This window comes from Armigeres subalbatus, chromosome 3 (genome assembly GCF_024139115.2).
Source record: "Armigeres subalbatus isolate Guangzhou_Male chromosome 3, GZ_Asu_2, whole genome shotgun sequence".
Taxonomy (NCBI): Eukaryota; Metazoa; Arthropoda; class Insecta; order Diptera; family Culicidae; genus Armigeres; species Armigeres subalbatus.
Window position 1 is genome coordinate 265,562,155 of NC_085141.1, and position 72,089 is coordinate 265,634,243.

Here is a 72,089-nt window from a genome sequence, read left to right on the forward strand (position 1 = left end):
AATACATCCGTCATGGTCGTACTCGATGTCAAGAAGGCGTTCAACAGCGTATGATGTGATGGCCTGGTATTCAAACCAGAACGCTAAAATCTTCCCAACTACTTGGTGATAATCATCAACAATTACCAGTGCGCAAGGACATTCTGGGTATCAATCAGTGGAGCGAGTTCCAATGCGCACCACATCATCGTAGGCGTCCTCCAAGGCAGTACCCTCGGGCCTCTGCTGTTCAACCCGTTTACCTCCGACATGCCAGAATCTCTCGAAGGTGGAATTTTGTCTCAATTCGCAGATCATATCATCGGCTGCAAAAGTAGGGTTATCAGAACGCTCGAAATTTCCACCTTTGGATTGTAAATTTGCCTTTGATGACAAGCCAGTGAAATGAGACAACGAAACGAAGCAACTTCGTCGGTTGCTTGCTTACTGTCTACAAGCAAATCATCCTACCTGTGTCCGAGGCATGTCGGTCTGGCAGAGCTGAAACTTCAATGAGTTCAAAATAAGTTTCGGATCCTCAACATAACTTATTCAAACACTACACGGGCGCCTTGGCTAGGGTAAAGTAAGGTTTAGGGACCGTAACTTACATTCGAACAAGACAGCTATTCGTGCGCTTATAGCAAATTACGGTATCAAATTGTAGTGCAAATATGAAGATAGGTTATAAAACTGTAGATTTAAGTTAATCATTGAACTAAATCGAAACCTACTGATTAAAATATGGGATCATTCTTTACGAAAAACAAACTTATTATAGTAAGAAAACTGAAATTTGCGCAAAAATGAAAACCATGAAGTTCATTAGTTTGATTGTATGTGTAAACACTAACATGCAAAAATAAAATAGACTTCAACGAAAAAAAAAATCAGAAGGGTTATGTACAAGACACAACCGCCCAACGTAAACTACGTAAGGCAGTTTTGTTCATTGAGGATTATAGTGCCATCATGCATGAATATTTTTAGAAAATTCATTTGATTACTTATGTCACTGGTTTCGAACAAAACTAGCGTATCTTAAGATATGAAAATTGTTGGATACGACAATTGTTTAAAAAATTTACTATGAAAACCCAAATTTATTCTTTAGTGGTAATTATGTCTTTCTTGGATCCGAATTGCCTACATTTGGGTTTTGAAGCATTTGATGAAATATTTCTATAGAAGAAGCCCTAGGGGAGCATCCTCTTTTCCGTTAGCAACATTTATTATTCAGAAACATTCCAATCATAGGCATATCTTGTTTTTCGTGCATCACTAGAAATCATAAAATGCCAATCATGTACCAAAACCCAATTAATTTGTTTGTGATGCGCGCGAGTAGTAAACGTTGCGGACAGGAAAAGAGGGTGTGTGTGTTATTACAATCTAACTCCCACTGTCTGTCAGTGTCACCAGTGTTGGTAAAATGTCAAAATCTCAAATCTCATCGGCGATTCAAACCATGCGTGAGTCAAATCCCATCAGAATCATGGCCCAGAGATTTGCTCATGATTCGCATCTCAATTTGCATCACGATATTTACGTGTTCTTCATTGTTGAATACATTGAATTAACTGTTTTTCGTCTATAACAATGGCTAATAATTGCACATATAAACAAAACATACGCCTCGATTGCGTTTTGACGCTTTTTAGAACGAAATCATTTTTCGATAAGTGAGCGAAGCGATGCGTTTTTGGCCGAGAAACTCAAGCGCGATGCTCCCTCTACAAAATCGCAGGCGAGTTAGCTCGTGCATGAAACCTCGATGATTCAGATTTGAGTATCATTCTACCAACACTGAGTGTCACTATGGATAAAATATTCATGCAACCATTTTATTAATATCATTGCAGGACTTTTGAATCAGGGAGCAATTGAATCAGGGGGAATTGGACAAAATATTATTAGGCCGGATTGTTTTGTTGAAAAAAAAAACAATTTAAGGGGCAACAAAAAAAAATTCCGGTGAATTTCGAGAACTTTAAAAAAAAATTTAACAAATCCGAGGAGTTTATTTTTTATTTTTTTTTCCATTTTTATATTTTTTTTTACTAGCGTGTTTCGCCTAAAATTGATTTATTCTCTGATTAGTTCTCGAGTTATGCAGAAATCTTTGGTTCATTTGTATGGGAGCCCCCCTTTCCAGAAGGAGGAGGCGTTACAAACTATCACAGGAACATAGCTTACCTTCCAAAACCTCCACACGCCAGGTTTGGTTCCATTTGCTTGATCTCGAGTTATGATGAAATTGGTGTTTCATTTGAAAAGGAACCAGGTTTCAAAGAGGAGAGGGGTCTCGAACCATCTTAAGAACCTTCCCCGGCCCCAAAAATCTCTGCATTCAAATTTTCAAGCCGCTCGATTCAGTAGAAGAAGAAGAAGATTATCCCCTCCCCCTTGACTTTGCGGAGACCAGTAGATCTTGACCTTGCGTAGACCATAATTTTTAATAAATATGTGTAACGGCCTTATTAGTTTTCAATTTGCCTGTAAGTGATGAACTATATACTACACTTAAAAATCACTATAATAAAGAAAAAAAAAATATTTCAGTTTGCAAAAAAAAAATGCTCAACATTTTTCCAAAGTCGTTTTTTAATATAAACATGTTTGTGCAATCACATTGCGATGATTGCATTACTAGCAAGGGCATTGGCATTGATAACAATTGATCGTCTCATGCCTGCACATGCCCTCAAACTTGCCCCTATCTGCATCACTTTTCATACACATTACGCATTTTTGTTTTGTTTCGACCGCCGTCACTGGTCCGGTTCCATTGTTCTACTTTTTGTGCGAAACACCGCACAAAAAGCAGAGTCCAAAAGCCAACCGCACTGAACAGCGACGGCCGAAACGAGACTCTTGCGGACAAGAAAAGAGAGTGCAGCCAAAATGATCCGATACCCTATTTTAACGTTCATAACCCAAAGTTTCAATATAATTAAAAAATTGGTAGAGAATTTCCGAGTCGATTGATATATAAATCTCAAAAATCCATCGGAAGATAAAGGCGCTATTAAAGTTCAAAATCTTACATGATTTCGTGACGGTCTTGAATTTGGAAATTTTCATTTGTCACCCTGTATCCGAGTCTTCCCCTTAGACGTAGTTTACGTCAAAAAAAGCCCGAGATGGTTGATTCTTATATCTTGAACGACAGCTTGGGGAAGAGTACAAAATCATACTTTAAATCAAGACCCTTCGTATGTATTGTATACATCCTGCTTTACATTAGGAAATGTGTTGAAATTTGGGTCATTTGAAAAGGTTAACGGACCTTTAAAGGGTGAGTACAGTATTAATTGTAATTTTTTTCTGGGATTGAGGAATATAATAATCTAGACCAGCTGGTCTTTCGATTGGTCTGTCCAATCGGTTGGTTGGTCGACCATTCAGTGATCAAATCTCGTCATGGACGACAGCAAGAGTCGAAGTTATACATACTCCCATATACAATATTACGTTAGGATTAGGATGGTCGGTATTGGCCATTTTTGTCAAATACCGGTTTTCGGTATTTGATGGAGTCAATACCGGTAATACCGGTGGAATACCGGTTTTGTTGAAAATTTCAGGTAGTAAAAGAAAAACTTTTGATTCGGACTTCTGGATGAAAAACAATATTTGTAGACACAGTTCAAATGCTAAAATCATTGCTTGTTGAGCTGGGCAAAGCAAAACTTAAGTAGACATTACATACTGAGCGACTCATCTCGCAATCCGCATTGGATTTTGTTAGCAATGTTGCCAACTACTGAGACCTTCGAAAATCAGTGTTAAATACTTGCCCGTAATCCCTTCCGATTCATAATAGGCGAATTCCTTACGGATTGTATACAAGGATCCCGGCGTCAACGTATTTGCCACCAGCAACGCAAGTGTTCTTCACAAGTTTGTTATAAAACCAGAAAAATATTCATAAAAGCATCTTCTTCGTACCGATCGTCAGGTATGATCGTTGTCTCAGTTTCATCGATCGCATCCGGAATGATTAGACGCTTCAAGATCCCATACGCATGCAGTAGCTCAGGATGCCTTGAAGAAAATTCAAAAATCGTTTCTGATTAATTGCTCCACGGCAGAATTATTCAAAAAAGCAAAAAGATCGGCGTATTTGGATCGTCTCTCTCGGATTCATTCTAGAAAAGCATAATAATAGTGGCGGAAATATCTGTGACTTGATTTGATAATAGTTCCAACGTAAATTGGAACGCCGCGTCGGCTTCATATAGAGTGCAAAACTCACAGAGCAGTAGTTCCACAACAGCTTGAACATGTTCGAGGGCTTGAAGTATTTCAGCGTGTCTTGGCATCAGCCACTAATTAAAATCCTTTTCCGAATTCAGGACGTTTTTCATAGGTAATCTACGGACAAGAACTTCTACGTCTCGTACCGTTTTCAAAATTTCGTATATTGCGAGAAAATTCTGGACGACATCAACAATGTTCATTGAAGAAAAAGTCAGATTTTTTATACTGACAGCAAAACTTTCAATACCGAAAATACCGGTATTTTCCGTCTCTAATACCGGTATTTTCGGTACCCAAAATTGGCCGGTAATACCGGTATTACCGGTTTCGGTACTACCGGTTAGACCACCCTAGTTAGGATAGAAACAAAAGCGACCACTAATGCGGATAACTCTAGCAGCATCGTTGTACGGGTTCATTCAATATAATAGGATATTTTTCATTGTATAGGACACAAATTGAATTTTTAACTTTCTGATGCCATCAAATATACGTTATGCCATCCCAGATTCACCTACGAAGTTTCGCTTGTACAGAAAAATCGTGATCTGCTTCAAAAATCTCGCCAGCAGCTATTGAATCTAACATTCAAGTTTCTTTTCCAAAATATCCCCTGTAATGATTTGAAACATAAATTTGTCGGAGAATCCGACAATATAATAATGACTACGGGAACGACTCAGTACGTGAAATAACGGATACGAATAGGCACATCCCAAGTATGTAGCTACTTACCTAGGTTACCATTTCCTTGTTTCTTAGATTTATTTAATTCTTATTGTGTATTCATGAAAACAATCACCACCGCCATTTTACCAGTTCAATTAGCCCCCTTATTGCTATCATTAAACCTCCCATAAATCTGCTGATAAGGCGTCAAACGTCAAATTCCTATTGACCTTATGAACAGATGTACGGTTGTGAAGAACGTAATAAATCCTATCTTCAACACTCGAATAAAGCTACCGTTTTTGGTCATAATGTGGTCAAATTGATAGCCGTAATAAGAAAATTTACATTGCAAAGAGTTTATAACGGTTTTCAACAAGTGCAACATTTCCCTGATCGAATTCATGATGGCCATACTGAAAACCGCGAAGCATATTCAACTAAGTAAAATTTATCATTAAAATTGTTCTTCGTGTAAATGTGGTAAATTATCATAATTACAAATATTTTGGGCGAGAGTATCGACCGATTCAGTTTGCAGATTCAGATTCAGATTCAGAGATTTGCAATATTTTTGTCTTAATCATTTCCAATTTATTTTCCCGAACTACGTATTTTCTCTTTTTTCTAAGGAACATTTTTGACAGCTGCCGCAGCCAAATTCCCTTTTTCGCGAGAAGTTTAAAAAGAGTTTTTGAATACTCTTATAACAGCTTTATAGTGGTTATCGAGAGGTGTCCACTTGGTCATGTCTTACTCTTATAGGGATCATCAGAAGGCTGCCATGTAATAATCGGTTTTATTGTTTATTCTTATATTTGATCTTGAAAACCGTTCCGAGAGCGTTTTTTTTGCACGGTTGGTATTCTTTAAGTTCCCGGTTAACCTGATTTTCCCCAGCTTTTCAAATGCCACCTGATTTTTCTTTGATTTTTTGTGAATTTTTCCATGGGGTTAACTCATAGTTTCATTAACGCTAAACGTCTTAGTCGACTAAAAACCACCCAGGTAAAAAAAATAACTGGGTGTAAAACTAGAAATGTTACTTGGGATGAAACATTTTCCACAGCAAAGCAGGGAAAATTTGCACATCTTTCCAATGAGTAACGCCGTAAAAAGCTGAATGAAGTGCTTCAACCAAACCTCGTAGAACACAGAATGTTTTACCGTTGCGATCAGTATAAATGCTTCTTCAATAAACAAACAAAACCACAAGCATATTCTTCTGATATAGGTGACATAAAGTATCATTAATTCCGTCTGACCTAAAAGAAATTCGTACATTTCCAATAATAGCCATCAGATAATGTGTTGGCAACACGTAGCGCATTTGCAGCCAAATGAACGGTAAACCAAATACATAGCACATACCTAGTTTCACATGAAATGAAAAAACGAGAACGGTTGGTTGGCTGATAGCCTTCAGCACTTCAAGCGTACAAAAATAATTAAATTAATTAATATTACATTCTTCATGCCATCTCATAAATTAACCATTTCCATTAATTATAATATTTTCGACGCACTCCGAAGCTGCAAGTTTGATTACGGTAAAATTAATACTTCATTCAACTTTGCACCACCATGCCAGGTTGGTTGGCGTTGGAAACGTCAGAATGCGCAAAAAAATATTATAATAATATCCCTGATCAATTTCGCTTGCCCGCACAACAACAATAATGACGAATACCGAGGAAAAGCGGAGGCCTGAGCCACTGGAGGCCGCACAATGATCGGTTTTGTTCAATTTAGCGTCAAAAATTATTAATTCCTAATATATATAGGTACGTTGGTATCATAACTGACTCGAGTCGCGTCAAGTATGAGACACTGAAGACCGCCTTACAGTTAAGGTTGAAATACATATCTGTAAAGATTGTGAAACGTGGTGGAATAGGGAACAGTAGTAAACATGTCTTAGGACAGGTGACGTCCAGAGTGATGAATGTCACTTAATTTTTCGGTTTTTGTCGCAAATTTCAGTGATTCCAACCATTGTGAAGCGCTGTGAAACCTCGCATGTATAAATTATTATTGCATACCCATTTCACCTGATATAAAACTATGATTGAATCACTTGAAAGTATAACCGGCTTCTTGTTATATGAATCTACCAAATATCAACCGTTCAGGTTCAGACAAAACTAAACCTAGCATTAGCATTAACATTAGCATTAGCATTGAGCAATTCGCACAAATTCGTAGATGGTACAAGCCAAGAATTTTGTTTGTATGAGAGTAGCATTTCCAATAGTCAAGAACTGTCCTGGCCACGTCCTTGCGAATGCTGAGGAAGGGGAAGGATGGTTAGTTGGACACCTACTTAAGAAAGATGCAGAGAACTCTACGACCTCTCATAGGTGCCACGGAAGGTTTTGGGATTGTGTGGAAGGTTATAACAGTAGAAATCGTTTTGGTAGAACGTGAAGCACAGAAAGAACTAAGATAGAAATACAAAGTAGGAAAGGGACGAGCCTGGAACCTCCTGCTTATAAGGCAGAAGCGGTAGCCACTAGATCACCGAGCTCGTCTCAGACAAAACTAAACCGTTTGCTAGGTTTGCCAATTTAAAAAAATATATATTCGAATTTTAAAAACAAAAAAAAAGATTTTTGAATAATGTTTTTGATTATTGTTTTATTTTACAAATTATATTTATCGATCAAAGAAAATTGTGGCCAAGAATCAAAATTGGAACTGCAATGAAATTGTTTGCAGTAACTCTTTTTAGCAAATTTTCTTTCAACCATCGAAATTCTTGCATTTACAATATAGTTTGATAAGAACAGTATTCAATGGTTCAAAAATGTGCAAACATGTTCTTTTAAACTATTTCAAATACAAATTTATAATCCTCAAAAGGAGAAACAAATATTACATTTTCTTGTTAAAATATATAAAACAACAACAATCGTATTTCACACTAACAGGTGTGAATGAGCATATTCGAGCGTTCAACATCTTCATTATAGCAATTGACATATATGTCGTGTTTTAAATATGAATTCTTTGTCACGATTTCAGTCCCCCTCCAACCCACTTTTTTAGCACTAGAGCTTCGGATATATCCACTTTATTTCCACAATTTATTATACCTTTGGAGGGCAATGGCTATGAATAACATATCTTTACCTTTGTCGTAGACAAAAGGTAGCGAAAGGCTATGAGATCCTACCGCTCATCGAATTAGGCTGATGCTGATTTACGTGAGTGTGATCCCGGGTAGAAGCCATGAACAGAATATCTAAACATGATATGGTTTTGATTGATATAAGAGATAAAAGAACTGGCAACAATATCAAAAATTTGCACCGAAATATCATTTGAACATCAAGATATACTATGGATAAGATCAAACTAATGGCACATGATACTGATCACTTCTTACAAATAGCACAACTTGATCTCCTCATGATATTTCAGTGCAAAATAATGATATTGTCGTGTGATCTTTTATCTCTTATATCAATCATGTCAATATCTCATTTTGCTATCTTATCAACATTTGATATTAATGAGTAATTTTCATATACTCGGGATTGAGTGCGCTTAAGTATTTCAAAAATGTGCATGGGTGTATATATGTGTGTACCGTTTTAATTCAAATTTCGAACATGACTCATATTCCGATTGCTTGCTTTTAAATGACCAATTTATCTTTATTCGTGTAATTATTTCCATAGGGTGTTGAATTCGTTTGTAATTTTGATGCTTGCTAAGCGTATGCGGTAACAAACTTTTTCGAAACGAAACGAAACGAAATTTGAAATGTTTATGTTGGTTCGAAACGAAATATAGATTTGTTCCTTGATTTCGAAACGATTCGAAATCAAAGTTGCATTTGATTCGTTGACGTAACAAAACGAAATTTTTATTTTTTTCTACGGATGTTTTATTGAATATGTTTTTGCATTATGTTTATATTCTTAAGGTTTCATAAGTGGTAAAATAAACGTAATAAACGTAAAACAAACGAGCTCGAGATTCCCAAATTGGATGCATAGTCAAATCACTCGCAATCCATTTCTCAAGCCAACACTTCCACATGTGTATAGTACATGTTCACATTATAGGAGCGTGAGTATTTAGAATGTCTGACGACTGTACACATTCTTCATCAGCAACTGTACTGATCAAGTGAGGTTTTGAAGGCTATTTGCCAGTCGGTCGTCAAGCTCTCGAATCTCGAGCTCGTTCGGAGCGACGGAGGCCCTTCGTAGCTTAGTTGGTTAAAGCACCAGTCTAGCGTACTGTAGGGTCATGGGTTCCAGTCCTATCGAAGGGAAAGTGGTTACCTCCAATACATTTTTCAAATCAATATCTTCCACATACCGTACATATTCACATATGAGTTTTCACAAAATTGTAAATATAAAATTCAGTCAAATTTGATTATTGAATGTTGTTGTATATTGAGGGTTATTCTTTTGCTGTAGAATTTAGACTAAAGTCTTCTGGATCCATCCACGTAGTAAGATGAACAACATTCAATCAGTTATCTGAGCTGAAGCAGTGTTGGAAAATGCATGATTCCTGTCATGTACTGCCGTTCTACGCATAATTGTCCCATGTTACTTTTATGAAAAAATTCAAACTCAAGACGATTTGTTCCACTAATTTAGGAATCAATAAGATATGAAAATTTTACACAACATTTTTGGTAACACACATCAAAATATAATACGGATCACTAATTATGAAAACGTTTTGCAGACTCCACTATCATCAAACGACAACTTCATTTATTCAGTAGGATAAATTGACTCGAGTTTGGATTTTTTCATCAAAGATAATATGGGACAACAATGCGTAGAACGACAGTGCACTGGTTATTTACTCTAAATACTGCGAATCCCAAGACGAATCGATTGAGTTTTTTTGTGTGATATTTATATAATAAAGGGCTGATGTAGTGGATTCACGCCTTATTTACCACATTGATCAATGTGCTCGCAACGAAGGGTGCAGTTGACCTCCACAAGCGTCAAATGATATACTGACCCGTAGGCAAACTGGAGGCCATTACTGCTCGCGAAAAACTGGATACAAAAAAAGGCAATAGATTCTGGATAATTTGTTTTATTAGATAAAGCCTGGTATTGGTTAACATTTTGTTTCAAAATTTCGCGGAATTCTGTTTTATTTCGCTAAAACCTAGTTTTTGTTGGCAAAGTTTTTGAAATTTAACGAAAGGAAATGAAATCAACAAATCGGATTCCACCATGCTCAAATTCCGCGAAATTTTGCGGAATTTATTTCGAATCGCCTGAAGCGAAATTTTCCGAAGTACCGCATTTCATTAATGCTCTTTACCTGAAACCGATGTACATTTTAGTTTCAGGTCCCCAGAACGCCACTGTTCAGAATATGAGTCATCTTCGGGATTTGAGTCAAAATGGCATACTAAAAGTAGTTTTCTAAGCTGTCGATTGATCTCATATATTGTGCCAGTGAAGAAACATTTCGAATCCATTTCAAAATTTACACAAATAGAGATTGAGAAATGCACTTATTGTGTGTATAGATTTATCTGATATCTGGGGCCCTCCTTAGCCGTGCGGTAAGACGCGCGGCTACAAAGCAAGACCATGCTGAGGGTGGCTGGGTTCGATTCCCGGTGCCGGTCTAGGCAATTTTCGGATTGGAAATTGTCTCGATTTCCCTGGGCATAAAAGTATCATCGTGTTAGCCTCATGATATACGAATGCAAAAATGGAAACTTGGCTTAGAAAACCTCGCAGTTAATAACTGTGGAAGTGCTAAATGAACACTAAGCTGCGAGGCGGCTCTGTCCCAGTGTGGGGATGTAATGCCAATGAGAAGAAGAAGAAGAAGAAGATTTATCTGATTACATCGAATTACCATAATCTTATGTAGGAATAGAGCCCTGAGTATTAAAAACCTTAAGGTGACTCGGGGAGGCACTACACACCGTGTTATTTTTCCTATCTTTTGTCTCTTTCTAGCATTTTCACCTCGTAATTTTGGAGCGGCGTATCTCGGGTTTCAGTTGTTTGATGTAACTGTAAATGTATCAGCATGTAGATTGCGAGTAAGCACGCGCCTGTGATACTTTTTCAAAGTCATATTTGTTGTAGAAAAAAAATTAAGCATTCAATGATGAAATGATGACGATTTGATGATTGTTTGTACTTCCCGTGTCACCTTAAGGCTCAAGACTCCATCACAATGTTTTGAAAATTAATGACTGTATCGCTTGTTTGTAATAGTGAGGCAATTGGTACGGAAAAGTGCAGCAGCGATAAATAAATTTTGTTTACAACTGGGGTGGGTGGAAATGGGGTGTTAAAAATATGCCAGCTGATGCATAATGTTGCCAGACTTGACGAAATGTTTATTTTATATCATAACACATGTTCACGGTGTATCAAATATATGGGTATTTACCGGTTAAAATTTTTGTATACACCACTTGGAATGTAACAGAAGCTTACATAACATGTTTAAATATTTATTTCTGGTTTATTTGTTCAATCCGACAAACAGCAATGATTTTTTCCAATAAATAAATCTGGCAACGGTGAAGAGATGATTATTTTCTTGTGTATGCACACCTTTGTTTGCGTGTTGGCGTGGACGTGGCTGGCGTATACGTTGTATTGTTCGGATTGAATGAAGTTGCATCGCGTAGATTTTGTTCTCACCATTTCACTTATTGCGCTAGTGAATTTGAGTCTTCCGCATTTTATTGCATTTACAATACGGTCGTCAAATTTGTCTCTCACTTCGATTTTTGGAAAGCAGTTTTCGACAGTTTTTGGACGTGAAGTGAATTAATCGGTAGTCAAGATTGAAGAAAAAGGTGAAACTCAGTTAGTGAATATGTTTTAGGAGTGATTAAATCAAGGAAACAGTTGGAAAAGATCAAGTGAAAAATCAAGTGCGTGTGTATGTGTTTGCTCCGAACGTTCGGAGTTAGTATGAGTTCGATATAATCGCGAATGTCGGTCTAGGAAAAAAGCAGTTTTCAGCGTTTTTCCAGCAATATCTCAGTAATTGTTAGTTTGGATAAGTGAAAAATTAATATGAAAATGTAATGAATATGCAATGATTGAGGTAAGTCGGCAAATAGCCCAAAAATATTGAATTTAATTCAAAACTTTATTAGTATTAGTGCGGATTCGAATAAAATCATCGTCATCATCGGATTGATTACGGTTTATAGAGCCTTAAGTAACTAAAACAAACCTATTGCAATTATATTGAGGAACAAAAAATGATCATTGATGATTTATACAAAACACATTTCATATTTTGAAACATGCTTTTAATGACGAATTTTGTTGCATATGGCTCACATCTCCTGGGCATACACGCAGACAAATCTACATGTTATTTCCACGTGACAATTGAAGTACATTTTATGTTAACAAGCAATTGCTTCTTCTTCTTACGTGTCCAGTTAAATCGTGGAAGGGTCGTTTGGCGAAACCCATTCGGCCGAAAGCCATTTGGCCGAAAGGCTCATTTCGAGACATCTCACTACTCACTTCGCGCTTCTCACTGTTTACAGTGAGAAGAGAAAAATGAAGAGTGAGAAGTTAGACGTCTTTCTTCTCATTCCTATTTCTCACTTTTTGAATGACATATTCGGTCAAATGTCCTATTCGGTCAACTGACCCCTTCAGCCAAATAACCCTTGCGGCCAAATGGCCCTTTCGACCAAACGACCCATTCGGTCTTTCGGCCAAATGACCCGTTCGGTCAAATGACTCTTTCGGCCAGACGGGTTTCGGCCTAATGATTTGTTCGGCCTAGTAGCATTCGGCCAAATGACGAATGAATTTCGGCCAAACGACCCTTTCCCAGTTTGAATACAATATTTAATGACAACGTCGTGCAGAATTTCGTCAGATGATATTTATGCTACACAATTAGTTTGGTCTGGTTCTCAATGGCAATGATGTTTCCAGAATTGAATTTGTGTCATTAAAAATTGAAAATTACGCTGTAGGAACATATTTGGCACCAGACCTCGCTTAGTGGCCTATCATACTACAATGTCGTGTACACTAGGAAACAATTATAACACCAGCACTGATTACTACGCTAAAAGTCACGTTTCAGGTTTGAAATATCGATTTCTTGCAATTAGATTAAGAAATATTTTGCCTCTTATAATGACCTTAATCTTCAATCAATGATTGTTATTTGAACCGGTGCCAGCAAAAGTGGTACATAAACCATTTTTGTCAATTTTGATTTTTTTTCATCAACGGATTCTATTTGCAAAGATCTAGTAAGGGAATAACGAAAAAGTGATTTTTAGCAACTAAATCTGGACATATGCACATTTTATTTTCTGGTATATATCACAATGACCATTTCGTTGCCAGAAAAAGTGGTACATGTACAGTTCCACCCACTAAAATCAGCTTATTTAAATGAAAATTCAGCAACATGGCTGTTTTCACAACAGATTTTAATCCTACAGTATTTTGAATTTTAAGATAGTTTACTGCCGTTTAGAATGATTTTAAAAATGTACTGTCAACGTTTTTCGGTTTCTGTTTCCTTTTATTCCCATTAATAGTGGTACATGTGCAATTTATTCCAATAAACTTGAATTTTGTCATAAACTTCGCTTATTTTTTACTTCGATCTTTAGGCACATCAGTCATAACATGTTGGTACAGTTGAGTTGCAAAAAATTGAATTTATTAATCGATGTTTTTGGGAGAATGCGTCTCCTGAAAAATTTACTCAATGTAACATGTACCACTTTCGCTGGCACCGGTTCATTTATATGCGTGTTTACAAAAAAAGTCACGCTTCATTTGAAAACAATTATAAAGCCACCACTTTTATATGCTGCCGACGAAGAGGTGGCAAACTCGCGTGATCCTAGTAAAGAATCCGGTACGTACGGAATCATGAACATGGCGCTGTAGGCAATTTTATTAAAAATCCGAACATTTGCAGGTCAGCTATGCAGAGGTGCCTGGATGAACAGACGTTCATTTATAAATAAATGAGAGAGACAGCGTGTGAACCTGTTACCGAAACCTTTTAAATCACCTGGAGACCCCTCGGTGTAGAGATCAATCTATCTGATGGACAGCATACGGCGCTACTGGCGCCTTCAAATTGGTAGTTCACACTACCGAAATCGTTATCAGATGCAAGCGGCGCGGTATCTGATACTTGGCGGTGATAACACAATGTACAATGCTTTCAATAGTGACTGCTGGGCAGAGATAGCTAACTCATTACTTTGGCAGGGAGTATCGGTTCTACTGCTGTGAAACGTGATTAATAATGGTTCACGCAGGGTAATGCTCCCGGCAGAAGCCAAACTATAGGTAGTGTAGTTCGTCGACGACGTTACGATGATCGTGAAAGAAGAGTCCATTGAGGAGGTCGAATTGACTCCCTCCCATTCTAAGGGAAGAATCATTTGGCTGGAAGCCATTCGGCCCTAAACCTCAACTCTGAAAGACATTTGGCCAAACGGATCATACGGCCAAATGACCGAACGAAAAGGTAATTTGGCTGAAAATGTCATTTAGCCAGAAAGGTCATTATGGTCGTTTGGCAGAACGAACCATTTTGCCGAATAGGACATATGGCCGAAACCTCATTTGGACGAGCGTGTCATATAGCCGAAGATGTCGTTCCGCCGAATAGGTCATGTGGTCGAAAAGGTCGATTGGTCGAATAGGCCATTTGGCCGAAAACGTCTTTTGGCCTAAATCGTCGTTTGGCATAAACGACCACTGTGAAAAGAAAGACGTGCAAAGTGAGAAATGAGAGATGAGAAGAGCAAAATGATGAGTGAAAGTAAAAAATGTGACGTCTCACTTCTCACTCGTAATTTTTCACACCCCAATGAGAAAAGTGTGCAGCGCGAAGTTAAAATTGAGCAATGGGAAATGAGAAAGGAAGAAAGTGAAAAGAAAAATCTCACTCCTCATTTCTCGCTTCTCAATACTCACGGTAAAAATTAGTAGTGAGACGCCTACTTCCTACTAATCATTTCTTACGTCTGATTGTAATTGTGTTTAGGAGTGAGAAATATGGAGTGAGAAGTGAGGAGTAAGGAGTGAGAAGTCATAATTTCTCACTTTTTATTTCTCAATTTGCACTTCTTACTTTTCAACGGAAGATCAACGAGTTGATTTTTTTCTTGCTACCAATTCCTAGTCAATTCCCAGTATTTTTGGAAGAAAAGGTGAAAAGTGAAAGAATATCGCATTGGACGAATTATTGGATGGCTCACCGCAAATATTTCCCGCGACAGCTGATCTTGTTGGTGGGAGTTTGCGCCCGGACGAAGGATTTGAAGACCAGAAGTTTGGACGTAACGTTGACATTTTTCCCGCTGCCAGACCAGCCTTATCTTGCAAAATCTTCGGAGCATACACACGCATTGGCATAATAAGTGAGTTTGAAGTGGCGGTCTTTTCACAAATTACCTAACTCTATAGTAAGGAATTTTTGTGTTGTGAACCCCACATGGGTAATTTCAGGTTTTCCAACAAGGTGAGGAAAAAAACCTTCAAACGTCTTATCTAAGCATGCAGTAAAGGTTCAGTTTCAAATTTCTGGCTTAGGTGATAAACAGCTTTAAACTGTTATATTTATTTGAAATATATCATTTGTTATGTTTTATGCTTGAGCTTGAGCTTGAGCTTGAGCTTGATTGACTGCTCGTAGTTGCTACTCCATTATGACCAGATCAGCTGTTCTTGCACAGGGAACCAACAGATGTTTGCTTGGGACTAGCACACATCTTCAATGTACAAGTACTGGTGATCTCATTTTTTAGGTCATACTGGCGCCTGCCACGTCAGAATGCAAGTCAATGTAGGGAAGGGGGAGGAAATGATGATGCAATCACTCGCCCACTGCAAGCCGAATATACCTCTGCACTTGCCAAGAGTTCATGCGGAATTTGTTGGAATTTTTGGGTTAGGTTGGAGAGGCAGAGGTCCGTCTTGGTTAACGAGCTGCCAATGTGATAGATAGGAGAAGGTAACTGATGGAATTTCTAATTGGATGTAGGAAACGAGCTCTATAAGTTCATTTCCAATTCTAGCAGATTACTGTTAGAATACTCAGATTGAAGGTATAGGAATAGTAATGGAAACGGTATGGAAGTCCATTTCCAGTTCTAGCGATTGCTAGAACATGAGAAATAAAGAGAAAGATACAAAGTAGGAGAATGGAACGGACCTGGGATTAAATTCACGACCTCCTGCGTAAGAGGCAGAAGCAGTAGCCATATGACTAGCAAGCCCGATTCGAAACAAGAGAGACCACGCACTGAACTGATTAATTTTATTACCGGCCGCGCAATGCAGAACACAATATTTCGGCCGACCGTGCGATCCTTCTGCTGTCCGAAACAAGAGAGACCACGCACTGAACTGATTAATTTTATTACCGGCCGCGCAATGCAGAACACAATATTTCGGCCGACCGTGCGATCCTTCTGCTGTCCGAAACAAGAGAGATCACGCACTGAACTGATTATTTTTATTACCGGCCGCGCAATGCAGAACACAATATTTCGTCCGACCACGCGATCGTTCTGCTGTCCGAAATATGAGAGATCACGCACTGAACTGATTATTTTTATTACCGGCCGCGCAATGCAGAACACAATATTTCGTCCGACCACGCGATCGTTCTGCTGTCCGAAACATGAGAGATCACGCACTGAACTGATTATTTTTATTTTTATTACCGGCCGCGCAATGCAGAACACAATATTTCGTCCGACCACGCGATCGTTCTGCTGTCCGAAACATGATAGATCACGCACTGAACTAATTATTTTTATTACCGGCCGCGCAATGCAGAACACAATATTTCGGCCGACCGTGCGATCCTTCTGCTGTCCGAAACAAGAGAGATCACGCACTGAACTGATTATTTTTATTACCGGCCGCGCAATGCAGAACACAATATTTCGTCCGACCACGCGATCGTTCTGCTGTCCGAAATATGAGAGATCACGCACTGAACTGATTATTTTTATTACCGGCCGCGCAATGCAGAACACAATATTTCGTCCGACCACGCGATCGTTCTGCTGTCCGAAACATGAGAGATCACGCACTGAACTGATTATTTTTATTTTTATTACCGGCCGCGCAATGCAGAACACAATATTTCGTCCGACCACGCGATCGTTCTGCTGTCCGAAACATGAGCGATCACGCACTGAACTGATTATTTTTATTTTTATTACCGGCCGCGCAATGCAGAACACAATATTTCGTCCGACCACGCGATCGTTCTGCTGTCCGAAACATGAGAGATCACGCACTGAACTAATTATTTTTATTACCGGCCGCGCAATGCAGAACACAATATTTCGTCCGACCACGCGATCGTTCTGCTGTCCGAAACATGAGAGATCACGCACTGAACTAATTATTTTTATTACCGGCCGCGCAATGCAGAACACAATATTTCGTCCGACCACGCGATCGTTCTGCTGTCCGAAACATGAGAGATCACGCACTGAACTAATTATTTTTATTACCGGCCGCGCAATGCAGAACACAATATTTCGTCCGACCACGCGATCATTCTGCTGTCCGAAACATGAGAGATCACGCACTGAACTAATTATTTTTATTACCGGCCGCGCAATGCAGAACACAATATTTCGTCCGACCACGCGATCGTTCTGCTGTCCGAAACATGAGAGATCACGCACTGAACTAATTATTTTTATTACCGGCCGCGCAATGCAGAACACAATATTTCGTCCGACCACGCGATCGTTCTGCTGTCCGAAACATGAGCGATCACGCACTGAACTGATTATTTTTATTTTTATTACCGGCCACGCAATGCAGAACACAATATTTCGTCCGACCACGCGATCGTTCTGCTGTCCGAAACATGAGAGATCACGCACTGAACTAATTATTTTTATTACCGGCCGCGCAATGCAGAACACAATATTTCGTCCGACCACGCGATCGTTCTGCTGTCCGAAACATGAGCGATCACGCACTGAACTGAACCGCGTTATTCTTAATCCCGGCCGCGCAATGCAGAACACAATATTTCGTCCGACCACGCGATCGTTCTGCTGTCCGAAACATGAGAGATCACGCACTGAACTAATTATTTTATTACCGGCCGCGCAATGCAGAACACAATATTTCGTCCGACCACGCGATCGTTCTGCTGTCCGAAACATGAGCGATCACGCACTGAACTGATTATTTTTACTTTTATTACCGGCCGCGCAATGCAGAACACAATATTTCGTCCGACCACGCGATCGTTCTGCTGTCCGAAACATGAGAGATCACGCACTGAACTAATTATTTTTATTACCGGCCGCGCAATGCAGAACACAATATTTCGTCCGACCACGCGATCGTTCTGCTGTCCGAAACATGAGAGATCACGCACTGAACTAATTATTTTTATTACCGGCCGCGCAATGCAGAACACAATATTTCGTCCGACCACGCGATCGTTCTGCTGTCCGAAACATGAGAGATCACGCACTGAACTAATTATTTTATTACCGGCCGCGCAATGCAGAACACAATATTTCGTCCGACCACGCGATCGTTCTGCTGTCCGAAACATGAGCGATCACGCACTGAACTGATTATTTTATTTTTATTACCGGCCGCGCAATGCAGAACACAATATTTCGTCCGACCACGCGATCGTTCTGCTGTCCGAAACATGAGAGATCACGCACTGAACTAATTATTTTTATTACCGGCCGCGCAATGCAGAACACAATATTTCGTCCGACCACGCGATCGTTCTGCTGTCCGAAACATGAGAGATCACGCACTGAACTAATTATTTTTATTACCGGCCGCGCAATGCAGAACACAATATTTCGTCCGACCACGCGATCGTTCTGCTGTCCGAAACATGAGCGATCACGCACTGAACTGATTATTTTTATTTTTATTACCGGCCGCGCAATGCAGAACACAATATTTCGTCCGACCACGCGATCGTTCTGCTGTCCGAAACATGAGAGATCACGCACTGAACTAATTATTTTTATTACCGGCCGCGCAATGCAGAACACAATATTTCGTCCGACCACGCGATCGTTCTGCTGTCCGAAACATGAGCGATCACGCACTGAACTGATTATTTTTATTTTTATTACCGGCCGCGCAATGCAGAACACAATATTTCGTCCGACCACGCGATCGTTCTGCTGTCCGAAACATGAGAGATCACGCACTGAACTAATTATTTTTATTACCGGCCGCGCAATGCAGAACACAATATTTCGTCCGACCACGCGATCGTTCTGCTGTCCGAAACATCCCGGATAAAAAATATCATTAAAATATCATACATTTTATTGTTACACCACCATTCAAAACATAATTTTCACGATTGAATATAATGGAATTTAAACAATAAAATCACATGAAAAATAATGGTTTTCCACGATAAAATAAATGGTAAATGAGACTTTTACAATAAAAAAGGGGGGTTGTTATGTATCTTTACAATAAAAAAATCGAAAATTTTCCATACAAAAGTCGGAGCAAAACAATTGATTTTACGGTTCTTCAATGGGATGATTTTGAGCGACAAAACAATAGAAAACATTGTGTTCTAAATGTTTTCAATAACTTTTCTATTGTTTTACAGTAGAAAAACAACAGGATTTAGAATACATTATACTCCAATATTACAACAAAAATACAATACAATTAATTGTTTTTCAAATTATTTTATTTCCAATTTAATTTTAATTAAGTTCAGACTTAATTTTTACTCATTCTAACTTGCTATGCTGTTACTTTGACACGGGTGCATAAACGCTGAAAGTCGACAATGACGCAGTCCGCTATACTCGTTAAATACGCCGTAACTGCTGCTACTAGAGAAGGGGATTCGATTTATCTCCAATGGCTTATTTTCCTTGCACAGGTGGATCGAAGTTGAATATAAATATAAACCTGTGAAAAATGTAAATTATAAAAGAATATCAGTTTTATTAGAAAGTGTACGTCGAGAAGAAAAGAAAAAAATTACCTCCCGTTTGTGTGATTGCCCAATGATAGCTACTGAACGGTCTTGAATCAGTGAAGGCAGCGAGCAGCAATATTTTATCATAAGCTTGATTTCTGAAAAGGAACAAGTTACCAAAAATGTTTCAAATTGCTTTGGCGATCATCAGGTGTTATGATGATAACACTTTTTTTTTGTTGATCGGGATGAACCACTGCGTGCATTAAGCCCCAAACGCAATACAACGGAACGGCGACGGAAACGGAAAATTTGACAGTTAGCCCATATATTTTCTGTCAAATTTGCCGTTTCCGTCGCCGTTCCGTTGTATTGCGTTTGGGGCTTTACAGTCGTGATTCGCTGGTTGGCTTTTAATCATTTTGGCCTCCGCTGGTTGGACCATGGCCCAACTTAAAAGCATTCATACATCAAAATTCAATGCAAATGCCGAAAATGGGTTTTGACGTCATTATGGACATCATTTGTGATGTTCAAATTGGAATCCACGAGTTCAAATTGGTGTCAGTTGACCCAACTAACTAAAAAACAGAATTCGTTAGTTGGGTCCAGGTTGTGACCCAAGCAGCGAACCGCGACTGTACATTGAACTTTTGTTGTATAACACTTAAAGTACCTCGATTCAGAAGCCAGTAAACTACCGCTTGCCCAGCACCAGAAACAGTAATGAAAAGGACACTTCTTGCACCATCTTCTTCTTCTTCTTCCTTGGCATTACATTCCCCACTGGGACATTGCCGCCTCGCACCATAAAGTTTCATTATTTTTTGCCTTTCTACTAATTATAAACAAAACTGTACACGCTCAAATGAATCCATCCATTCTCCGAGTGAAATGATTAGCAAAAGAGTTTTGGTTCCCTTTAATTTTTTAATTCAAATTTTTATTACATAACATTTCTAGACCTGCAATATAAAAATAAATACTTGAGAAACGGGATAATTTTTTGTTTCATTTGATAAGCAAAGCTATTGTTATTTTATTGTTTTCAATTGTAATTTCATCAATATGATAAATCAATGAAATATTCCAAAATTATATTATTTTTTAAGGACTGATTTCCTGATCATCCAGACAGAATGCTTTTATAATTTGTTCAGTTTTTAGATGAGCAATACTAAACAAAAGCGAACAATAAAAATATAATAGAATGTATGGGTAACATTTAAATCTATTGTACTTTCAATGTAAGTACAATAAAGATCTTTTACAACCGCGAAAATTTTACAATAAGCGTACAATAGTTTGTATTGTTTACCACACAATCTATTGTATTTCAATGAGTTATGTCATACAAGTTAATGTTAATTTCTATCCGGGATGAGAGATCACGCACTGAACTAATTATTTTTATTACCGGCCGCGCAATGCAGAACACAATATTTCGTCCGACCACGCGATCGTTCTGCTGTCCGAAACATGAGAGATCACGCACTGAACTAATTATTTTTATTACCGGCCGCGCAATGCAGAACACAATATTTCGTCCGACCACGCGATCGTTCTGCTGTCCGAAACATGAGCGATCACGCACTGAACTGATTATTTTTATTTTTATTACCGGCCGCGCAATGCAGAACACAATATTTCGTCCGACCACGCGATCGTTCTGCTGTCCGAAACATGAGAGATCACGCACTGAACTAATTATTTTTATTACCGGCCGCGCAATGCAGAACACAATATTTCGTCCGACCACGCGATCGTTCTGCTGTCCGGAAACATGAGAGATCACGCACTGAACTAATTATTTTATTACCGGCCGCGCAATGCAGAACACAATATTTCGTCCGACCACGCGATCGTTCTGCTGTCCGAAACATGAGAGATCACGCACTGAACTAATTATTTTTATTACCGGCCGCGCAATGCAGAACACAATATTTCGTCCGACCACGCGATCGTTCTGCTGTCCGAAACATGAGAGATCACGCACTGAACTAATTAGTTTTATTACCGGCCGCGCAATGCAGAACACAATATTTCGTCCGACCACGCGATCGTTCTGCTGTCCGAAACATGAGCGATCACGCACTGAACTAATTATTTTTTTTTCCGGCCGCGCGATGCAGAACACAATATTTCGTCCGACCACGCGATCGTTCTGCTGTCCGAAACATGAGAGATCACGCACTGAACTAATTATTTTTATTACCGGCCGCGCAATGCAGAACACAATATTTCGTCCGACCACGCGATCGTTCTGCTGTCCGAAACATGAGAGATCACGCACTGAACTAATTATTTTTATTACCGGCCGCGCAATGCAGAACACAATATTTCGTCCGACCACGCGATCGTTCTGCTGTCCGAAACATGAGCGATCACGCACTGAACTGATTATTTTTTTTTTTTTTTTTTTCTCCAATTTCGTTTATTTGGTAGGCTCAGGCGTGTATAACACTTTACGGAGCCACGTTTCTTTGAGATATGTACAATCGACATAATCTTATTATTAAATTAGTAAGAGAGGGAAATAAGCCAACGTACTCGTGGTGACTCGAGGTTAGGTTTACAATGTTTAAGGATGGACGGGGATTAGGATTCGGGAATCAGGGAATCATCATAATCAATGAATTTCAGCAGCTCATCCGGTCATTTGGCGTCGGGGACGATGTGGTGTGTCGTCGTGCTCGAAGAATGGTTCGAATGGGAGCATCTTCCGGACGGCCAGAGCTACGGCGCTCTACGGGACAGACAGACAGAGACAAAACAAAAAAAAACTTTGAAGAAAAGAAAAAAACAAAAGTATTAGACTTTTATGTCAGAGGAACAAAGAAAACTATAAATGGCTTGCATATAGACCACATCACGATCCCCCAAAACACCTCTTATCTCCTGGAAGGGTTGTTTACCTCGGGCCACTAGGGTATCCAATAATTGCTCTCTGGAGACGTCGTTTTCCGAGCAGAACCAAACTACGTGTTCGATGTCATCATAACCGGCTCCGCACCTACATAAGTTGCTATCGACAAGGTTTATTCTGTACAGATGTGCGTTTAGTGAATAGTGATTAGACATAAGTCTCGACATCACGCGAATGAAGCCTCGACTTAAGTCCTCACCTCTGAACCACGCTCGCCCAGAAACTTTTGGAACTATAGAAAATAGCCACCGTCCAAGTTCGTTGTGTGTCCAATTTCTTTGCCAACTTTGAAGAGTACTCTGACGGACTAATGGGAAAAACTCGTTGCTCGAGAATGGTCTATCATAAACCTCACCTTCCTGTGCGCCCACCTTTGCTAGCGAGTCCGCCTTTTCATTGCCGTAGATTGAGCAGTGAGAAGATACCCAAACAAAGGTAATCTTGAATGATCTTTCGATCAAAGCACGCATCTGCTCTCTTATGTTTGTAAGAAAGTAAGATGCGTGCTTAACAGGTTTCATCGACCGGAGTGCCTCGATAGAACTAAGACTATCCGAGAAGATGAAATAATGGTCTACGGGCTGATTGGAAATTATCCCCAAAGCGAAGTTAATTGCTGCCAGCTCAGCAACATAAACCGAACACGGTTCCTGAAGTTTTCGGAAGGTGGTTGAAGTTACATTGAAAACACCGAAGCCAGTGGATCCGTTAATGCGAGAACCATCAGTGAAATATCTGTTGTTGCAATTGACATGTTCATATTTTTCAGAAAAAATGGAGGGAATAGAAAGATTTCGAAGGTGATCTGGTATTCCTTGAATAGCATGTTTCATGGACAGATCGTATACAATTGAGGAACTGTCGTTGGTGAAGTGAACTCGAGGGGGATTATAACACGGAAGACAAAGATCTGACGATATGTAGTTGAGATAAACTCTCAGGAATCTTGAACGACAAGTTAGTTCAAGCATATTATCGAAGTTATCTAGAACAAGTGTGTTACTTGTTCCACATTTGATGAGTATTCTAAGTGAGAGCTCCCAGTAACGGTGCTTTAAAGGAGTGACTCCAGCAAGCACCTCCAGGCTCATGTTATGCGTTGAATGCATGCAGCCAAGGGCAATACGCAAACAACGATACTGAATTCGTTCCAATTTGATCAGGTGGCAATCAACTGCTGAGAGGAAGCAGAAGGAGCCATACTCTAAAACAGAGAGAATAGTCGTTCTATAGAGTTTGATGAGGTCTTCCGGGTGAGCACCCCACCAGGTTCCGGAGATAGAACGTAGAAAATGGATCCTTTTCCGGCATTTTTGTATCAAATACTCAAAATGGAGTTTCCAAGTACATTTAGAATCAAACACGACCCCAAGGTATTTAGAAGATAAAGATTGGTTGATGTCATCATTCAACAGCTTGAGTTTCAGTTGAGCTGGGTACCGCTTCCTAGTAAACACAACCAACTGAGTTTTTTGCGGTGAAAACTCGATCCCTAGATGTCTGGCCCAAACAGTCAGATTATCCAGGGTACTTTGCAATGGTCCTTGCAAGACAGCTGCACTTGGACCTCTTAGAGAGACCACGGCATCATCTGCAAGTTGTCTGAGCGTGCATTGTCCTTCCAAACAATTGTCAATATCTTTAACATAGAAATTATAAAGCAAGGGACTTAAACATGAACCTTGGGGAAGACCCATGTAGCTATTTCTGGAAGTTGTCAGAGTGCCGAGTGTAAAATTCATTTGTTTTTCTGACAACAAATTGTACAAGAAATTATTCAAAATAACGGGCAATCCATTACTGTGCAGATTGTCTGACAGCACTTTTATGGAAACTGAATCAAAAGCGCCCTTAATATCCAAGAATACTGAAGCCAATTGCTCCTTGTGCGCAAAGGCCAGCTGTATATCTGAAGAGAGCAACGCTAGACAATCATTTGTTCCTTTACCTTTACGAAATCCAAACTGAGTATTTGAGAGTAATGCATTTTGTTCAACCCAATGGTCGATTCTTGAAAGGATCATTTTTTCCAATAATTTTCTCATGCATGAAAGCATGGCAATCGGTCGGTAGGAATTGTAATCAGACGCTGGTTTCCCAGGCTTTTGGATAGCTATTACTTTGACCTGTCGCCATTCTGGTGGTACGATGTTGTACTCCATGAAACAGTTGTACAGGTCAAGTAACCGTCTTTTTGCGATATCTGGGAGATTTTTAAGAAGATTGAATTTGATGTTATCGCATCCCGGAGCAGAATTATTCGATGAAAGAAGAGACATAGATAGTTCCAGCATTGAGAATGGCCCATCCAAAGAACCGGGATCAGTGACTGATTCTCGAAATAGCGGTTCTGCTGGTACGGAATCTGGACAGACCTTTTTTGCGAAATTGAATATCCATCGGTTGGAGTATTCTTCACTCTCGTTGGTGGAAATGCGGTTCCGCATGTTGCGGGCCGTTTTCCAAAGTGTTGTCATTGAGGTTTCTCGTGATAGTCCCTCGACAAAACGTCGCCAGTAGCTACGTTTTTTAGCCTTGAGAAGATTTTTGAGCTTTCTTTCAAGCCTCAAATACTCTTCGAAAAGCTCGGACCTTCCGTGTTTACGGAAGGCCTTGAAGGCATCAGATTTCTCAGAATACAACTTAGTACATTCTTCATCCCATCCAGGAGTGGCTGGTCTTCTTATGACAGATGTACTTGGAACGCGTCGTTTCTGAGCTTCCAGTGCGCTTTTATGAATCAATTCGGTAAGGAATCGATACTCATCCAATGGCGGAAGAATATCAGTTGATTCAATACCAATTTTTACCGCCGATGCAAATTTTTGCCAGTCAATGTTCTTCGTGAGATCGAAAGGAACATTAACTGGTTCAGATTCTTGATAGCCACTTTTAATGGTGGTGGCTATCGGCATATGGTCACTACCGTGGGGATCTTGGATAACCTTCCACGTGCAATCTAACGATAGTGAATTAGAACATAAAGACAGATCAATACGGCTTTGTTGACCATTTGGTCCTATTCGAGTTACTTCACCAGTGTTCAAAATATTCAAATTGAAATCGTCACACAAATCATAGAAAATAGGCGCTCTATAATCGTCATACGTTTCGCCCCATCCAATACCATGTGCGTTCATATCACCCAATATCAATACTGGAGATGATAGAAGGGAGACTGCGCTCCAAAAATGTCGACGATTAATAGAGGCATTTGGAGGAATGTACACTGAAGCTATGCAAAGGTCTTTATTCTTCACATTTACTTGGCATGCGACGATTTCTAAGCCGGGAATGGGAATTCTGTAGAAGGAGTAGCATTTTTTGATCCCCAAAAGAACGCCACCATAATGATCATCCCGATCTTGGCGAATAATGTTAAAATCGTGGAAGTTGATTTCATCTTCAGAAGAAAGCCATGTTTCACAGAGAGCAAATACATCACAATCGGAATTGCGAATCAAAAACTTGAACACGTCCAATTTATTTTTTAGACTATGACAGTTCCACTGCAGCACAGTGATTGTATCTTGTATGGCCGTATTATCCATCGAAAGATACAATTTCTGCAAGAAGGGGCCATGAAACAGTCAATTGCTTCAGATAACTTTCTACTGTTGGAATAAAGAGGTCAATGATTGGCCTCAATGAATCCGGAATATTGAAAAGATTCAAAAAGCGGTCCACGAGGTCCTTAAAGGATATCAATCCTCGCTTGGACGAGATTCTGTTTTCGGAAGTGCGAGTAGCATTTTCCTTTTCATTGATAATCCTAGCCGGATGTTTCTTAGGAACATCGGTTTTAGGCAATGGCGGGAATGTCTTAGAGCAGCAGGGATCTGCAGTGAAGACTGGTTGCTTCGGGATTTTAAATAATCCCCCATTACCTTCTGATTTTGCCAAGCCTTTATGGATGACTTTTGTTTTCTTTCTTCGCGATCCCGGGGAAGACGGTTGCTTCCTCTTTTCGGGCGCGAGTACCACCGAAGAATCATCCATGTCGGCTGCGTCAGAGTCCGATTCATCAATGGAGATGGAATCATAATAGTCACTTACTTGAACGGCAGCTGAAAAAGCAGTATTTGCGGTGGCAGTGGCGGATGTGTCTTGCGCTTTAACCATTTCCGCATAAGACTGCTTGGAGCGCTGTACCAACGAGCGCTTCACTTTTTGGGTGCGTCTTTTGTACACCGGGCAATCTTGCAAACCATGGGCAGGATCCAAACCACAATAAGCACATTTTGTGGCTTGTTGCTGGCAGGTATCCTCCCGATGTCTTTGGAAGCATTTACCACAAAGTGGTTTGTTGTCACAAAACTCGGCAGTGTGACCTAATTGTTTGCAGTTGGTACAATTAAATACCCTTGGTACAAACAAACGCACCGGAAACAACATATTCTCGATATCTACATATTTTGGGGAGCATCGAACCGGCGAACGTCACCCGAAGCGAGCCTGACTTAGCATATACCTTTTACCATCTACTGTGGTTGCTGAATGCAATTCCTTGCAGTCCAGGATATCCACGGTAGATTGCAGGGCATTCTTTAAGCGACCTTTCCCTGCAAGCACATCCTTGCAAGTTAAGCTCGCTGCGTTGATCACACCTTCTATTTCGACCTCCCGCGAGGGGACATAAACTAAATATTCAATGTTGTACGCCCTGTCGCCAGCAATTTCATTCGCCACCTGGTATGTAGGTGCGGTGATGCGTAGCTTGTTTCTGTTGATTTGATTGAATTCAAGCTTCGTAAAACGACGCGTCAAGTCTCGTTTGATGCCGAGAAAATCTAGGCTTTTCGCTTTCTGCCGAAAGTAAACAACCCAAGGGCCAGGCGAAGATGCCTGGTAAAACCGTGTGCGAACCTCTTTTGGTGGCTCACCACCTCCCATAGTCTCTGCTTCCATTCTCACCCCGAGAGGTGGAAGGACAATTCTGTCTTATACTAACTTAAAACTATTAGCAAATCAGAAAAAATAATAAGAAAAAAACTAATTCAATTGATTTCAATCAGTCCCGCTCCAAAAGGGAGAACAATAAAACAAAATCTGCCACTTATCTGTGCTGCTGCTGTAGGTAGCAGCAGAAACAATAGCCTGCTTTACTGGCGTCGCCAGAAGCAGCTACTTCGCTCGCCGACAGTGATCGCCTTGGATCCGTAGGTAGGCACCACACAATAGACTCGCACTACCGAACAACACCCGCGATGAGACACAGCACAAACGTCTGGCTCGTTCGAACTGATTATTTTTATTTTTATTACCGGCCGCGCAATGCAGAACACAATATTTCGTCCGACCACGCGATCGTTCTGCTGTCCGAAACATGAGAGATCACGCACTGAACTGATTATTTTTATTACCGGCCGCGCAATGCAGAACACAATATTTCGTCCGACCACGCGATCGTTCTGCTGTCCGAAACATGAGCGATCACGCACTGAACTGATTATTTTTATTTTTATTATCGGCCGCGCAATGCAGAACACAATATTTCGTCCGACCACGCGATCGTTCTGCTGTCCGAAACATGAGAGATCACGCACTGAACTGATTATTTTTATTACCGGCCGCGCAATGCAGAACACAATATTTCGTCCGACCACGCGATCGTTCTGCTGTCCGAAACATGAGAGATCACGCACTGAACTGATTAATTTTATTTTTATTACCGGCCGCGCAATGCAGAACACAATATTTCGTCCGACCACGCGATCGTTCTGCTGTCCGAAACATGAGAGATCACGCACTGAACTGTTTATTTTTATTACCGGCCGCGCAATGCAGAACACAATATTTCGTCCGACCACGCGATCGTTCTGCTGTCCGAAACATGAGCGATCACGCACTGAACTGATTATTTTTATTTTATTACCGGCCGCGCAATGCAGAACACAATATTTCGTCCGACCACGCGATCGTTCTGCTGTCCGAAACATGAGCGATCACGCACTGAACTGATTATTTTATTTTTATTACCGGCCGCGCAATGCAGAACACAATATTTCGTCCGACCACGCGATCGTTCTGCTGTCCGGAAACATGAGCGATCACGCACTGAACTGATTATTTTATTTTTATTACCGGCCGCGCAATGCAGAACACAATATTTCGTCCGACCACGCGATCGTTCTGCTGTCCGAAACATGAGAGATCACGCACTGAACTGATTATTTTTATTTCTATCACCGGCCGCGCAATGCAGAACACAATATTTCGTCCGACCACGCGATCGTTCTGCTGTCCGAAACATGAGCGATCACGCACTGAACTGATTATTTTTATTTTTATTACCGGCCGCGCAATGCAGAACACAATATTTCGTCCGACCACGCGATCGTTCTGCTGTCCGAAACATGAGCGATCACGCACTGAACTGATTATTTTTATTTTTATTACCGGCCGCGCAATGCAGAACACAATATTTCGTCCGACCACGCGATCGTTCTGCTGTCCAAAACATGAGAGATCACGCACTGAACTGATTATTTTTATTACCGGCCGCGCAATGCAGAACACAATATTTCGTCCGACCACGCGATCGTTCTGCTGTCCGAAACATGAGCGATCACGCACTGAACTGATTATTTTTATTTTTATTACCGGCCGCGCAATGCAGAACACAATATTTCGTCCGACCACGCGATCGTTCTGCTGTCCGAAACATGAGCGATCACGCACTGAACTGATTATTTTTACTTTTATTACCGGCCGCGCAATGCAGAACACAATATTTCGTCCGACCACGCGATCGTTCTGCTGTCCGAAACATGAGAGATCACGCACTGAACTAATTTTTATTACCGGCCGCGCATTGCAGAACACAATATTTCGTCCGACCACGCGATCGTTCTGCTGTCCGAAACATGAGAGATCACGCACTGAACTAATTATTTTTATTACCGGCCGCGCAATGCAGAACACAATATTTCGTCCGACCACGCGATCGTTCTGCTGTCCGAAACATGAGCGATCACGCACTGAACTGATTATTTTTATTTTTATTACCGGCCGCGCAATGCAGAACACAATATTTCGTCCGACCACGCGATCGTTCTGCTGTCCGAAACATGAGAGATCACGCACTGAACTGATTATTTTTATTACCGGCCGCGCAATGCAGAACACAATATTTCGTCCGACCACGCGATCGTTCTGCTGTCCGAAACATGAGAGATCACGCACTGAATTAATTATTTTTATTACCGGCCGCGCAATGCAGAACACAATATTTCGTCCGACCACGCGATCGTTCTGCTGTCCGAAACATGAGAGATCACGCACTGAACTAATTATTTTTATTACCGGCCGCGCAATGCAGAACACAATATTTCGTCCGACCACGCGATCGTTCTGCTGTCCGAAACATGAGAGATCACGCACTGAACTAATTATTTTTATTACCGGCCGCGCAATGCAGAACACAATATTTCGTCCGTCCACGCGATCGTGCTGCTGTCGGGAACATGAGCGATCACGCACTGAACTGGTTATTATTATTTTTATTACCGGCCGCGCAATGCAGAACACAATATTTCGTCCGACCACGCGATCGTTCTGCTGTCCGAAACATGAGAGATCACGCACTGAACTGATTATTTTTATTACCGGCCGCGCAATGCAGAACACAATATTTCGTCCGACCACGCGATCGTTCTGCTGTCCGAAACATGAGAGATCACGCACTGAACTAATTATTTTATTACCGGCCGCGCAATGCAGAACACAATATTTCGTCCGACCACGCGATCGTTCTGCTGTCCGAAACATGAGCGATCACGCACTGAACTGATTATTTTTATTTTATTACCGGCCGCGCAATGCAGAACACAATATTTCGTCCGACCACGCGATCGTTCTGCTGTCCGAAACATGAGAGATCACGCACTGAACTGATTATTTTATTACCGGCCGCGCAATGCAGAACACAATATTTCGTCCGACCACGCGATCGTTCTGCTGTCCGAAACATGAGAGATCACGCACTGAACTAATTATTTTTATTACCGGCCGCGCAATGCAGAACACAATATTTCGTCCGACCACGCGATCGTTCTGCTGTCCGAAACATGAGCGATCACGCACTGAACTGATTATTTTATTTTATTACCGGCCGCGCAATGCAGAACACAATATTTCGTCCGACCACGCGATCGTTCTGCTGTCCGAAACATGAGAGATCACGCACTGAACTGATTATTTTTATTACCGGCCGCGCAATGCAGAACACAATATTTCGTCCGACCACGCGATCGTTCTGCTGTCCGAAACATGAGCGATCACGCACTGAACTGATTATTTTTATTTTTATTACCGGCCGCGCAATGCAGAACACAATATTTCGTCCGACCACGCGATCGTTCTGCTGTCCGAAACATGAGAGATCACGCACTGAACTGATTATTTTTATTACCGGCCGCGCAATGCAGAACACAATATTTCGTCCGACCACGCGATCGTTCTGCTGTCCGAAACATAAGCGATCACGCACTGAACTGATTATTTTTATTTTTATTACCGGCCGCGCAATGCAGAACACAATATTTCGTCCGACCACGCGATCGTTCTGCTGTCCGAAACATGAGCGATCACGCACTGAACTGATTATTTTTATTTTTATTACCGGCCGCGCAATGCAGAACACAATATTTCGTCCGACCACGCGATCGTTCTGCTGTCCGAAACATGAGCGATCACGCACTGAACTGATTATTTTTATTTTTATTACCGGCCGCGCAATGCAGAACACAATATTTCGTCCGACCACGCGATCGTTCTGCTGTCCGAAACATGAGAGATCACGCACTGAACTGATTATTTTTATTACCGGCCGCGCAATGCAGAACACAATATTTCGTCCGACCACGCGATCGTTCTGCTGTCCGAAACATGAGAGATCACGCACTGAACTAATTATTTTTATTACCGGCCGCGCAATGCAGAACACAATATTTCGTCCGACCACGCGATCGTTCTGCTGTCCGAAACATGAGCGATCACGCACTGAACTGATTATTTTTATTTTTATTACCGGCCGCGCAATGCAGAACACAATATTTTGTCCGACCACGCGATCGTTCTGCTGTCCGAAACATGAGAGATCACGCACTGAACTGATTATTTTTATTACCGGCCGCGCAATACAGAACACAATATTTCGTCCGACCACGCGATCGTTCTGCTGTCCGAAACATGAGAGATCACGCACTGAACTAATTATTTTTATTACCGGCCGCGCAATGCAGAACACAATATTTCGTCCGACCACGCGATCGTTCTGCTGTCCGAAACATGAGCGATCACGCACTGAACTGATTATTTTATTTTTATTACCGGCCGCGCAATGCAGAACACAATATTTCGTCCGACCACGCGATCGTTCTGCTGTCCGGAAACATGAGAGATCACGCACTGAACTGATTATTTTTATTACCGGCCGCGCAATGCAGAACACAATATTTCGTCCGACCACGCGATCGTTCTGCTGTCCGAAACATGAGCGATCGCGCACTGAACTGATTTTTATTACCGGCCGCGCAATGCAGAACACAATATTTCGTCCGACCACGCGATCGTTCTGCTGTCCGAAACATGAGCGATCACGCACTGAACTGATTATTTTTATTTTTATTACCGGCCGCGCAATGCAGAACACAATATTTCGTCCGACCACGCGATCGTTCTGCTGTCCGAAACATGAGAGATCACGCACTGAACTAATTATTTTTATTACCGGCCGCGCAATGCAGAACACAATATTTCGTCCGACCACGCGATCGTTCTGCTGTCCGAAACATGAGCGATCACGCACTGAACTGATTATTTTTATTTTTATTACCGGCCGCGCAATGCAGAACACAATATTTCGTCCGACCACGCGATCGTTCTGCTGTCCGAAACATGAGCGATCACGCACTGAACTGATTATTTTTATTTTTATTACCGGCCGCGCAATGCAGAACACAATATTTCGTCCGACCACGCGATCGTTCTGCTGTCCGAAACATGAGAGATCACGCACTGAACTAATTATTTTTATTACCGGCCGCGCAATGCAGAACACAATATTTCGTCCGACCACGCGATCGTTCTGCTGTCCGAAACATGAGAGATCACGCACTGAACTAATTATTTTTATTACCGGCCGCGCAATGCAGAACACAATATTTCGTCCGACCACGCGATCGTTCTGCTGTCCGAAACATGAGAGATCACGCACTGAACTGATTATTTTTATTTTTATTACCGACCGTGCAATGCAGAACACAATATTTCGTCCGACCACGCGATCGTTCTGCTGTCCGAAACATGAGAGATCACGCACTGAACTGATTATTTTTATTACCGGCCGCGCAATGCAGAACACAATATTTCGTCCGACCACGCGATCGTTCTGCTGTCCGAAACATGAGCGATCACGCACTGAACTGATTATTTTTATTTTTATTACCGGCCGCGCAATGCAGAACACAATATTTCGTCCGACCACGCGATCGTTCTGCTGTCCGAAACATGAGAGATCACGCACTGAACTGATTATTTTTATTACCGGCCGCGCAATACAGAACACAATATTTCGTCCGACCACGCGATCGTTCTGCTGTCCGAAACATGAGCGATCACGCACTGAACTGATTATTTTTATTTTTATTACCGGCCGCGCAATGCAGAACACAATATTTCGTCCGACCACGCGATCGTTCTGCTGTCCGAAACATGAGCGATCACGCACTGAACTGATTATTTTTATTTTTATTACCGGCCGCGCAATGCAGAACACAATATTTCGTCCGACCACGCGATCGTTCTGCTGTCCGAAACATGAGAGATCACGCACTGAACTCATCATTTGTTATGTTTTATGCTACTTACAAACTTAGGTTTCGAGCGTTTAGGGTAAATACTATATACTAGGGTGTCCCAAAAAAAATCGATGTTTGAAAAGTCATGGTGCTCAACCCTGAAATGAAAGATATACCTGTCTGGATAATTTTTGTAGAACAAACTGAATTTCTAAAAAATCGTTTAGAGGTCGCGCCAGATCGATTTTTGAAAAATGAGCTTTTTTTAGGTCAAAAATCAAATATTGGGTCCTTTCACAATTTTTTTTCAGAGTCTCCCATTCGTTTTATATTTTTTTATTTTTCTGTGGATCTTTGCCCATATTCTCCATGAATTAGTTTTTGGTATTATACGTGTTTACAATCTGCAGAACTGTTTTTAAAATCGAAAAAAGCACATTTTTATGACTAATTTTCGAAGTTATTTCATCCTCAAACAAAAAATTTTTTTTTTTTCGTTCAGAAAAACTTACATACTACAAAGAGCTATTTATAGGGAGTATTTTCATAAAATAAGATCCAAGAAATGTTGTTCTGGGGCTGAGATATTGCAGTTTTAGTAAATAGTCAAAAAGTGTACAAATTCGGTACTTTTTCTTTACATGTTATAATTTCATCAAGTTGCACCAATAATTTAATTTAAATTAACAACAATTCAAAAGCAAATAAATGGGAATATTTTCCAGGTAACAGAGCTTTTTTTTTCCGATGGAGTTGGTTACCTGAATTACAGGATTTGGTCGGAGTATATGGATGGAGCCAGTTATAAAATGATATCACATCCAACAGTTAATATATAGCAATAAACAACTAATCAGGTTTACTATGATCTCTTTATTAGTTTTGATTCAGTTTGTTCTACAAAAATTATCCAGACAGGTATATCTTTCATTTGAGGGTTGAGCACCATGACTTTTCGAACATCGATTTTTTTTGGGACACCCTACTATATACCCTTTATGTAGACTATTGTTCTATGTGCATACCGACTACAGAGCCGTAGTGTGGATTCCCGGCGCCCTTGACGAAACCTTTTTTGGGCACCCCTCTTTTAGAAAGTAAAAAATTAGCAATATTTTACAATCAAATATGTTGTATTTCATCTAAAAGTAAGATTAAAAAGTTTAGTGAATTGAAGATGCTTCAAACACCAAGCAGTATTCAGCGGTATCCCCCAATATTTCTTTGATTTTTTTTTACATTTTTTTACATTTCGTAAATTTGGTGGAATATGTTCAGAACCTTGCACAAACATCCAGAATGGACTGAAAGTTCTTGAAAATTGTAGAAGGTTGATTTCTGATTCCTTGCAACTTATACGGTCCATAACGTCCTAGCACTCAATTGGAGGAATCTTATGCAAATTTCAAAAGATTGTTGAGTCAAGAAATTTCCACACTAAAATGAATCGATTGATGGTCGAAATCGCTATCGGATCTATTTAAATCAAGAAGCATCAAATTTAGGAATGGGTCTGTCACTGTTGTACTTCATTGAGTCAATAAAATCCAACTTTTAAGTGGTCGGAAGCAGAAGGACCACCCACGTGGCGAAGTGAGGCGATGAATACTTCGATAGCCTTGAGAAATGATAACCAAAGTAGGAATTTTAGCAAGGTAAATATATTATCTCTATCCATCGTATATTCAACAGTTTTCCCTTTCTAACATTGATATGAGTTTCTGGTTTGCCACCGGGTCAAATACGGTCCTTATCAGAATTTTAAATAAAATGAAAATAAAATAAAAATAATCAAATCCACAACTTTAAAAAAAAAAACAAATAACAGAAACAGATGTTTAGACTTTTTCTTGGCTCCTTGTTACCGGTTCCGGAAGTCTCAGTGAAACCAAAATAGCAGTTAAAACTAAGACCAAACCATTTGACATGCTGGTTTGAAATTTCATCCTTAGGACTTTGTGGTCGGTTTGTTTTTAATTGTCCCTGTAACTAATCAAATTGTTCTGTTTCTCAAGCCGTAATTCTTGATTCTGGCGCCCCCCTAAGGGCTATCGCCCTTGGAGAGGGCCAACCCGGCCAACCACACGCTACGGCGCTGTGTGCATATGCTGCGATCTACGATAACAATTAATATTAATTAAATTCACTTTTATAACTTGATTGAATGTTAAGCTTTTTAGGAATTATTGTGCACTATTAAATTCATTTTAATCATAAATTGCACATGGCTTGCATAAGTGCTGGCAGCAAATAATCAGTGAATTCAACTGTTTATTATCCTTCCATACCAGACACGTCCTTTCTACATGTTGTATATAATTACGAAAGCTCACAGAAACAGTTATAACAGAATTAACCATCCATTTCTGGGTGGAGTTGCCTGCCTTATTTTTGATGATGGTTTTTCTGCATAATCTAAAAAAAAACTCTTTGTTATATTGTCGCCCCTTCGCAGTGAGCGTCAAAGCAATAATGATGGCGTTGGCGTTTTAGTCCAAATTGAAATCAACAATCGTTCACTTTGAGTGATTTATTGTTTATCCTTACGATTGATGAACAAATGAACACATCTTCAGAAAAATATATAAAGCTCTTTTAGTGGAATGTATTCAACCATCTAAGACGAATTAAGTATGTACTCTCCATTTAATTCCACTAGTTAATTAACTAGTGGAATAAAATTCGTCTTAGACGGTTGAATTGAACACATATTCTAAAAGATCTGATAAGAAAATGCTAATACTGTTGTAAATAAAAATATCAATATCCGTACCAATTAGTAAAATAGAAGTTGCAAGGTCACATCACTTTTCATGGTGAATCCTGATCTAAGTTTCTGATTACCTCACCCAACTAACACAACTTCCTTCCCGTGGTAATTGTGGAGATGCAGAGGTATTTTTGGTCTCTAGTAGCAACAATAACCACACACTAAACTTCTCTTCCTTCCCAACTGACTGTAAGGACTTGCCGGCGCCGTTATTGATCAGCATTTGCGAGCTGCTGGAACGTGCACTTCGGGAAGGTAAATCCCAACCACAACTCAATTGGATCCAAATGCAATTCGCACCAGCTCTGATCAATCACGGAGTAGCAACCATTGATATGTACAGTCAGTCTAAGCTAAGCTAAGCTCAATTCGCATTTATTACTTTCCACATTAGCCTTCCCTGCCAAACGAAATTTTAGGCGAAACGACGTTTTCGGTCATATGGCCTGTTCGGTCAAACGACACTGTTCTGTTTTTCATCCCATCGCGAAACACAGAAATAAAACACAAATTTCATCTTTTCCTCTTGCCGAAGAAAATCACAAAAATGAGAAACAAATCAAATTCCTTTTACTTTTCATTGTTTTGTTTTCCATAGGAAGAAGATAAGTGCTATGAGATGAATTCCAGGAGCAGTAAAGCTAATGTGACCAGCAAGTGTCCTACGAAACGCGGGACGCCTATCTGAATTGCGTCACTGGTTTGAAAATTGATCCTCCAAAAGCGCATTTCCCATAGATTTTGGCCCAAAAAAATTGAAAAAATATTTATAAGGCTGTATGAATTTTAATAAATTCGTAAAACGAAGTTGAAAAATGCAGCGTCCCGCGAAACGCGGGACGTCTGGTCACATTAAGTAAAGCTATCTATTTTTCATATTATTGTCTTTTCTATCTCATACTAATTTCTCTTATATCACCACTGTTGTTTTTGTTACCATTACCCTAACCAACTGAAGTCGTTTGTTAATTTCAACATTCATCATTTCTCTTTGGCGGAACATATGTTTTTAAAAGTTAGAACAAATTCAATCCGATGCAAGCCGCTGACGATTGCAAACGGAGTAACACCGCCAAATAACGCCGCAGACCGCCGACAATTATTATTTTGTCTTTATTAGTGAGACTTGGAGCCCTTAGCTAACTCGTCGCTGGATACCGCCGACAATATTTTATTCTGCGCACAGGTCTTTCAAAATTTTTAAGGTATGGAAATCTGACATAACATCCGTAAACCCTTTAGTCTAAACATCTAACTAGGAAAATTAAAAATCTTGGAAGTCAGAAACCTAAAAAACAAGTTTATAGAAGTTTCCAAGGTTGACGTGTTACAAACGAAAAATTAATTATGTATTATTATATCGTTATTATTATATTATATTGCTGTACAACATTTTGATAAAAACAATTATGTTTTAAAATTCTTCAAAATATATTTTGGAAGGATAAAAAAAATCCATAACAACCCCAATCAAAAAAAAAAGCGAGGTTTCTTCCTGGCTGATTTTTACATTGAGCATTTCTCGTCGAAAATTGAATAGGGTTACTGCTCCTGGACTTCATCTCATAGCTCTGATATTGATGCCATAAAAACAAGGGAATGAAAAAGAATTTGATTTGCTTCTTATTTTTGTGATTTTTCCTGCAGTGAAAACATGCAAAAAAAAAAAGAAGCCAAGAAATTGGTGCTGTATTTCTTTGTTTCGTGATGTTCATGTGGTATATGAACAACGCTTAAAGGTTTTTTTCGGCAGTATTTGTATAAAAATAGAAAAAATTGCTATATGCGAGCATTTTATATAGATTTTGCAACATTCTTATACATAATTCAGAAATTTCCTCTAGAACGGAATTGCTTAGGTCACTGACTGTTTGTATATTACATGCCATCCTGTTTGCTGCAACCGTTGTGAATTTATAAAGCTTTGTGCTTAACCTAATGTTCCTGCAAGCACAAACAAAAACGCTGATCAAACTTCCTCTCTGCAAACAAACCCCATCGCAGCACATGAAGAAAAAGCTCGTGAAGCAAAATTTAATGATTTTAAAAATGTATCAACTTTGCCTCAAGCAGCCCACTAAACAAGCAAAAAACAAAGAAATTCCGAAGGCTGGCGAAATGAAACTGAGGAAACGACCATCCCACGCTCTTCCGGGACTCCTGGAGCGACACTAAAATAGAACTGCCCGATGATGCATGACAACAAACGAGAACCAGCTGCTGGTGTGCTCTATCGCTTTGATCTGTGACACACAAAATTCCACTCGGATGACGCTGATGTTTCTCGTTTCGACGATTGCTGTGAGGACCTTCCAGCTTGTGCGAATGGACACAGGACGGCGGGGTGGGGCCGATGCTGTTGCTTGTGGATGACTTGGCTCCTCCGGTTTTTGTTAGCTCATCGCATTTGCTATTAATGAACACCAGTTTGCAACAACCAGAAGGCAGCAGTTCGTGACGGTTGCTGTTAGGTGGAGCAATCCCTTTGTGTTTAGTTTTCGGATGGAATGAAACATCTTGGAATGTATTGACACGAGTCGACATGACACGGCTGTGCCTTCAAACAGGAAACTAAAGGCCATCGTAACGTGACTTCTGCAGCCTTCCCATACTTTTACATGCGATAGAACCAAAGTTGTAGGAAATTTGTTTTCTGGTCCACGATCTCTTAGTTTACTAGAAATGTTTAGGATGTCTATAGTGTCGATTCAAATGATATTTTCACTCATACGGTTCCTTAAACAATCTTGCAATATTTATTATAATGCTGCAAGTGATAATGCTGCAAATGATAGGGCAAGTGAATTAAATAACTCAGTTGAATTCAAATGACTTCCAAAATCGTGTTTCTCCAAAGGACTACTGCAACGCGTGGTATTCATCATGCCTATTTCTCGTTTTCTGTATTTCTGTCTTCAATAATACATGCCCGAAGTCTTCAATGTGCTCAATTTTTCATAAGAGTTTTTATTTACTTAACAGCTTTTCAGTATATATTATTTTAAACAAGCCTCAAACCTTAGATTATCAGAAGACTAAAATCATTGGCGTAACTAACGAAAAATTCTAGGGGGGGCTATCTTTTCAAAATTTTATTTTTTAACAGTCAACAATTTTTTAACAAATGTTATCGTTTTCGCCCGACGCTCAACCAAACTAATGCATATTGTTCAAAAGTTGGTCTACCAGTTCGCCATTTCAACTCATCTTTCGACAGCTTGGATATAACAAACGATATTTATCATTAGCCCTGACCTCATAAGAAGTCAAAGGAGTTGTATGAATTCAATCAAGTTTTATTTACCTCCCCTGAAATCTCAAAGTTACTGTACTCTGTATTTGGTAATAACATTCTCGAAAGAATTTTAACCATAATCCTTTCTGGAATGCGAAGCATCTTTCAGGTAACATAATCCTGGCAAGGCAAATATTATTTGTATATGGTCGGGGTTCTGTCAAACCGCATCAAGCGGCTTTTTGACTGACTTGTGATATTTTTTGTTCGTAAAAGGAAAACGTAAATAATTTCATATCAATTCATACGTACATTTGTTGTAGGATACCCTTAGTTATGGGGTTAGTGAACCGGAGGCCTCTCCTTTTGAATTCGATGTTTTCAAAAATCGGGCGAGAATTATTCCAAGTTCAAAAACTTAATAAAGTTTAATCAACTTGCTATGGTGTTTCCACAGACAAACAGACGTAACAGCTTGAACATTTTCCGAAAAAAATGTTGCCCAAGCTCTCTACCACCATCTTGCGATCGTCTTACACGAAATAATATTTCGTATGACATTGTCCCCAGACGGTGCTGGAGTGAAATGTCAAACTCGAAGTATTCCGAAGCCTGCGCCTCTAGTTGTGAAACGTGCAATCAATCAAATTTAAATTGATCGTTGAAGTCATGGTCGATGGTAATTTCTCTAGTGTTACGTCTGTTTGTCTGTGGTGTTTCGTAGAGCTACAATGAAAAAAAAATCACTATCTGTAGCAAAAATTCTAGGGGGGGGCTAACTTGACTCTAGGTGGGGCTATAGCCCCCCCTAGCCCCCCTGTAGTTACGCCAATGACTAAAATAACAAATATGAGTGCTTTGGAATGTTAATAATTGAATTTATCAAGACGTTTGAAACAAGGAAATAAAACAGCAGTTTCCTTCCATCTATTATTGCAAGGTTTTCCTATGTGTTTTCCTCCGGATAAATGTTCGTTCTGTACATATTAGAAAGTGTCTGAATCCAAAGAAACTTTAGTCGTAAAACGCAGCCAAAACAAACAAGGGAAAAATAAAGTCAGCCATTAAAGGGAAACGAAAGGAAGGGAAAGCAGATATGACGAAATTTAATGAGCTTTCGGTACGTGACTTCAACCCGAATGGTGACAAATTAGAGGAGTGCAGTATGTCGAGCAGTTGATATAAACTATAACAGCCGCCGGCGGGAAGCATCGGAACCAAACACAAAGTGCAAAGAAAGATAGCGGAAAAAGTACGACGACGCCGGAACATAAAACTACACAACACTACAACCCCCACCCCAGTTGGTAGCGCTACCAGCCAAAATGATGCCGCAGCAGCCTAAAAATGGCTAAGAACGGGGATGGCTGGAACGGGGAAGATGACAAAGAACTTGAGCACTGGCTAAAGTCGCACGGAATGATACTATTCATGCAATCAGGATGAGCTCTCCGGAAGGAAATTCTGCTCCGTTGTACACCATCAGAGCAGCACAGTGCAAACAAGGAGACGGGACTTCAACCAAGCGAGGACGAACAGTTATGAAACAATATAAAATACAACACGTCAAACTTTAGCACTGCCATACTGGCGGAATGTTGTTCTTATGTTGCAGCTAAGTTAGTGGCAAGATCTAAGATTTAGATTGCAAGGCGAAGAAGGGAATATTGATAATCACTTAAAACAAAGATACATAATATGCACATCTGGATGTAATTATTTTCGGTTATCCATTCCAATTTATTAAGCATCAGATGAGCTTTTACCTTATTTAAGTTCCTTAGTTTTGTGTGTTTTGTCAATAAAAGTTATTGTTTTTTTTTTCAACTGCGATACTTAAACTGGCTACGCAAATCTTAGAACCCTCTACTTGAAGTCGTATCACCCCTTTTCACCTCGCGCTAACATCATTATCACATGTACGGGGGCTGGGGTAGTATAGACTAGACACCCTAAGGAATCGCTTAATTTTCACATGGAAAACGTTGTAATATTGGGGCACCTGAAGCACTTACGTGAATCTTAACCTTCCTAGTGCATTGGGGTCTATTTTGGCCCAGAGATGATTTAAAAACGCTGTAGCTTTGTAATCAAATGAGATAGGGCGTTGAAACTTTCTGAATTTTCCTAACTTTTGGAAATGAAAATTTTGGGGTGATAACCAGCTTGCAGCTGGGCTGCAAAATGGTGGGTTGACATCAAGGAAGGAGCGCCCAACAGAGCTCTGGTCCCCACAAGTCCCTATCTCACGCTTCCACGGGTCGTCCGATGACAAAAGACCGCCAGCTAAGGGTTGTGTACTTAGCTGGTAGTGCAGCCTGGGCACTGTTGTCCTTCTGACATCAGCTAGAGCGAGAAGGTACGCCTCGAGCGTCTGTTCACCAGGGGGTGCGGCTCAAACAGCGTCTGCCTGGTACCCAGCGGCTGATTAACGGAATGCTGTATCGCGTCAGCTATACCTAAGGTGGCAGCTCCATCATCGCGATGTAGGTAAAGCGACCCCGGTAAGGTAGCTTACTGAAGCCTCTCAAATACCACGAAAAATGGAGATAGAAGAAAAAGAGAACGTTATTTTTGGCAACCGACCCGGCAACGAAATAAGGACTATGATTGGAAACTCGGTACCTGGAATGTCAGGACCCTAAATGAACCTGGACGAGTGAGCCTTCTGGCTCGTGAACTAAAGAAGGTTGGAGTGAACGTGGCTGCTATTCAAGAAATCCGCACGCAAAAAAAAGCGTTCATGAATTCGTGAACCAACGAGTTCACGGTGTATTTTTTCATGAACAACAGTCACGGATTCGGGAATACAGTCACGTTTTCTGGAACGTTCTGGAAAACGTGACTGGTGTTCCCGAATCCATGAATTAAATCACGGTGTATTTTTGCTGGTTCACGAATTCGGGAACGCTTTTTTTTGCGTGCGATGGCCTAGATCCGGAGAACGTGAATTCCGAGCCGTGGATCCCACGACCAATACTGCATTCAAGTATAACATCTATCACAGCGGCGGTGAAAAAGCAGAGCATGGAGTTGGTTTCGTAGTGATGGGCAAGCAGATGAAGCGAGTGATGCGGTGGAAACCCATTAGCGAACGAATCTGTGTGTTGAGGATACGGGGCAAATTCTTCAATTACAGCCTAATCAACGTTTACGCACCGACAAACGATAAATCTGACGACGTGAAGGACACGTTTTATGAATGTCTTGATAAAGCCTATGGAGAGTGCCCAAAGCATGACGTGAAAATTGTTATCGGAGACGCCAACGCTCAGGTCGGTAGAGAGGACTGTTTCCGTCCCAACGTTGACAACGGCCTACGGCTAGTAAATTTTGCTGCTGCCAGAGGGATGGCCATCAGTAGCACCTACTTTGCACGAAAGAACATCCGAAAGCACACCTGGAGACACCCAAATGGTGAAACTTGCAACCAGATAGACCATGTTCTGGTAGATGGGCGCCATTTCTCGGATGTTATCGATGTGCGGACATTCAGAGGTCCGAACATTGACTCTGATCACTACCTCGTTGTCAGTAAAATTCGATCACGGTTGTCAACTGTATCGAACGAAAGATCACAGCAAACGATGCGTTACAATATCCAGCGATTGTCGGCGGAAGGAGTATCGGCTGAGTACCGCCAGAAGCTCGACGAACGGATAAGTGTAATCAACGTTAGCGACAACATCAACGATCTATGGGAGTCGATCCATGGAGCGGTGAGCACAACAGCACGAGAAGTGGTAGGCACTGCACAGAGGCGACCCAGGACGGGTTGGTTCGATGTGGAGTGTCAGAGAGTGACAGACGAGAAGAACGTTGCCAGAAGGATGTTGGTGTCGGGTACCCGATCGAATAGAGATCGGTACAAGGAAGCAAGAGCAGCCGAAAAACGAACCCACCGCAGGAAGAAAAAAGAGTATGAAGAACAAGTTATTAGTGAGGCGCAGGAAAAAAAGGAGCAGAACGATATGCGGAGGTTTTACGAGTTTGTCAATGGCGTGCGGAGAAAGACAGCGCCATATCCCGTCATGTGCAACGACCAACAAGGGAATTTGCTGACAGATAAAACTGAAGTGGCTGCCAGGTGGAAGCAACACTTCGAGACTTTGTTGAATGGAGGAAGTGACGGTGCATCGGTGAACAGAATAGATATTAGCGACGATGGACAAGCTGTGGAGTCACCTACACTAGATGAGGTTAAAAATCTGTCAAAGAGCTGAAAAACAATAAGGCTGCAGGGAAGGACCAGCTCCCGGCTGAACTTCTCAAACATGGCAGTGAGCAGCTTTATGAAGTTCTGCACCATATTATGTCGAAAATATGGGAAGACGAGGAAATGCCTGCTAGCTGGTTGGACGGCCTCATTTGCCCTCTCTTTAAGAAAAGGCACAGACTGGAGTGCGCCAATTACCGAGGAATAACCCTCCTTAATTCGGCGTACAAAATTATGTCCTGTATTCTGTTCAACAGATTGAGACCGCTTGAAGAGTCCTTCGTCGGCGAATACCAAGCAGGTTTTCGTGAGGGCCGATCAACGACGGATCAAATGTTTACCCTGAGACAAATCCTTGATAAATTCCGGGAGTACAACTTGCAGACACATCATCTGTTTATTGATTTCAAGGCGACGTACGATTCAGTGAAACGGAATGAATTATGGCAAATTATGCTTGAACATGGTTTTCCGGCGAAACTGATACGGCTGATTCGTATAACGTTGGACGGATCGAAATCAAGTGTACGGGTTGCGGATGAAATATCCTTAGATGGATTAAAGCAGGGTGATGCACTCTCGAACCTACTGTTCAATATAGCGCTCGAGGGAGCGATTAGGAGAGCTGGTGTGCAAAGAAGCGGTACCATTATCACAAAATCGCATATGCTCCTGGGATTTGCGGACGATATCGATATTATCGGAATTGATCGCCGTGCCGTGGAAGAGGCTTTTGCGTCTTTGAAGAGGAAGACAGCGAGGATTGGACTCACGATCAATACCAGCAAAATGAAGTACATGGTCGCTGGCAATCAACGTGGGTTCATTAGTGGTGGTGGTAGCGAAATAGTGCTGGATGGTGAAAATTTTGAAGTGGTGGAAGAATTTGTGTATCTTAGAACATTAGTGACGTGCGATAATGATGTTACCCGCGAGGTGAAAAGGCGTATTGCAGCTGCAAATAGGGCTTATTACGGACTTCGTAACCAGCTTAAGTCCTGTAGTCTGCAAACGAAAACAAAACTCGCGCTGTATACTACTCTGATTCTTCCGGTGGCTTTATACGGCCATGAGACATGGACGTTAAAGGAGGCTGATCGGAGAGCTGTGTTTGAGCGTAAGGTGCTGCGGACAATACTAGGCGGTAAACAGGAGAACGGTATGTGGCAGCGTTGCATGAATCACGAATTGTACCAGGTGTATAAAGGGCTGGATATTATTAGGCTTATACAACACGGCAGACTACGGTGGGCTGGTCACGTTGTTCGTATGCCGGAAGAACGTCAAGCGAAGATAATATTTAGTAGAGAACCCGGAAGAGGCCGCAGGCAGAGTGATTTTGGAAATGCTTATTAATTTGCGTAGCAATAATCCCAATAGAATATAGCCATTGTCCATTTCCATGGATCAACACAATTCCTGGTTATTTCACGGTTCGGTGTCCCTCCGGAAGACCCGGAACATCCGTAGAAGTGGTTAATTCATGGAACTCATCCTAGAAAAGCGCGGTTTTTTTTCCAAAGCTTTTTATTATTCAACTCTGAGTAACAAATGATTATGGTGACCCATTTTGATGGACCTGCGTGGCCACCAGAGGTCCTCCAGAGGATCCGGAACATTCGTAAAAGTGGTTAATTCATGAAACTCATCCTAGAAGAGTGCAATTTTCACAAAGCTTTTCATTATCGTAATTTGAGTAACAAATGATTGTGGTGTCCCATTTTGATAGACCTGGGTGGCCACCGGAGGTCCTCCGGAAGATCCGGAACGTCCGAAAAAGTGGTTAATGAATGAAACTTATCATAGAAGAACGCTGTTTTTTTTTCAAAACTTTCCATTATCGAACTACGAGTAACAAATGATTGTGGTGACCTATTTTGGTGGATCTGGTTGCCCACCGGAGGTGCTCCGGAAAATCCGGAACGTCCGTAAAAATGGTCAATTCATGAAACTTATCATAGAAGCGGGGTTTTTTTTTCAAAGCTTTTTATTATCGAACTACGAGTAACAAATAATTGTGGTGACCCATTTTGATGGACCTGGGTGGCAACCGAAGGTCCTCCAGAAGATCCGGAACGTCCGTAAAAATTGTCAATTCATGGAACTCATCCTTGAAGTGCGCGTTTTTTCCCAAAACTTTTCATTATCGTACTTTGAATACCAAATTATTGTGGTGACCTATTTTTGTAGACCTGAGTAGCCATCGGAGGTGCTTCGGAAGATCCGGAAAGTCCGTAAAAATGGTCAATTCATGGAACTCTTTCTAGGAGCTCGAGTTTTTTTTTTCAAAGCTATTCATTATCGTACTTTGAGTAACAAATGATTGTGGTGACCCATTTTGGTGGACCTGGGTGGCCACCTGAGGTCCTCCAGTAGATCCGGAACGTCCGTAAAAATGGCCATTTCATGAAACTTGTCATAAAAGGGTGCGGTTTTTTCCAAAGCTTTTGATTATCGAACACTGAGTAACAAATGATTATGGTGACCCATTGTGATGGACCTGAGTGGCCACCGGAGTTCCTCCAGAAGATCCGGAACATCCGTAGAAGGTGTCAATTCATAAAACTCATCATAGAATAGCTGAATCACCGAACGCTGAGTAATAAATGATTATGATGACCCTTTTTGAAGGACCTGGGTGGCCACCGAGGTCTTCCGGAAGATTCGGAACGTCCGTTAAAGTGGTCAATTCATGAAACTCAGCATGGAAGAGTGCGATTTTTACAAAGCTACTCTGAGTAACAAAAGATAGTGATGACCCATTATGATGAAGTTGAGTGGCAACCGGAGGTCTTTTCTAAGATCCGGAACATCCGTAGAAATGTTCATTCCATGCAACTCACCATAGAAGAACGCGGCTTTTCCAAAGCTTTTCATTAACATACTCTGAGTTACAGAAAATTATCGTTACCCATTCTTATGAGTGGCTGAGTGGCCATTCCTTCATGAATAATGCCCGTAATATTCCTAAAAGCTGCAAACTAACGAATCTCGAATCATAGGAGCATGGTTTTACAAAAAATCTATTATCGCAATCTGAGCAAGACATTTTTATCGTGATTGGTCAACACTTGATACTCATCCTACTAGAACACGATCTTTTGAAAACTGTTTGTTATTCTACTTATTGATCATCTCATGAAGGTTGTTGTGATGCTTTCTGCGGGGCCCCCCTTTCCCGTGCGGTAAGATTCGCGGCTACAAAGCAAGATCATGCTGAGGGTGGCGGGGTTCGATTCCCGGTCCGGTCTAGGAATTTTTTGGGTTGGACATTTTCTCGACTTCTCTGGGCATAGAATAATACAGTATCGACCCGGTTTTGTCACTTCGCGATTTTGTCTACCCTCGATTTTCTCTCGTTTTCGACCCGATTTTTTCACGTTTTCGTCCTGATATTGTCACCCTAAAAATTTAAGAAAATTTCAGGTTGTCTTTCATCATAGGTTAACCTCTTTGCTGCCATTATAGACCCCTGTTAATAAAAAATTAAAATTCCATCATTTTGCAAGAAATTTTTCACCAAAAGTTGTGAAAAGATTCAACCAAAGTATTTTTTTTTAATTTAAAGTCAAACTTTCATGAGTCGATGATTTATGACTGAATATCGACTCATGGAAGCTAATTTTGGTACACTTGAAAATATTTTCTGGGTAAATGTGATTGCCCTTTAAAAAAAATAGTGTCATCTTAATTTTTATGAACTGACTATAACTACAGATTTTTTGATCTTGCGGAGTTTCATTGGTAACTACACACGTTATTGAGAATAGGTTACAACGATTATTCATTACTCAGGATACGAAAATAGGAAAACTATGACAAGTTTCATGAATTGACGGATTTTACGGATGATCTGAATGTACCTGAAGACATACAGTGGGCAATCCATGCGAATTGGTTACGATCATTTGTTGCTAAAATTAGGACAACAAAAAGGTTCAGAAGAATCGAGTGCTTCATCTTTTTCTTCTATGGATTATATAGTGTGTTTTTCTAAGGTGTGTTTTATGAATTGATCACTTTTATGTGTGATACGGATCTTCCGTATCTTCCGGTTGCTACTCACATCCGTGAGAAAAAGTCACGGCAATAATTTCATGTTCAGAGTACGACAAGGAAATTTAAAAAAATAGGCTCTTCTAGTATGTATTTGTTATTTATTTATTTATTCAGACTAAGGCCGAAGTGGCCTGTGCGGTATATAAGAGTCTTCTCCATTCGGCTCGGTCCATGGCTACATGTCTCCAACCACGCAGTCTACGGAGGCTCCGCAAGTCATCTTCCACCTGATCGATCCACCTTGCCCGCTGCGCACCTCGCCTTCTTGTGCCCGTCGGATCGTTGTCGAGAACCATTTTCACAGGGTTACTGTACGACATTCTGGCTATGTGCCCGGCCCACCGCAGTCGTCCGATTTTCGCGGTGTGAACGATGGATGGTTCTCCTCCCAGCAGCTCATGTAACTCGTGGTTCATTCGCCTCCTCCACCTACCGTCCGCCATCTGCACCCCACCGTAGATGGTACGCAGCACTTTCCTTTCGAAAACTCTAAGTGCGCGTTGGTCCTCCACGAGCATCGTCCAGGTCTCGTGTCCGTAGAGGACTACCGGTCTAATGAATGTTTTGTAGATTATCAGTTTGGTACGGCGGCGAATTCTAGTCGATCGGAGCGTCTTGCGGAGTCCAAAGTATGTACGATTTCCAGCCACTATGCGTCTCCGAATTTCTCTGCTGGTATCATTTTCGGCAGTCACCAGTGAGCCCAAGTACACAAATTCTTCTACCACCTCGATTTGGTCACCACCGATGCCAGCTCGCGGTGGGTGGCTCACATTGTCTTCTCTTGAACCTCTTCCTATCATGTACTTCGTCTTCGACGTGTTGATGACTAGTCCGATCCGCTTGGCTTCCCTCTTCAGTCTGATGTAGGCTTCCTCCATCTTCTCAAAGTTACGTGCCATAATATCTATGTCGTCGGCGAAGCCAAATAGCATAAAATTTGGGAGAGTACCTTGTAGGCGGCGTTCAGCAATGTGATTGCGCGGTAGTTGCTACAATCCAGCTTATCGCCCTTTTTGTAGATGAGACACACGACACCTTCCATCCACTCCTGCGGCAAAACTTCCTCCTCCCAAATCTTGGCAATGACGCAGTGCAGCGCTCTAGCCAGTGCCTCACCACCGTGTTTAAATAGCTCTCCTGGTAGTTGGTCAACCCCAGGGGCTTTGTTGTTCTTCAGCCGGCCAATCTCCTCCTGGATTTCCTGGAGATCTGGAGCCGGTAAAATTATGTCATGCGCGCGTTCCCCCAGGTCCATCACCATACCGCCTTCTTCGTCTGCTACATCGCCATTCAGGTGCTCTTCGTAGTGCTGCCGCCACCTTTGGATCACCTCACGCTCGTTTGTAAGAAGGTTCCCGTTTATGTCCTTACACATATCAGGCTGTGGCACGTGGCCCTTACGTGAACGGTTCAACTTCTCATAGAACTTCCGTGTGTTATTAGCGCGGTACAGTTGCTCCGTCTCTCCACGGTCTCGATCTTCCTGCTGACGCTTTTTTCTCCGGAAAATCGAGTTTTGTCTGTTCCACGCCTGTTTATATCGTGCCTCGTTCGCCCTCGTGCGGTGTTGCAGCAAACTCGCCCATGCTGCATTCTTCTCTTCCACTATCTGCTCACATTCGCCGTCATACCAGTCGTTTCTCTGATCCGGGGGCACCGTGCCAAGTGCAGCGGTTGCGGTGCTACCAATGGCGGATCAAATATCTCTCCAGCCATCTTCAAGAGACGCTGCGCCTAGCTGCTCTTCCGTTGGGAGTGCCACTTTCAGCTGCTGTGCGTATTCTTGGGCTAGTCTACCGTCTTGTAGCCGCCCAATGTTAAGCCGCGGCGTCCGACTTCGACGCGTGTTGTACACCGTCGAGAGTTTTGAGCGCAGGCATACTGCAACGAGGTAGTGGTCGGATTCAATATGCGGACGTTCGTGATGTCGGAGAAGAATTTACCGTCGATTAGAACGTGGTCGATTTGGTTTTCCGTTTCTTGGTTAGGTGATCTCCATGTGGCCTTGTGGATATTTTTGCGGGGAAAGAAGGTGCTTCGGACTACCATTCCGCGGGAGGCTGCAAAGTTTATGCATCGTTGGCCGTTGTCATTCGATACGGTGTGCAGACTATCCGGTCCGATGACCGGTCTAAACATTTCCTCCCTTCCTACCTGCGCGTTCATGTCACCGTTGACGATTTTGACGTCCCGCAGTGGGCATCCATCGTATGTCTGCTCCAGCTGTGTGTAGAACGCTTCTTTCTCGTCATCGGGTCTCCCTTCGTGTGGACAGTGCACGTTGATGATGCTATAGTTTAAGAAACGGCCTTTAATCCTCAGCTTGCACATCCTTGCGTTGATTGGCTGCCACCCAATCACGCGTTGGCGCATCTTACCCAGTACTATGAAGCCGGTTCCCAGCTCGTTGGTGGTGCCACAGCTTTGGTAGAAGGTAGCCACCCGATGCCCGCTTTTCCACACTTTCTGTCCTGTCCAGCAAATCTCCTGCAGCGCCACGACGTCGAAGTTGCGGGGATGTAATTCATCGTAGATCATCCTGTCGCAACCTGCGAAACCTAGCGACTTGCAGTTCCATGTTCCAAGCTTCCAATCGTGATCCTTTATTCGTCGCCTAGGTCTTTGCCGATTATATCTAGTCGCATTATCTCTTATATTGTTCGTAATTATTGGTTTCACAGGCGGCTTATTGGGCCTGCGCAAACCTTCTGTCTTGTCGGAGGACCGTCGTGTCAGGGCTGTTTAGCGTCCCACCTAACACCAGGACTTGGGCTTGTGCGCATTGAGCGGCACACGGTCGCTTTGGCGGAGCCTACTTGCGGATACATGCAGCTTTTTATAGAGGTTTAACAGGGCCCGCTGTCAAACCCCACCACATCCTAGGCAGGCGCCACAACTCGCAGATGGCCTGGGAAGGGATCGTCAAGCCCTTGGATATAGTCCCTGCTGCCCCCAATTGATGGGGATAAACCAATGGCATAGTACCGCGGTACCTGAGTAGACGAAAATAGCTCAATATCCATTTAGTGATCAAGATCGTTAGGCAATTGTTTGACTAAGAAAGCAAACTTTTTAAATGGCGACGATGTTACGGTAATCTCCACAGAAGTTTAAGAGCTTCTCAGAAGAAACCATTTCCCTAAGTGTTCTCGAACTTTCTGAAGGACATTTGGTGGCGGCCCACTGGCGGGAATAATTCCAAATTATTTAACGGCACTAATCTTGGTCGAACTCGAAAAAATTGCACTTCTCTAGACGTCCCAGACCTTCCAGAGGATCTTTTACGAACGCCTGAAGGTCAAAAATGGCAATTGCGTTGATTTTTTCATATCTTTCATATCTTTATTGCTTGGAGCAGGGAAAAGCCCCTGGGAGTGGTATTCATTTGAATCACTTCTCCCAAAGGCATAAAACCTCCTCTTCTTTTCAAACCTCTTTACAATTTCGGTGCACTTCCAATGAGAATTCATTCTCTTTAAAGGAAGTGCAATAAGTTCATCAATACATATTTAAATTCTTATGCTACTCTCAATGACTTATAATCTATAAATTACTACTAACTACACACTTAAAAATATTCTTGTAAAACTATGTCATTGAACATGCACATAAAAGGAGCGGCCAATCAAACATAAATTTATGTCCGCTTTTAAAATTACATGGCGACAAAAAGCCAAAAAAAAACACGTCATGATGTAAAAATGAGCAACTAGGCTGAAGCTCACTTCTACGGTCATGACGTGTCATTTTGTTATTCTGTTTATACAGTATCACGGAGGCTGGCGCTTGAGAATCACGAAAAACAAAACATAATTCATTATTTTCGTATTTCCACACTCAATACCTACCAAAATAGTTTGTGCCACAAACCAAATTAGGATCTACGACGACTAACGGTACAACACTACACTTTTTTTTCGTTAGCACTAGAATCACATAAAATTTAAATCATAAGCAGTACTGCAGTTTTGTTTTGTTCTACACTTGATGGATTACCTAATCACTGGATGGATTATCTTATCAAAAAAGGCAAAACTAGGTTCGATTCTAAACTAAAATTTAGTTGACTATCGCCCGGTATGTTTTGCCTCCATCGCACTGTTTGTTTTTCTTCATAGCAGCTTACAACACTGAATTATGCTCTGTAATTGTGGTTTGAAACTCCCAACTTCACAAGTATTTGCAAAATGAATCAACAACATCACGTCAAATAATGTAAAACGCGCGAACATTGACGAAAATATACTAAAACAAGCCGCAGAGCAACGACATCGATTAAGTTTTCACGACCGCGCACGTACCAAACGAGCAGACAACTGACTGTCAAATGTTTACTCCCATTTCATATTCATGTAAATTTACGATAGAACATATCATTGAAAGATACTTGAAGACAAACGTAAGTTCAAGTCTTATTTTGGATTAAGTCCTAAAAAGTTAAGTGCATCTTTGGTTCAGTCATATGTAAATTCCATGATTTTTTAGTGTGTAATGTTAAATGCAACTCAACACTATTCAAGTCACTTCATGGGCAACGTTAATGAATGATCCTAGGTTCGACGGGTAGCTTAACGACAGAAGATTCAAACTGACCGAGCAGCAAGGAACAGGAGCCATCAGGTGGATCTAGAGCCGCGTCAAAGTCTGGTGTTCATCGACAGTAGGTTGCGCTGGAACCATTGATTTTTTGACGTAAACTACGTCTAAGGGGAAGACTCAGATACAGGGTGTAAAACCGAAATTTCCAAATTCGAGACCGTCACGAAATTAGGATAGATTTCAAACGCTAATAGCGTCTTTATCTTTCGATGGATTTTCGACATTTGCTTATCAATCGATTAAGAAACTCTCCAGCAATTTGCCAATTCTATTGATACTATTGATTATCAACGTTAAACTATTGAAAATGTTATTTCTTTCCAAACCGGGTGAAAAATTCAATTTCGTTCATAAATCCCCAACACGGACATCAGATTGCAGTAAGGTACGGGCCTTTTGATCCACTGCTTCGTTTTCCCTGTGTATAAAAAGCCCCGTGTTTCGCGTGCGCGCGTCATTCCAGTTCGAGACAGCAACACGTACGGACGTGTTTTTTGCTTTCGAAGTGTATTTTACCGTTCTTTCGCTGTTTACGTTTTCGCCTGTCGCGTTGGCGTTATTTTCTCCCGGACCCGTCATGGGAGACTCGGTGGCCGATTCGGTCGCTGGAAAAGTGCCTAAGCGCACTGCTCTTGGAGGCGGGTAACCCTCCAAGCAGATTTTGCAGAGCAACGTGTTTTCGCCGTTGCCGCTTGATGACGCCGGCAATCCGCCGAAAAGAGGAAGAAGCAGCAATCGCAGCTGCCGCAGGTGCAACCGGAGCGGAAGGAGAAGTGCCCGCCCGTGTTTGTGAAGGGCGATCCGCCGGATTTACGCCCAAAAATTCGCCAGCTGATCGCTAAGGGGCTGAAATGTACTTTTCGGCTCTGCAGCGAGGGCGTGAAAGTGATGCCGGCCAACAGGGACCATCATCAATCCGTCGTGGAGTTCCTCGAGGTCCACAAGTATGAGTACTACACTCATGACCACCCCGGCACGAAGCCGCTCAAGGCTTTGCTGCGAGGACTTCACGACATGAAGGAGGAAGAGCTCCAAGCAGAGCTTGAAAGTTGCGGACTGAAGCCAGTAGCCGTCCACAAGATCGCTCGTCACGACAAGGCGAGGAAATATCGCGACCAGCTTTACCTGATCCATCTGGAGCACGGCTCCACTACCTGGAAGGACCTGAAGCTGGTTGGCGTTATAAATTACACCGTCGTTGACTGGGAGCGATATCGGCCAGTGCACCGCGATGTCACGCAATGCACCAACTGCTTCAATTTCGGGCACGGCACGAGGAACTGCCGCATGAAGCCGCGCTGCAACAAGTGTGGCGAACCCCATCCGACGGACGAGTGCGACAAAATGGAGGTGGCCGATCCCAAGTGCGCCAACTGTGGCGACAAACATCGGGCCACCACAAAGGGCTGCCCAAAGCGAGCCGAGTTCCTGGAAATCCGGAAGAAGGCTTCCACCAGGACCATTCCGAAGAAGAACCGTGTTCCTGTAATCAACGAGGTGAACTTTCCAGCCATCCCGGCTCCCCGTCGTGTGATTCCAATACTCCCACCGCTACAGCCGTACAAGCGACTGGCAGTGGCAGCTGCATCGGTCCAAGCTCCATCATCGTCGGCACCATCCACCAGCGAATGGCCCCCGCTTCCTCCTCCTGGGTTCCGTCGGCAGTCGGAGAACGAAGCCGTCCCACCGGAAGAATCTGCCCCGCTGTACACTCCGGAGCAACTGATGCCGATCTTCGCGCAGCTCGCCACTCGACTGCGCGGCTGCAAAACCCGATTCGACCAGGTCTTCACACTTGGCATGTTCATCATTGAAAATGGCTGCTAGGGTGGGCCTGGTCAACTGGAACGCTTGCTCGCTAAAGAGCAAATCAATCGAGCTGAAGGATTTCCTTGAGGAGAAGGAAATAGACGTGGCGTTCATCACCGAAACGCACCTAAAACCGGAGGTTAACGTCAACATCCCGGACTTCCGCATCGTGCGACTCGACCGGCCGACCAGGGGAGGTGGTGTGGCCATCGCTCTTCGCTACAACATCAACTGTCGTCTGCTTCCAAGCTTCCAGCTCAGTGTCATCGAGGCCATCGGTGTCGAAATCACCACTTCGGTCGGCACAATCGCGCTCATCGCGGCGTACTGTCCAACGCAGGCCAAAGCCGGCGATGGATCATCGGCTGCCCTTCGGAGGGACATCGTCAAGCTGACGCGGAGGCAAGGCCAGTATATCATTGCCGGCGACTTGAATGCCAAACATCAAGCCTGGGGCAACAGTCGCGGCAATCGAAACGGCACCATCTGGAGCAACGACATGGAGGAAGGCCACTACATGATCCTGAGCCCGGATTCCCCACTCGGCTGAGTCGGTCCGGTGCCCACGCAACGCTCGACCTCTACGTAACAAACCTGAGTGACCACGTCTCGCAGCCGGTTGTATACCAGGAGCTCAGTTCGGATCACTATCCGGTGGTGGCGGAACTGGGCTCCTCGGTCAATCGGCACCAGCAGTTACGGCGGAACTACCACCGAGTGAACTGGCAGCGTTTCCAGCAGTGCGTCGATAACACCGTCGACTACGAGGTGCGTCCGGAGACGCCGGAAAGTATCGACCGCCAGCTGTGCGCTATCGAGGAGGCGATCACGGCGGCCCGAGAGCAACACGTACCGACGGCTCGGCAGGTAAGCAACTCCTTAAACATCGATACACTCACCAAAGATTTGATTCGATTGCGGAATGTCACTCGCAGGCAGTTTCAGCGTACTGGACTGCCTGAGCTTAAGGCACGCTGCAATCGAATCTCAAAAATTATCAAGGCCAGAATGGTGGACCTCAGAAATAACGACTTCTCGAATAAGATCCGCACTCTCCCAGATTATGCTAAGCCGTTCTGGAAAATGACCAAAATTCTAAAATCCAAGCCTCGGCCCATTCCACCTTTGATCCCACTAGACAATAATGGCTCTAAGGATCGCTTGATAACTCCTGCAGAGAAGGTCGCTGAAATAGGTCGTCACTTCGTCAGCTCACACAATCTTGGGCAGAACGTCGTCAGTCCACACGAAGCAGCCGTCAACGAGCATGCTAACAACATCCATTTGATTCCCAACGACTTCTCGGAGGAGTTGGAGATCTCAGCTGACGAATTGACGGCCTATATCAAATCGTCGAAGAACATGAAGGCCCCAGGCTTCGACAGCATCCTGAATCTCGAGCTCAAACACATGAGTGCTCCGTTCTTTGAGCACCTCTCGCTGATCTTTAATCAGTGTCTCCGGCTTAGCTACTTCCCATCGTCCTGGAAGTCAGCGAAAGTCATCCCCATCCGGAAGCCTGGGAAGGATCCTTCCTCCCCCAAAAGTTATCGACCCATCAGCCTTCTCTCAGGATTATCCAAGCTATTCGAAAAAGCTATTCATCATCGGTTACTTGAGTCTGCCGAAAATCTCAACATCTTGCTCGAGGAACAGTTTGGTTTCCGACGCGGTCGGTCAACTGTACACCAACTGACTCGAGTTACCAACGTCCTCAGACGGAACAAGTTTGTCTCAAAAGCATCTGCCATGGCCTTACTCGATGTCGAGAAGGCATTTGACAATGTATGGCATGATGGCCTGGTGTACAAACTACAACGATACAATCTTCCCAGGTACCTGGTGAAAATCATCACCAATTACCTGTCGGCAAGGACATTCTGGGTCTCAATCAGCGGAGCGAGTTCCAATGCGCACATCATTGTTGCAGGCGTCCCCCAGGGCAGTATCCTCGGGCCCCTGCTTTTCAATCTGTTCATCTCCGACATGCCAGAACCTCCAGAAGGCGGCATTCTGTCTCTGTTCGCAGATGACACATCCATCGTCTACAACGGTAGAGTGATCAGAGCGCTAGTGGCAAAACTCCAACGAGGCCTGGATGCCCTGACAGAGTACCTCACCAGCTGGAAGATCTGTATCAACGCGGCGAAGACCCAGGTCATCATTTTCCCCACTCCAAATCCCTAAACTTGTTCCGCCTGGGGACTGTAAAATCATCCTCAATGGCACGACCGTGGAATGGGCCAACGAGGCCGGCTACCTTGGCTTGACCCTCGACAGCAAGCTTATTTTCAGGCAACAGGTTGACAAAACGGTGACAAAGTGTAACGTCTTGTTGAAACTACTGTACCCTTTGATCAACCGCCGGTCGTCATTGTCCCTGAAAAATAAGCTTGCTGTCTACAAGCAAATCATCCTCCCTGTGATCGAATATGGCATGCCGGTCTGGGAGAGCTGCGCTAAAACCCACCACCTCAAACTTCAACGGGTCCAAAACAAATTCCTGAGGATGATCCTCAACACCCTCCCAGGACAAGAACATCCGAGGTCCACCGTCTGGCCGGAATAAAAACCTTACATGAACGCTTTGGTGAGTGTAAAGAAAAGTTTAGGGTCCGTTGCTTGCATTCGGATCAGGCTCCAATTAGGGCGCTAGTTCCAATCTAGGTTATCAAATTTCTTATTGTAAATATTAGTGTACATAGTAGTTAGGTTATCAAATTTAAAAAAACACACCAGCGCCTCCTAAAGGCCGTCATGATATATCATATTAACACTTAAATAACAATGTAAACATAAAAATTTAAAATTGAAGTTGGAGGGCCAAGCCGGCCGAGCACTGTACATGTAAAAAATAATTGTAGAACAGAAAATGAAACAATAAAGAAGAATTTTACTACTACGTGCGCGCGTCATTTTCATTCTGGATGTCACGGCGAGCGGACCAGGGCGTCCAGAAGCGGTCCCAGTGACAACGGCTGTCTCAGCGGTGTGGTGGTGCGGATGAAATTTTTTCGGTCGGTGGTGGTGGCGGTCGTGGAAGCAGCAGCACATCATTTTCATCCGTGTCCCATCTTCGGCGGATCTGGCAATCGACGGCGTTCGTTGAGCCGAATCATCGGATAACGGTCGCGCAGCCCAGTGGCTGCTGTTAATAAGGCACATAAGTGGCAATTAATCGGTTCTTTTCAGGACCATCATTATATTTGGGAGGAAGGTTAAGTTGAAATAATTTTGCAACGATTTGGATGTTGTCGGCACAACATGAAATTTTCCCGCGGGACTCTAATTTTGTATTTTTCCTGTTGATGATTTTAAAACAAATCGGTTCCGAGATGAACTTTATTCAAAGCGCAACGCTAACGTCGGTAGTTGAATCCCAAGCAAGTATCGGAAGGAGACCATGCAAACAATTGATTCGCATTATGACTGAAAAAATTGTATGGCGTCAGTATTGATGTTTGCTACAGATTTTTTGACGTAAACTTCGTCTAAGGGGAAGACTCAGATCTTATTTTCGACATTTGCTTATCAATCGATTCGGAAAACCTTCAGCAATTTGCCAATTCTATTGATACTATTGATTATCATTAATGCTTAATTTTTTTTGACGTAAACTACGTCTAAGGGGAAGACTCAGATACAGGGTGTAAAACGGAAAATTCCAAATTCGAGACCGTCACGAAATTAGGATAGATTTCAAACGCTAATATCGTCTTTATCTTTCGATGGATTTTCGACATTTGCTTATCAATCGATGCGGAAACTCTCCAGCAATTTGCCAATTCCATTGATACTATTGATTATTACCGTTAAACTATTGAAAATGTTATTTCTTTCAAAACCCGGTGAAAAATTCAGAAATAATCAATGCCGTCCATACATCTCCAACACGGACATCAGATTGCAGTACGGTACGGGCCTTTTGGTCCACTTGATGGTCCGTTTCCTGTGTATAAAAAGCTCCGTGTTTCGCGTGCGTGCGTCATTTTCATTCTGGATTTCACGGAGAGCAGACCAGGGTGTCCATAAGTGGTCCCAACGACAACGGCTGTCGCAGCGGTGGTGGTGCGTATCAAAAATTTTCGCTCGGTGGTGGTGGCGGTCGTTGTAGCAGCAGCACATCATCTACATCCGTGTTTCAAACAGCATCTTCGGCGGATCTGGCAATCAACGGCGAGCTAAATCATTGGATGGCGGTCGTGCAGTCCAGTAGTTGCTGTTAGTGAGGTTCTTTTCAGGACCACCATTATGTTTGGGAGGAAGGTTAAGTTGAAATAATGTTTCTAAAGTGCAACCGCTAGGAACTGGAAAATTCTTCAGTGAAATCTTCTAGCGTGATTCTGAGTTCGGTTATATGATGTTCGTCTAGCACTTAACCACTCTTCTTGCTGTGGACTTAATTGTGAACAATGCTTCAGTGATTGAGAAAATTTATATTAGACGAACTTTCTTCATAGAACAAAGCATAATTGTTTGGCATCGGTAGCGGAATCATAGTATTAGTGCCGGTCCGAGCATCGGCTGTCGGCGGGTGGATGATACAGCAATTTATTCACTAATGTGAGGCGTTTGCCATGATTTGGATGTCGTCGGCACAAAATGAAATTTTCCCGCGAGACTCTAACTTTGGTTTTTTCCTGTTGGTGTATGAAAATAAAATCGGTTTCAAGAAGCACTTAATTCAAAGCGCAAAACATATTCGCTTGTCAACTGCACAAACCTGCCGTCGGTAGTAGGATCCCAAACATGTGTCGGAGAAAGACGATGGAATAAATTTATTCGCATTATGATGACTGAAGAAATTCTATAGCGTCAGTATTGGTGGTTGCAACAGATTTTTTTCCTCTCTGCCGATTTACCTGTCCTGGAGAAAGTGAAGTTTTTACGCAAGATTTTGACTTTGGTTTTGTCGCTATGAGTGATTATAAATAATATTATTAAAGATAAATCGGTTCTTTAGAAAATCGCCATTTGTTCTAGAGGAAGTTGATCCGAAATGAAATCTGTTCACAATCCCTTGGCGACGTCAGACTGTTCAATCGTAACGATGCCGTTGGTAGTGAAATCATAAGCGCGCTTCCGAAGAAGACGCTGCAATGAACTTTTTATTGGCATGGATGGAAGGCGTTTCAGCGGTAAATTATTACTTCTGCTGTCATCGGCGAAACGTGGAATTTTCTAGACAAGATTCTGTCTATTGTTGACGTTGCAGCAGTTCGCCGACGACCGCCGCCGTTGCCGATGCAGGGATCGCTCTCTGCACGGAAACAAATCGGTTACTGATTTCATGATTTTAAAATCATGAATTCATGATCTAGCTTATTTCATGAAATCATGAATTTGACTCATGATTTCATGATTCAATTCACCGAAATCATGAGTCAAAGCTACCGGTGCCATGAATGTGAATCATGAAAATATGAAATCAATGGGACAAGCGTTACCTTTATCTGTCAAACCGTGGACATAAATTTGCGGCGTCCATAATCTTCGGCGGCGGCGTTTTTCTAATTTAAAACATATTCTGTAAGTAATGGGGTTTCATCAACAACTATATTTTAATAATAATCTATTACTAGTAAATTTACAGCGCCCTGGCGGCTTCGCTGCAAGACTCTGGCTAAGTTTGCGTCGAATTGTGATCATTAATATTTGCTTCTATCGATCGGCGGTGGCGTTTTTTTAAGCTGAAGAGATGGTGTTGACAAATTTGAAAAATCTTTTTATTGTGAATTAGGTTTTGTTTTAAATTCAAAAGAACGCGAGTTCAGTATTAAAATATACCCTATGTCCCTGTGTAGTTTAATACTGAGTTGCAGAGCATGCAAAACATAACAATATCCCATTTATGGCATGTGTAACAGCAATGCACATCTGGTGGATTTATAACTGCTGATTTTAATTTCTGAACGTATTTCATTAATCCTAAATATGGGACGAGCTCTTATTCAAGTAAATTGTTCCATTTTCGTAAATTCAATTCATAATTTCAGGTTAAACGATTCATGATGCTAATGACCCGACTTACAATTCGTTGATCGGCTGAGTCCACATTTATAAACTATCCTCCCATTTTCATGAGCTTGAATCATGATTTCAGGTCCAATGACTCATGATTTCAGGTAAGATGACTCATGGTTTCATGAACTAAATCATGAATCGACTCACGACTCGATGAGGGATGAAACCCGCATTCATAAGAAAAGCTCTCATTTTCATGAATTGAACTCATGATTCCGGTCGAATGACTCATGATTTCAGATAATATGACTCATGATATCATGAACCAAATTATGATTGGCCATCGGTAGAAAAACCGTAACGCATCAATGCGTTACGGGAAAACAGATCATAAAACAAATCATGAAATCATGAGTCAAAATCATGGTGTATTTTCATAACATGAAAACGCACTATATTCATGAAATCATGAGTCATATTTATGATTTTCGAGAATGGAATTTTACCCGTGTGCGACATCTCGAACACAATGGCTCGCGCGCGCGAGAAAGCAACTTTCTTGTAATCAATGAAGTAAGCCCATTAGTCCCGCCTCTTTGTTATCGGTATGAGTGCAAATATTATTTGCAACCCTAACACTCTTCAAAGGGGCGTGGTTACAGGTTTTGAATTATTAATTACATGGAAGCTGCTTTCTCACGCACGCGAGCCATTTCGTTCGAAATATCGCGGAGGATGTAGTGCGGTCCCAGCATCGGCATCGGTGCGCGTCATTTTGTCGAGATTTCGTGAAGGGCGGCCCCAGCGGCGAGTCATCAGCATCGGTGGTGGTCGTCGGCGTTCCTGCTGCAGGAAATTCGTTACCACCAGTGGCATGGGTAGCGTTCCCAACGGAAAGGTTGCGTCAGAGAAGTCAACATGATGGAAATCAGCTTGTGGTCATCGGCGTCAGCAGCACTTGAGTGCAATTTTCTCGCAAGACTCGGACTCTTGGTTGGCTGCTGTTGGGCTCAAAAGGTTCTTTTAAGGGCAATATATTTTACATGAGAAGAAGTGGGTTTGAATCAAAATCATCGATTGGACGCAATTGTTCTTTTGTGGAAAATCATCCTGTTGTCATTGTCAACAACAAGTAAAATTTTCTTGCGAGCTTCGGGCATTCGTTTGGATGCTCTTAGTTGTAAATTTGTACAAAGTGCTAAACACAACGGAAAATTCAATCATGAAGTCTGTAGCATCTCAGTCGTACAAATAGCATCTCAAAAGTACAAACTATAAACGCATGGCAATGACAGAAGTTCAGTGTCGGAATAGGAATCACAAGCGTGCTGTATATTCATATGAATGGTTAACTGATAATGTGATCGCATTTTGACTTAAACTACGTCTACGAGCGGACGCGGTGCTCCATTCGTATCCCTGAGCCAGACAAAAATAAATTTCATAAGAAACCCAAAGAGTAATTTTGTAATACTCATGCATAATGCCACTAGATTCTTCATTTCACCAAACTGTTTCACGTAGTTTACGTCGGGCGGTCGTGTCTTGTACACAACCCATATGATTTTTTTAAAGAGGGAGCAGTATCTTGACTTCGACTAGACATATACTAGTTCATGTTACCTGGAAGAGAAACTGGCGATTCTAGCTAACTGATTCTAGAAGCAGAAGCTGTAGAGGCATCTAAAACCATGACATCGTCTGGTATCCATCAACGACAGGTTGCGTGAGCGACAAAGAACAAGAGCTATAGGTGGATTTGGAGCCTCGACGTCGGGCGTGCATCAACGGTAGGTTTCGCTGGAACCATTAGATTCTTTTAAAGAGGGAGCAGTATCTTGACTTCGGCCTGTTACCTGGAAGAGAAACTGGCGATTCCAACTGACCGAGCAACAAGGAACAGCAGCTGCTAGATGGATCTGCAGCCGTGACATCGTCGGTGTGCATCAACGGTAGGTTTCGCTGGGGGATGAACTGGCGATTCCAACTGACCGAGCGACAAGGAACAGGAGCTACTAGGCGGAGCTGGATCCGTGGCATCGTCAATGTGCATCAACGGCAGGTTTCGCTGGAACCATTAGATTCATTTAAAGAGGGAGCAGTATCTTGACTTCGGCCAGACATATACCAATTCCTGTTACCTGGGAGAGAAACTGGCGATTTCAAATGACCGAGCGACAAGGAACAGGAGCTGCTAGGTGGAGCTGGAGCCGTGGCATCCTCGGTGTGCATCAACGGTATGTTTCGCTACACTACATTACCATTACGAAGGTAATGTAAATACCGTATTTATTTTGAGTTCCGGATCTTCCCAATATCCAAAAAAGATTCGCTTGCAAAAATGTTATATTCATATTTTTAATGCAAGAAGCAGTCTAGTTTCGACATGGAAAATCATAGATCCTCCATAATGAATGCTATCGGAAAACGTAACCAACATATGTAATGTAAATTATGGGGAAATGTGGAATTAAGAACTCATAAATAAATAATGGTGTGGGTTTTACTTTTTGGGTGTCCTCCTTTTTACTCATCCGTGGAACCAAATGTCCTCCTTACAAATAATTTGATCTGGTAGGCCTAAGTGTAAGTGTCTAATCGAGTGACTTAATTCTGGGTTTTTATACCTACTGAGCGCGAAATAGAGCCACGTGCTAGTCACAGCACGTGAATCCACCAAAACTGAGGCCCTTGCTGAATAAGAGATCACTTAATGTGGCTGACATATCGAGCTCAAAAGTTGACAAACATTACGTTTTTAATATTTGCAAAAAGCGAACTTTTTGTTGGTTTAAAGCAGAGCGTTGTGAAGGTAGTTGGGTAAGAATTTCGATCCGTTTAAGTGAAAGACAAATAACATATTAACATTTTTTGTGATTTTCGATTTTTTCACATGCAATATTGGAAACGCCATTACACCTCCAATCGTTCCACAACCATTCCAGAGAGGTATAGTTGGCTGAAAATACGTGAACGCAATCTTCCCCGCCATATCCATTGTCCGGCATTCCTTTCTCCCATTTGCTGTATTTAATTCGTACTGCCGTTGGCTGCCATACGAAGACACCCTCTCGTTCCCTGTCGCTTGCCCCAATCCATACGGATGTGAAGAATTTGTTGAATATTGGCGATTTTATGAGGGCCTGTTCAAGTGCCTTTTGCTTTTCCCGTGTATCCACCACAGCCAGCCGCATTCCGTAGCATTTACAATACTCAATAGCAGCGGTCCATGTTTTCTAATTGGAGATGAAATGGATTTAGGTTTAGTATTTTTGGCTATAATATGGTAACGGAGTGTGGTGCTCAACTCTACTTTTCTTCTTCAACCTTAAGATTTTGACTCGCAAATAATGCATAAAGAACGGTATTACCCGTTTGATTGATAAGCCTCAACCGAATAATATGGATTTTAGAACAAAACCCTTTTCTCGGCACGTGAAAGACATCGCGAAGCCAACTTAGAGCTTCTTGTTCCTACTAACCAACCTTTGCACGTGATATGTGATACACTATGCAATGTGCCACAGCTCCAAACGCAAGAAAGAGAAAAACAATCCATCCAACGCTCATCTTGCTACTTCAAACACTAGTCATACTGAAAGAAGGTTTTCTCAACAGTTAACGATTAAATAGGCATCTTTGTTTACTGAATGCTTAAATACCATTTAAAACTGAGAACAAGCTTGAGATAAACAAACATTGAACAGGAAATTGAAATTTTTCTGTGAGCGCTCGAATTGTAAGGTTTCTGCAGCCTTACAAATGTCCAGTTTTTTTTTAAATCTTTCAAGTAGCTGTTCTATTATTAGTAAAAATAATAACAAGCTCCTAAATTGAGTGTTTATATGATTGCACTTTGCCGAAATTTTTTTTTTGGTTTTTCATTAATGAGCAGTAACCAACATTGGCGTAGCCAGAAAATTGGTCTGGGGGGTTTCTAGCTTGCGTTTGATAAAACATTTTCAACGTTTCATCACTGAAACTAATTAACCCCAAACCCACACTTCTTGAACATAACATATGCGGAACTGCGTAAGTGACTGAAGAAAGGACCTCGAGGGTACTGGAAAGCCAACGCTGCTTAATAAACTATTTCCTCGGTGGGGCAATAATCGCACTGAACTTCTAGTCATTTGTAAGCTTATTCCAAAGTAGTAATTGTGTTTTGAAAGCAAATATTCTATCGTGTAAACAATGATCCATATTTAACCAGTGTGAATACTTACTGCTAGCAGCAGTGTTTTCAAATTAATGTGATGTGGGGTTGTTGGATAGTTTTCCTCGTAATAGTGATAGGAAATGTTGTACAAAGTACAGTATTTCACATTTCACGTGTAAAGGTATGACAACGAACAAATTAGTTGATAAACTAAACAATATAACAGTCTATGAATTTTCTATTTTCTCCCTACGAAGAAATCATGGGTCAGTGCCATCGAGTATTGCAAATGCTACGAAATGCGATTAGCCGTGGTTGATACGCTGGAAAAACAAAAATTACTTGAACAAGCCATCGTTGGTTCTCCGATATTCAGCAAAAAATACACCACCGTGTGGATTGGAGCAAACGACCGGGAAACCGAGGGCCACTTTGTATGGCAGCCAACGGGAACGGCAGTTCAGTACAGCAACTGGGGTCCCACGGCGCCTAACAAACGCGGTAGGAATAAGAACTGCGTACACTTAGTTTATTCCGAAAACAGGATCTTTGAATGGGATGATTGGAGATGTCAACGTGAATCGAATGTTGCGTGTGAGAAAATAAAAGATTGTGATTGACAAACTTCGAATTTTAAGATAACGGTACGATGAGTGCGCACCGGATAATGTGAGGTCACGTGTCAACTGCGAACGCAAGAAGCTTGTTGCAAGTTAGTAATAATCGTAGTTGAGTTTATTCCCTACTCAGTATAAGTCATAAGTGTATGTGATCTCTTCTTTTGTGATCAAACATTACACACAATCGTATTTAGGAGAAAATATTATTTTTGAGTTTGTAGCCCGATTGAAGCTTACTCGCTACTGTGAGGTCTTTACACTCAGTGGGGTCATCTGACAAGGACGACCGAGGTCTATAGTTAAGCTTATCGGTGATCTGCACCACAGTGTAGTCAAGTATTCGTAAGTATGCCTGATGACGACTGACAAAACTGTTCTTCTCGGAGGCATTCCTCCAACGTACCTCAATAAATTGCAACCAAACAAAGCAACGATCACTGGATTCACCATATGGACAAATGGACACAATGGACTCAGGATGAGATGAACTGGCAACGACAACAATAACGAATTATGGATATCTAGAAATAGATTCTGTGTGAATTCTGTACAGCAGAATATCACAGTAGATCACAGCACAGTAACGGTTAAGAACGCAGAGTGTCTACCAAATAAATAAACGAATGAAAAAAAATGTGCGTGAGGGAGGTGGAATGATCTGCCGTTTTCTACCCTGCTGAGAGAGCTCTATGTCAATGGAGTTATGGCTGAACGTGTTATTCAGCAAATCGTACCGATGAACATTTGCAAGACAAATAGAACTAGTAGTAGACAGGGTCGCCAGTAACCTCGAGGGGCATTGCTTTTGTCGAAAGTATACGAATACTGCAGTATACACTTTAGATGGGACAGTGTTTTGATGACAAATAGAATGGCCCGAAATAATCAACGTCAGTAAATAGAAATGGGGCCCTCCTTAGCCGTGCGGTAAGACGCGTGGCTACAAAGCAAGACCATGCTGAGGGTGGCTGGGTTCGATTCCCGGTGCCGGTCTAGGCAATTTTCGGATTGGAAATTGTCTCGACTTCCTTGGGCATAAAAGTATCATCGTGTTAGCCTCATGATATACGAATGCAAAAATGGTAACCTGGCTTAGAAACCTCGCAGTTAATAACTGTGGAAGTGCTTAATGAACACTAAGCTGCGAGGCGGCTCTGTCCCAGTGTGTGGGGATGTAATGCCAATAAGAAGAAGAAGAAGAAGAAATAGAAATGTGCGTCAGCATAGGCAACCGGATTGAACGTAATCCTCTTCTTATCGTCTTCGATAAAAAAATCGATGAAAATTGCCCTGCTCGAAACTGAAGATCGTTCTGTTGGATGACATTAAAGTTCCGATTGGCCAGTTTGGTATTACCTTTTTTTACTTATTTTACTTATTATTTCAAGGCGGCGTACGATTCAGTGAAACGGAATGAATTATGGCAATATTAAGCTTGAACATGGTTTTTCGGCGAAACTGATACGGCTGCTTCGTTTAACGTTGGACGGTTCGAAATCAAGTGTAAAGGTTGCGAATGAAATATCGACGTCATTTGTTACCTTAGATGGATTAAAGCAGGATGAGGCATTCTCGAATCCACTGTTCAATATAGCGCTCAATATAAATTCTTGCAAAAGCGTCGCCCGGGAATAACAACAAAGAACCCACCGAGAACCTCTCCTGAAAAAAACCTTTAGAGAATTATTCCTGGTGATTCCACTGAAAATGTATCAACAAAATCCTCTTATTAACCGTTCAAAAATAATTCCGGGAATTCAATCAGAAATAATTCAGCAATTCCTTAGATCTGTCAGGCATTCGGAGTAAAATTTCTGCTGAAAGGTTCTGGATTAATTTCCAAACCTTTTTCTGGCGGATTTCATTAAGAGAATTCCTGAAAAACAATACGAAGTATTGGAAGATTTTTCAGATAAATTTCTGAAGAAGCTCCCGAAGATATTTCCGGAGCAATTCCCTATGGCAGCAGTTCCCATTATTTTTCTTAAAAGGTACCTCTTCGAACTTTTGCATTCATCGTCGTAAATAAGCGAAACTAATTAATTAGATATATTAAAACGTACTTGAAAACTAAATAGATATATGGTTCTCCATTATTACCTGGTTTCTATCCAAAAAGTTGTTTCAATTTTAGTTATTCCAATTCAAATTTAGTTTATATATCAATCTTCAAAGCCTCTTGAAAGGAGGTTTTCAAATCTCTTGAAAGGATTCTTGCGATAATCTTGAAAGAGAGCTTTGTTACCCGCTAGCTATCTCCGAAGCTAGGGAGGGGAGACAATTACAGGGTCGTTTACTCTAATGATCACACACCACACCACTCAAACTCACCTGCAGCAGGAGCATACACACGTGTGTTACGCGACACGTGCTCTCTGATGTGACAAGGTGGAAAGGTTGCCAAAACGTTTCGTACCAAATGAGATGCTCAAAAGCTTACCGAATCAACAAACTCCAGAACTGACCTCTGCGGGAGAGGCTTGACGACTCCTTCACGAGTCCGGAGGAACGAATAAGAAGCAAAATGGAGAAGAAACCTCAGGGAATGCTAGCTCGAAAGTAATATGCTTCCTACACAATAAGCATATGCGGTATTTCGAAAAATTTCGTTTCAGGTGGTTCGAAACGAAATTCCGCGGAATTTCGCGGAATTTTAGCATGGCGAAATCGCATTTCTTGATTTCGTTTCGTTTCGTAAAATTAGAAAAATTTCGCTAGAAAAAACTAGCTTCTAACGAAATTTAACGGAATTTCGCGGAATTTCGAAACAAATTTAAACTTAAACCATTCTTCATATTATCAAAAATTTTGGCTGCGCCGCTGAACAAAATCGTTAAGTTGTTTTCAAAACTTTAGGTTATACATTTTTTTCTAATAACGCTAACTACATAACCCTATTCTTAGTCGACAAATACGTATGTAGTTTTCTTCTATAAAACGTCTTCAGTGTTTCCAAGTTTCAAATTTATATTTTGTGATATTTTTTACTATTTGTACAATATGAATGCGGAATCTATCGTGTTGCTGCTGGTCATGGGACGGCAGCTGGTCCGGGAGAACGCGAAGTGAAAAAAATCTACCTCGCGTAGCAGAAATTTGTTTAACCAGTGTACAATCGATCTTGTAGATGCTGATCACGCCAGTTAGTGTGGGAGAACGCGAAGTGATGAAACTAATGTCTGCATCGAAGAGCACAGAATTATTTAGTGCGGAATCGATCGTATTGTAGAAGCTTATTAAACGAAGCACATTGAATTGTGTTGGATTGTTTTTAAACACAGTTTTCGTCTTCTTGTTTTCAAAATAACTTCGTTTACAATAAGGGGTCGTACACTTATTACGTAAGCAATTTTTCTGGGTTTTGCGACCACCCCTCCCCCCATGTAAGATTTTTTTCATACAAATGAATTTTTATTTATATGGAGCGTAAAATATTGACCGACCCCCCCTCTCCCCATAAGTGCTTACGTAATATGTGTACGGCCCCTAAATATTTAGTCGCTTACCAATTATCTTCTCTACTAACCAACGATTCTTTTCCCGTAGCGCTCACGGAGATGCAGAGCATTTCTCGGTCTTTTATAAAAGCGGTTCTCAACCTGGGGTACATGTACTACTGGGGGTACTTTCGCCAGGCCCAGGGGGTACCTCGGACGAAATGCTTAATGGGGGATGAATCACAGTTTTAATCCAAACTTATTGATAAAGTTTTGTATTTTTTTTATTTATAAACTTTGTCTTGTACATAATAGGGTAAAGGATGTATTATGGATCACCCTTATGGGGCTCTTATTTTGGACCACCAAGAGGAATTGGCTCTCAGTGGTTTAAAATATGAGGCGTCGAACTGGTGGTCCAAAATACCTCCCTTACTCTATGCATGGCGATCAGTGAATCATGGCATTTTGAATATTGTCCTCCACAACCAGTACAATGGATGAAGAGATGTGGGACAAAAAATCAAAGGGCAAAACCTCGACTGAACAAATTTAAAAATCTTATATGCAATCTTCCGGGTCAAAACATAATGTTGAATAATATGTTAAGAATATGATTTTTAACTTAAATCTAGAGTCTACAGATTCGAAAGCCTATATTTGAAAGACAAAGACATGAAGACTTTTTCCCGAAAAGCTCAGTTGCTTTGTTGCAAGAGAATTGGAAGCATCCTTCTACGCTTCTCGGAAGCCTCCTTCCAAGCAGCTCGGAAGCATCCTTTCAAGTGATCCGGAAGCATCATTTCAAGAGGTTCGAAAACTTTCTTTTAAGAGGCCCGAAAGCCAAGCTGTTTTTCTAGAAATTTCGTTTTTTTCTGCTTCTTTTAAAAGCCTCGGATCTTTTCAAGGGGCTCGGAAAGGATTTTTGAACAGGCTCGACAGCCTCATTTTAAAAGGCTCGGAAGCCTACTCTGAAGAGGGTTGGAATCCTCTTTTCTAGAGGCCCGGAAATCTTCTTTTAAGCTTTCTTCTTCAAACTTTTTTTTCTTTTCTCCTTCTTTTAAAATGCTCGGAAAGCTCTTTTCAAGAGCCTCGAAGCCCTCTCGAAAGCCTCAAAAGGCTCGGAAGCCTCATTTCAAAAGGCTCGGAAGCCTCCTTTCAAGAAGTTTACGGAGTTATCCATTTTATATATACTTTAAGAGCTACGATTATTTTCATTTACAGCAAAAAAATTATAGGGGGTACCTCAATTAATGCACAAGTTCGAAGGGGTACCTAACAAGAAAAAGGTTGAGAACCGCTGTTTTATAACAATGATTCATTTTCATTTATTTAGTTAACATCTAAACAGATAACACTAAATCAACAATTCGACGCCACAATGCACGGTTCGAGGCCTTGTCGTTTTGCACCTGGTCTGCCCATCTCGCTCGCTGCGCTCCACGCCGTCTCGTACCTGCCGGATCGGAAGCGAACACCATCTTTGCAGGGTTGCTGTCCGGCATTCTTGCAACATGTCCTGCCCATCGTACCCTTCCGGCTTTAGCTACCTTCTGGATACTGGGTTCGCCGTAGAGTTGGGCGAGCTCATGGTTCATTCTTCGCCACCACACACCGTCTTCTTGTACACCGCCAAAAATTGGTCCTAATCACCCGTCTCTCGAATACTCCGAGTGCTTGCAAGTCCTTCTCGAGCATTGTCCATGTTTCATGTCCGTAGAGGACAACCGGTCTTATAAGCGTCTTGTACATGACACATTTGGTGCGGTGGCGAATCTTTTTCGACCGCAGTTTCTTCTGGAGCCCGTAGTAGGCCCGACTTCCACAGATGATGCGCCTTCGTATTTCACAACTAACGTTTTTGTCAGCCGTTAGCAAGGGATCCGAGGTAGACGAATTCCTCGACCACCTCGAAGGTATCCCCGGCTATGGTAACACTGCTTCCCAGGCGGGCCCAGTCGCGCTCGGTTCCGCCCACAAGCATGTACTTTGTCTTTGACGCATTCACCACCAGTCCAACTTTTGTTGCTTCACGTTTCAGGCGGGTGTACAGTTCTGCCACCTTTGCAAATGTTCGGCCGACAATGTCCATGTCATCCGCGAAGCAAATAAATTGACTGGATCTGTTGAAAATCGTACCCCGGCTGTTACACCCGGATCTCCGCATGACACCTTCTAGCGCTATGTTGAACAACAGGCACGAAAGTCCATCACCTTGTCTTAGTCCCCGGCGCGATTCGAACGAACTGGAGTGTTCATCCGAAATCTTCACACAATTATGCACACCTTCCACCGTTGCCTTGATCAGTCTGGTAAGCTTCCCAGGGAAGCTGTTCTCGTCCATAATTTTCCATAGCTCTAAGCGGTCTATACTGTCGTATGCCGCCTTGAAATCAACGAACAGATGGTGCGTTGGGACCTGGTATTCACGGCATTTTTTAAGGATTTGCCGTACAGTAAAGATCTGGTCCGTTGTCGAGCGGCCGTCAACGAAGCCGGCTCACGAACTCGTTCACTAATGGTGACAGACGACGGAAGATGATCTTGGATATCACTTTGTAGGCGGCATTAAGGATGGTGATCGCTCGAAAGTTCTCACACTCCAGTTTGTCGCCTTTCTTGTAGATGGTGCATATAACCCCTTCCTTCCACTCCTCCGGTAGCTGTTCGGTTTCCCAGATTCTGACTATCAGCTTGTGCAGGCAAGTGGCCAGCTTTTCCGGGCCCATCTTGATGAGCTCAGCTCCGATACCATCCTTACCAGCTGCTTTATTGGTCTTTAGCTGTTGAATGGCATCCTCAACTTCCCTCAAGGTGGGGGCTGGTTGGCTTCCATCGTCCGCTGAACTGAGGTAGTCATCTCCTCCGCTGCCTTGACTTTCACTGCCTGTACTCTCAGTGCCATTCAGATGTTCCTCGTAGTGCTGCTTCCACCTTTCGATCACCACACGTTCGTCCGTCAAGATGCTCCCATCCTTATCCCGGCACATTTCGGCTCGCGGCACGAAGCCTTTGCGGGATGCGTTGAGCTTCTGCTAGAACTTGCGTGTATCTTGAGAATGGCACAGCTGTTCCATCTCCTCGCACTCCGCTTCTTCCAGGCGGCGTTTCTTCTCCTGAAAAAGGCGGGTCTGCTGTCTCCGCTTCCGTCTATAACGTTCCACGTTCTGCCTGGTACCTTGCTGCAGCGCGACCGCCCGCGCTGCGTCCTTCTCCTCCAGAATCTGTCTGCACTCTTCGTCGAACCAATCGTTCCGTCGACTTCGACCCATATACCCGACGTTGTTTTCCGCTGCGTCGAAAATGACTGCGTTGACTGTATTCCAGCAGTCCTCAAGAGGGGCCCCATCGAGCTCACCCTCTTCCGGCAACGCTGCCTCGAGATGCTGCACGTATGCAGTGGCGACATCAGGTTGCTTCAGTCGCTCTAGGTCGTACCGCGGCGGTCGTCGGTACCGAACATTGTTGATGACGGATAGTTTTGGGCGCAGTTTAACCATCACCAGATAGTGGTCAGAGTCGATGTTAGCGCCACGATATGTCCTGACGTCGATAATGTCGGAGAAGTGCCGTCCATCAGTCAGAACGTGGTCGATTTGTGATTCTGTCTGCAGTGGTGATCTCCAGGTG

The 72,089-nt window shown here is 42.1% G+C and overlaps 1 protein-coding gene and 1 long non-coding RNA gene across 2 annotated transcripts; both read right to left on the reverse strand.

The window, feature by feature from the left end:
- Window positions 1-19,704: 19,704 nt before the first annotated feature.
- Window positions 19,705-20,607, reverse strand: LOC134224375 (uncharacterized). The gene is made up of 3 exons (XR_009982929.1): window positions 20,537-20,607; window positions 19,927-20,018; window positions 19,705-19,850 (listed from the first exon to the last, which is right to left on the reverse strand). It is a non-coding gene; the product is annotated as an uncharacterized LOC134224375 (long non-coding RNA).
- A 42,203-nt stretch (window positions 20,608-62,810) lies between these two features.
- Window positions 62,811-63,833, reverse strand: LOC134219509 (perlucin-like). Its single transcript, XM_062698252.1, has 2 exons — window positions 63,730-63,833; window positions 62,811-63,479 (listed from the first exon to the last, which is right to left on the reverse strand). The coding sequence occupies exons 1-2, from the start codon at window positions 63,811-63,813 to the stop codon at window positions 63,105-63,107; spliced, it is 459 nt and encodes a 152-aa protein (XP_062554236.1). The 5' UTR covers window positions 63,814-63,833; the 3' UTR covers window positions 62,811-63,104.
- Between the last annotated feature and the right edge of the window lie 8,256 nt (window positions 63,834-72,089).

Bases quoted from the DNA above. Each gene is read 5' to 3' on its own strand.
- LOC134219509 (XM_062698252.1), bottom strand. From the start codon at position 63,813: ATGAGCGTTGGATGGATTGTTTTTCTCTTTCTTGCGTTTGGAGCTGTG. The intron at 63,480-63,729 runs GTTGGTTAGTAG...ATCTCCAATTAG, and splicing joins ATCACATATCACGTGCAAAG to AAAACATGGACCGCTGCTAT.